The 71,254-nt window shown below is 42.8% G+C and overlaps 4 protein-coding genes and 1 long non-coding RNA gene across 7 annotated transcripts in view; 2 read left to right on the top strand and 3 right to left on the bottom strand.

The window, feature by feature from the left end:
* Positions 1 to 6,324, bottom strand: part of SPINT1 (serine peptidase inhibitor, Kunitz type 1) — an 18,228-nt gene extending 11,904 nt beyond the window's left edge. The window contains exon 1 of the mRNA XM_082282986.1: positions 5,890 to 6,324. Within this exon, the coding sequence (XP_082139112.1) occupies positions 5,890 to 6,319 (430 nt within the window). The 5' untranslated portion in view covers positions 6,320 to 6,324. The remainder of the gene's footprint in view (positions 1 to 5,889) is intronic.
* Positions 6,325 to 15,342: 9,018 nt separating this feature from the next.
* On the top strand, positions 15,343 to 22,024 carry PPP1R14D (protein phosphatase 1 regulatory inhibitor subunit 14D; the record flags this gene model as incomplete). Its single annotated transcript, XM_082283172.1, has 4 exons — positions 15,343 to 15,525; positions 19,644 to 19,739; positions 19,925 to 19,957; positions 21,956 to 22,024. The coding sequence occupies 4 exons, from the start codon at positions 15,343 to 15,345 to the stop codon at positions 22,022 to 22,024; spliced, it is 381 nt and encodes a 126-aa protein (XP_082139298.1).
* ZFYVE19 (zinc finger FYVE-type containing 19) lies at positions 20,942 to 39,038 on the bottom strand. Of its 3 annotated transcripts, none has more exons than XR_014226472.1 (12): positions 38,852 to 39,038; positions 38,185 to 38,306; positions 35,515 to 35,568; positions 34,842 to 35,002; positions 33,478 to 33,623; positions 32,475 to 32,589; positions 31,719 to 31,928; positions 31,147 to 31,226; positions 30,336 to 30,446; positions 28,786 to 28,928; positions 27,080 to 27,388; positions 20,942 to 22,372 (listed from the first exon to the last, which is right to left on the bottom strand). XR_014226472.1 is itself a non-coding variant. In XM_082283171.1 (11 exons), the coding sequence occupies exons 1-11, from the start codon at positions 38,903 to 38,905 to the stop codon at positions 27,316 to 27,318; spliced, it is 1,269 nt and encodes a 422-aa protein (XP_082139297.1). In that variant the 5' UTR covers positions 38,906 to 39,038; the 3' UTR covers positions 27,005 to 27,315. The 3 variants fall into 3 exon arrangements, 1 of the variants encoding a protein (XP_082139297.1); XR_014226473.1 differs by having other exon boundaries at positions 27,221 to 27,388; XM_082283171.1 differs by lacking the exon at positions 20,942 to 22,372 and having other exon boundaries at positions 27,005 to 27,388.
* A 451-nt stretch (positions 39,039 to 39,489) lies between these two features.
* Positions 39,490 to 44,482, top strand: LOC309574661. Its single transcript, XR_014226543.1, has 3 exons — positions 39,490 to 39,561; positions 41,274 to 41,343; positions 44,147 to 44,482. It is a non-coding gene; the product is annotated as an uncharacterized lncRNA (long non-coding RNA).
* Positions 43,471 to 56,168, bottom strand: LOC309574660 (embryonic protein UVS.2-like; the record flags this gene model as incomplete). Its single annotated transcript, XM_082284451.1, has 11 exons — positions 43,471 to 43,701; positions 44,267 to 44,385; positions 45,479 to 45,704; positions 46,133 to 46,248; positions 47,962 to 48,089; positions 49,005 to 49,086; positions 52,729 to 52,907; positions 53,457 to 53,574; positions 54,882 to 55,019; positions 55,918 to 55,942; positions 56,100 to 56,168. The coding sequence occupies 11 exons, from the start codon at positions 56,166 to 56,168 to the stop codon at positions 43,471 to 43,473; spliced, it is 1,431 nt and encodes a 476-aa protein (XP_082140577.1).
* Positions 56,169 to 71,254: the final 15,086 nt, after the last annotated feature.

The raw sequence follows: 71,254 nt of genomic DNA, 5'->3' as shown, positions 1-71,254 counted from the left end.
TGTATGAAGCCTTCCCTGGCAACATGGCTGTTTTCCACCTGAGCTTCAGAACCAAGTGCTGGCTGAGCCAGAGTGAGTATCAGCAAACTGCTCGTACAAGGGAGACTCTACACTCAGTTTGTTTTGCTCTGAAAGTCTGTAGGAAAAATGAAAGTTACCTCTGCTATAATGCTCTTTTGACCATGGAAAGTTTCTGCTGTAAAACTCTGTAATTAACAGGGAGGTTAAAGCTTTATGGCGCTTCTGTGGCATGCTCTTTACTGTGAAACATGCTCCTGGAGTCACATCATAAGCAACAATTTCCACTTCCATTTATATAGCACATCAGTAGGGGAAATATGATTCCAGAGGAAAGCTTGATAGAGGAAATCCAAATCGCTTTAAAAAGTTTTATTACTCACACCGTATTCATGCCTGAGACCCTGATTTTTGCTTTTTAAAAAATCTCATCCCATTTAAAAGCTCATGCAGTCAGTGGCTTGACTGGCTTCACCTCTAATGAGTGAACTTGGACCAAAATTGATGGGGGAACAGGAATTTAAAAGATAATAAATTTCTACAAAGGCTTCAAAAGTAAGCATCTAAGTGGGGGGAGAGACCCCACTAGGGACCTCGCTATGCAAACCTGCAGGCACCAGTGAAATCCCATGGCAGAATGTACTTGCAAAGCTCACAGTTTGGGGCTTTTCTCTTTTGGAACTCAGATATTAGCTTTTGCCCTTGGGATCTATAAAAAACCAGATTTCCTCCATTCCAGAGCTTATGCAGATACACCCTGAGTAGTTGAGACTACAAAGCAATGCTTAAAAATACCTCAGAATGATTTGAGATTGTCACTAGAATGAGCTGGAAAGCTTTCTCATGGTGACTAAGGGGCTCTTACAGCCCACTGCTGACTGCCTTTGCAGGAGCAACTTGCAAACAAGACAAGTGGGGCTTGCACTGGGGACCTTGAGGCACCCTGAAGGGAAAGACCTCACTGGAGACAAAAGCCGCTGATCAGGGCAGGAGCAGAGATGGGAGCAAAAATGAGGCCACCCAAATTCTAGCGCCCATGAGACACAGGACCTTGGAGATTTCAAGCATCAGAAGCCAGCAGAACCTGTCTGCTGCACAAGCAGATGGGCAGCAGTGTGGCTCTTCTCACAAATGCTAAAGCTCTGCTCTTGTGTTGCTTCCAGGGAATTCATTCAGAAGTGAACAGCTTTCTCACCCATCCACAGTAGAAAACTCTCCATTTCCACAGGCAGAGGTAATGAAGGATGACACTGCTGCCACAGTATAATTTGCCTGAGGTGGAAAGAGAGAGAAAGAAACAAGGCAACCCAATATAGTGCCTGGAGAAAGAGAAATACAGGCTCTTTCTTTAGGGCTTTATCCCGTCTGGGCAGAAAATACAGTCATGATAAAGCCATACAGTTTTCTAACAACTCATGCACAGTCAAGCAGCTCTCAGCATTAGTTTCTAGAGGCTTTTGTAGTGGTTTGTAAGTGCTGCACACAGCAAGTCAACACAACCTCTTGAAAACAATTCAGTATGACTGAATGGATTATATTTTCAGAATAACATAAGGTGCTGCTGCCACTAGGTTCTCTCCATCCTTCCTCAGAGTGTGGGAAACCAGTACTATTTGCTTTAGCAGGCAGAGGGAAAGACTCTCCCACAAGTATTCATGCTATCATAGCAAAGATTGGTTTGTACCTCCAGTCTCTTTAAGGAGACTCGGGCTCTGGAGACAAGACATGATGTAGCCACTTCAGTAAATGCTGCATGCCAAACACTAATTGCACAGCAAGTGGAGTGGAAGCTGCTCATCACCTTCTCTGAGCAGGAGCTGGTCTCACCTGAGACCAGCTGGTCCTGCAGGACCCTTCCAGTACACATTAGCCTCTGAATCTGTGGTGTGGGTACTGAATGTGCAGCTTCCCCTCTCCTGGCCTGAGCTTGAGGATGAGCAGCCAGCTCAGGGCTGAACAGCATCAGCCAAGGGGAAACTTGTTTCAGCCCCAGCTGTGATACCAGTGCTGCTCATTTTAGTTGCACTGTGCCTACAGAACGGAAACCGGCATGGGACCAAACATTTAAGGAGGGATGAGCTTCCCTCTTGGGAAGCTCTCCTTTTGGAATGCACTACGAAAGTGTTAGCCTGCAAATCTCCCTCCACGGTGAGGCAGGAGCAGACATATCTGATCAGAACCCTGTGGTTCCCAAGCACTTCCCGTCTCCCACTCACAGGCCCTGCATTCAACAGGAGGAGACTGTCACTGAGCAATTCACAACAACCACAAAAGGTTCAGTTCAAGAAATGTACAAAGGTTCAGGGAGGTTATTTTCCAGTTTCACACCCAAAACTGGTTTGCCTAGACCAGAATAAGCTGGGCTAGTTACTTAAACACTGGGCTCCATTATTACCAATAAAGTGCAAGGTGAGCCTGCCCCTCCCGGATGAGCCACACAGAAAACTTGCACCAAAGTTCGGGCTGAGGAATCATTTAAGAAGATTGTGCCTTTTAACAATAACATCAGAGACTTCAGGCTGTACGTTAGCTGGAACAGGCAAGAGACAGTACCAAGATATCGTCACCAGCTTACAAAGAACTCAGAAGCTCTTGTTCTCCAAAATACTGAAAATACATTCAGGAAATGTGCAGAACCCAGATTTCAGCTGAATTCATCGTTGCCTGTACCCACAGGTTTTTCTGAAGTCATAACACTGTGAGAGTGGCCACAGTGAGTTTGAGCAGGTACTCCTGTTCCTGTGTTCAGTTGTCAACACTCTTGCTATGGATGCTTGAGCAAGAGCACTGCAAGAATACACAGTGCTTTCCCTGTAACACTCTCCCAGGTTTCAGCTACTTCCATCAGGCTCCAGAAACACCCCAAGATTAAATTTGCCCGTTCAGCAGCCCCCAGCTGTGTGCTCTCTTTCAGGTGTTACCTAGTCTCCTCCTAAACATATATAAACCTCTCAATTCAACAGGTCTGCTCCTTGCAGTAGTAGTAGTGTGTGTTTTTGCTTAATGTTACTCACTGGGATCACTAACTGGGTATTTCATTTTTCTCTAGAAAAAACATGCATTTAATTCTTATCATTGCAGAGGGTGTCTGAAGAGTGACACAGGTAAAGGCTCCTAGGACACCTGACAGCAGCACACAGAGGAAAGGAATGCATGATAAAGCAGCAGATAAGCTTCCTGCAGACCCTTAGAGCCAGAATCAGGGGGCCAACAATAACCTTGGCTCCAGAGCAGTCACAAAACGTCACATTTTAACAGTGATACAGCACAACAGCATGAAAACTACACAGTTTTGTCTCCAGTCCAAAACCTGGGCCAAGATTTTTTGCTTATGAACATTTGGGAGGAAGACCTGACATGTTGAAAACAGCTTCCTTTAACACTTGTTTCACCTGGCCTCTTCAGGCATCCCCAAAAGGTCCGGAAGCAAAACTGCTTTAGAGTTTCCTTATGCTGCCAGGTGGAAATGCTCAGTGCCCAGAGGCTCCTTCACCTAGCCTTGTGTACCTGCCCCATTGTGCCCTTCCTCTTTTCCCCCTCAGTGACAGCCAGGCATCCACCTTCCTGCTCAGACAGGTCCTGCATGGACCCAATTCCAGCATCATGTCTGGAGGGGCTTGGGGTTTTGGTTTGGATTTTTTTGGTTTGTATCTGAATCAAAATGGAGATCTGCATTCTTAAGTGTCTAATCAACTGCTGTGGGGAGGAGGACCCAGCTATTTCTCCAGTAAGGTAACTCCCTTTGCCTCTTTCACCTGCTAGCCCTCCAGTGTCATTCAAGGTGATTCAGAAAGCTTTTGGTATCAAAGACAATGCCTAAAAATTTCAGAGAGGAGGGAAACACATTTCCTATCAAACCACAGCGCAAACATCGCAGCCTGATCCAAATACACAGTGGTGAACTGCCCAGAGTCTGTGACTCCAGCTGGAGACCTGCCTGGCACCAGCATCCTCCGAGGGTCAAACACGGCTGTAGAAGAGACCGAGCCCTTCCTACACTCACAGCAGTTCAAGGCACAAGCCCCACGTGAGCGAGGAGGGGCACGGCCGCCTCCGGGCACAGTAACCCGAACTGCATTTCTGGAGTGCTTTTCACTTCTCACTGATAAGCCCTCCTGGGTCTTCCTGCTCCACCATAGCCATCCCAGGACCTGTGAAAGGAGCACTAGGGATGGATTGCAAGATAGAAACTGCATATTGGTGGCTGGAGTGCTGCAGCTCGGTGCCATATTTTAGCAAACATGTCACTGCTGGTCACACAGAGAGGTTGGTGACCCTAGGACACTTTCTAAAGATCTGCACACATGGAATGCCAGACCCTGGGACCAGCCAAGGGAGGAGGGGTTTGCAATCTTCTTGTATGAGGCACTGGTCCACAAAGGTAAGGAGACTGAATTGCTCAACAGTCCATTGTATTTTAATCTAATCTTGTGAAATCAGGATGTACTGGAGATGATGCATTCCCTTTTCCTCCTACAACAAAGCATATAGGAGTTTAGACGGCTGCCGCCATGCCACCTCCAGTGCTGGTGATGTGGCCTTCAGTTCCTCCCTAACTGCAGCTCCTGTGAAAAGGTTTTTGAGCCTGGAACAGAGATGCAGGAGAACTACTGAAACAGCAAGACACATTTACCAAAAGGCCCTAAAATCCAGTAGGAAGCCACAAGTAGGGGCAGAGGACCAGGGGGACCACTTCTGCCACACTGCTGTTCAAACCAGCAACACCCAAGGGCTGCTTGAGAGAAGTGATGATGCCCTGCTGCAAACTCCCCCACTGCTACCCAGGATGGAGAAGTGGTCAGTGTGGGATTTGGTGCCATTTCCCACCTCTAGCACCCACAAGGCCTCAGGCTGGCACAACCCAGCAGAAAATCAAAGACCTATTCAGCTCACATGATGGAGCCCAAGCCCATGCACCCACCTGGATGTTGCCCTTGCCATCTTCACAGATCCTTTCCTTCCCACAGGTGGGCTGGGAGGGCGTACGAGGAGGATTATCCACAGAGATATCCCCTAATAGCCCTGACCAGCGATCAACAAACAAACCAGTTATGGTTGCCAAAGACTCAGCCAGGCTAGAAACATGCCAGCCTTGATAGGCTTCAGTCAAAACACAGAAGGAGGGGGCAAAGGAGGAACTGCTGTGTTTTTAGTGTTTCTGAACATGCTGCAAGACTTTGGAGAGAGCAGAGTGTGTGGCAGGTGGCCAGCTTCAGATTAGTTCATTTTCCACCTGGCTCTCTGTGTCCACGTGCAATCTTTTAGAGCAAAGAAACAGGGATTGGGGAAGAGAAACCCACATCCAAAGGGGAAATTTTATAACCAGCCTCCCCCAGCTCCTCCTCTTCCAGCAACAGGGACCAGCCCCAACAAGCAGAGCAATACTGAGGTACCTCACCATCCAGGCTGCTGTTAAATAAAGGTAACTGGATTGCATCCTGCCTCCAGCCCCCGAGCAATTAAGAGATTAATGCTGCCCTTTAAAACCTGGTGATGTGTAGCTTTTTAGAGGATTTCACTTTCCAACCTCAAAGGCCCAGGGGAAGGGAGAAGAAAAACAATACCTTTTTCTCTACATTGCCAAGTAGCAAAATCTCAGCAAAATCACACACTCCACCTGCTTCAAACAGGTTAAAGAGCATTTCCCTATTCATTTACTAATTGGTAAACTGAGGCACAGATCTTAAATGAGTATCAGGGTTTGGGAAAACCTTTGTGGCAGAGGAAAATACAGAAACACCATCTTTAGCCTCGCTCTACCCCGAGCGTTTGGCAGCACTGCTGCTCATATGATGGCCGCAGGAGCTGGCACCAGTAACCATTAATGCTCTTCCAGACCCGGCTTGCAGGGATTCATTACGGGCACCTTACCACTAGGTCTGCGATTCTGCATTGCCAGGTAAGAATCGTACACGTCCTTCTTCAAGAAGTTGAGAAAGCCGATCTTCCTGGCAAACCTGCAAACGAAAGCCTTCTCATAGAGGCAGTTGAGGAGAAAGCAGCCCTGGATGTGGTCTTCCTCCGAGCCCGGGCCCTGCTCCACGAGAGCCAGGTTGCAAGCGGGGTCCTTACAGCAGGCTCTCATGCAGTCCCTGCTCCGATGCACCATGGGGGACGACAAGAAGGTGGCTCCATTCTGGACGGAGGCGTCTGTATCCAGCACCCAATCCGGCAGCCCTGCCGTAAAGTCCTCCAGGCACATTTCACCGAAGGGTTTTTCCTTCTGCCCTTCGCCCAAGTCCAGCACCAGCACCAAGCTGACCCAGGCCACAAACCATGGACCCGGACTCCTTCTGGCCATCTTAGCGCCCCGATTCTCACTGTCTTGAGACTTCAATCCTTTCCTAAAGGAAGGGAGAACACAGATGAAGCTAAGAGGGACGGCGTTCAAGTGCATGCCAACCCGGGGCGAGAGGGAGCCGGAGCATGGCCGAGGCTACGCTCTGGGCTCCGGCTCGCCCCGAGGTAGCCGGTGTGTCCCCTGACCCTGCACCTCATCCCCAGGCGTGTGCTCCCAGCCCCCCACCTGGGCGCTCTCCGCTGAAGCTGCTGCTGGGAGCGGGGTGTCCCCGCCGCCCCGCTGTGCCTTCACCCCCCAGGTGCGCCTTCAGCTGCGTCCAGCGGAGACAAAGGCACGGCGAGCGCAGGAAGTGAAAACCAATTCCCTGAGAGAGGAAGCAAAAAAAAATAAAGTCACTCCCTTGCATGCTGAATTGCGTAAGAGGAAGGGGAGGAGAGACAAGCTGATACGATCTTCTACTCCCCTTGGAACGGAGCCGAGAGCGATTCTCTCGCTCCCGTAGGTGCGAGGGCAGGCACTCCAGACGAGCATCCCACCTGCTGGGTGCTAGCTGCACCCCCATGCTAAGGATGCTTCAAAGGAACTGAAAGCCGGGAAGCAGGCGATCTGTGTCCTGTGGCAGTCGCTCTTGTGCTCCGGTGTGGTCAGTGGCCCGGAGCACCATTAGCCCGTGTCTCGCTAACCCAAACGAGTCAGCCTTGCAGCCCTATCAGCAGTGCCCACCGCCGTTGCTACTGCAAGAGGTTTTGTGCTCAGTGCAGGCATCCCGAAATAATGAATTCCCTGCAGTTGGGACACTATTTTTTTTTTTCAGTGAAAGCACTTGGGATCATACTTGGAGGCTGCCTGAGTGGCAGGACCCCTGCTACCACAGCAGCGAAATTTTAAGTAATCACCCCTCACTGATGAGCAGCATTTCACTGTTCTCCTCAATCTCATATAGGTTAGCTACAGTCCATTTGTAGTGCCCTTGCCTTGCAGGACTGTGCTGTTTGGGGTCATGGAAATACAAAGGCTGCCTATCCATGTATTTTCCCCCTTTGTGCTTCTACTTGCAGATCCACGATCAAATTCCTCTGTTCAACACGTACACCTGTGTCATCCACTCCCTCTGTCTGTAAACAGTCCTAATACCCCTGGGCAAGCTGCTCTTACCCCTCTGTCATTGTGCTTAGGAAAGCTGGGAGTGTTGGTAATTTGCTTGGACATTATTTATAATGAAATATTTCATCACTTAAAATAACAACAGCAAATCTGAGATGGCATTTTGTGGTATGTCTTTGGAAAGAGGTGGTGAGCAGCAGCTATGTATCAAACAGCAATTGGCTTTGTGGTTTGGGGGACCATTCTGGTGTTCAGCATTTCAATTCTTGCTGGCTTTCTGTACCTCTGATCCAGCCTTTTATATCCTCAAAGGATTCTTGAGAGTCCTTAGAGACATGTTTCCTTAGATACATTATCTTCCATGGGAAGATAATATTGTGGGAATATTATTTTTCCATACCTCTCATGACTTTCTATGGCTTGATGTTGACATTTGTATAGTACTGACATCTGCTAGGAAAAGGGGAATGCTTTGATCTGGCAGTGGTAAGGTGTAAAAACCCCCTTGAAAATGGATAGGAGGAAACATGCATGTCTGCAGAGCAAAGAGATGTTTGATTTCCTCACTGGATTTATGAATCTTTGTCAGAAGAAGCATGGGTGTCTCCCACTCCATTTCCAAATCAGGTCTTTTGGACCTGCCTGCAGACCATGCAAGCAGTAAAGGGGGAGCTGACCACTTAAATATATGCAGGAGAAATAAAAATGACAACAAGGTTGTCTCATTCTTCTGTTCTGCACTGCCTGAGATTTCTGCTGGGAGCTCTCTCTTGTATTTACCCTGGAAGAGATTTTTCCTGGATAAATATTCAAAGCCTTCAGAGTGGAGCCAGGTGAGGCTCAGTGCAGTTTCCTGACACAGGAGCAGGGAGCTCAGGGAGCAGCTGACCCCACAGCAAACCAATGACTGTGTTTGGATATCCACACTGGCAGAATTGTGCCTAAACACTGCAGTTTGGTATTTTTGTCTCACTGGCAATAACTAAATCTGCCTCAGCAGTAGTGTTGTGTTACAAAATCTGTCACAGTTTTCCTGCAAACCTGAGGAACATGATGTCTCTTTTGCTTGTGCCTAGCAATATAAGAGTAATATAATTCCTGCAGACACAGATCTGGGAGGATTCATTGATTGTCACCTCTAGTGTCTCCCCCCCCTTTTAAAAAAAATATTTATGAAAGGATGAGCCCCTTCATAAGAGGATGAAGCCTAGCCTTTAGAATAGGGGTTCTTAATGGCTTTTACTGTCAGCAGAAGGCTGTGCTAAATTCTGCTGCAAGGTTTTCTGCTGTTTACCCTGTCTCTATAGTCACTTTATACTTCTATAAAACGTTATAGTTTTATTCAGTATATTCAGTAATGGTAGCACAGTTTCTAAAAATGCCCAGTTTATTCTGGAGGAATTCAGTAATTAAAATTTTAATTGAGATTGTGCCCAAGATCAAGGATTTCTACTCAGAACCTCTCTCTGTGGTAGCAGCTCTTCTTCCAACTTGGTAACTCAATTTTTGCTCTCCTAACCTTGAAATCCCATTACAGCCCTCATCTTCTGCAAAATGAATAAATTCCCATGGCTTCAGCTGAGACATGTATTATTCATGTTAATGTGAAGGGAAAGTAGGGTGTGTGATTTTATGACTTGGGAGTGTTTTTAAGGGGTCCTGAAACAGTGAGTCATTGTTAACTTTTGTCTGTCTTTGAAGTGTCTGCTCTCAGTCTGGAAATAACCATTCCGAGGATGACTCAGGGGGGTAAACCACACCATAGTTTAATATTTGACTAAGATTAAAAGAGGTCTTAGACATGCATGCCTTGTAACAAATGCAGTGCAGGAGCCTCCATCACCTGCCTTCTTTCTGTGTGATCATTCTTGAGATCACAGCACCTGTTGACAACTGGATGCCCACCTTCCAGGAGGAAGTGACTCCAACAGGCAGAAAAATCAGGAAAACTTGATTCAGGTTCCCCTTTGCCCCGCTGCACAGCCCAGCTCCATGGCATCACCATCTGCAATGACTTCCTCACAGCAGCCTGTCCCACCAGCTGCTGCAGGCAAATCCATTCTGCTGTGTTTTACCTGGGAACCGCTCCGTGTGTAATTAACACTTGGGAGACAGGTTTGCTTGCTTGTTTTGTTGCATTTGCCTCAGGTTAAACCTCCTGGTGTGGTTTAGGGGTGAGATCCGGATGCAAGTGACAGCACAAAGATGTGGCAAAGGAAGGAGACAGGAAGGGATCTCATCAGGCTATGACTAACCACTGGTCCTGCGGAACAAAGCAGGAGAAAGGATGACACGCTGCTGAGTCCTCCTAAGAGCCATTTCCATTGCATCGAGGTAGCTTTGGGGAAGGAAGTTACAATGAGGGTATATTGTTTCTTTGTGGATGTTCTTGTCTACAGTTTCATGGCACTGGTTTTTATTTTAATGTTGCTGGTCAAGGTAAACCCTTAAGAGCAGGAGCACTGGGAAAAGAAGAAGGGAAAACAGTGTCTAGACTGGTTACAAAATAAAGTATCATTTTTGTCCTGCCTGTGCTAGGCTTCTACAGGAAGATAGGTCAGGAAATGTGAAGCAAAGAATCTTCAATTTGCAGGAACAAAAATAAACTTACAATTCCCACTGAAGTTCCCACAGACAACTTGATCTGTTCTTCATAGCACCTGTGAGTGGAATAGGATTTGTCATAGGGCTCCCTATAGACTCTCCTTCTCCATTACTTCCTATAGCAACTGCATCCCCACAAATCTTCTTTCAATACCTTCAGGCCAGCTGCTAGTGCCTCCTGGGAAAGTCTGCTCTCCGCTCTGCTCGTAGATGGCAATTTCCCTGCAGGTGTGCGTACTACAGTCCCTGCAAATATAACTGTACCCTTTCAGGGCGACTGGGTCATAATAAACTTCTCGGTGCAAGAGCTGTACAGCCTCTGCAAGCCTAAAATGCTGAAAGCAGGCTGGAAAACAAGGAAGATTCCCTTCAACTACTCAGCCAGTGCTATTCTTGTCTCCAACTCTACCATCCAAAGACTTGCTGAAACTTCTGTGCTACATGAAAACATTGATCATGGTATCAGTGCCTCAGGCCTCTTCCTCTAGGAAAAGAGCAGAGTTAATGAGGGAGAGCAATGAACAACATGGGTATGTTTTCAAAGATCCCCAAATAATTATTTTGGTATCTAATTCATGTTGTCAGCATGACTTAAGTATTCAAGTGGAAGGGGGTCTGTTTCCTCAGTGGAGATGCTTACTCATCCTGCTACCTCCAGGATGTCTGTGGATGGACACAGACAAGGAAAATTGGTGTCCCAAAGGAGTAGGTACAACTATTTCTCATTTACCCTTCTCAGCTGCTGATGAGACGTTAGCATTTATGCTTTGCTTGACTGCCAGTAACAGAGGCCAGAGGGAGGGCAGGTGGGCAAGCCAGTTTGCCTGACCTCTTTATTCCTGAGACCTCTCTATTCTCTGAGACAGTGCCAAACAGTTCAATTTTGGGCCAAACAGTCAAACTGGGAAATGTTTTCCTCTGGCATTTGCCATTATTCCTTGTCTGTGCCCTTTCAGTGCCTCATGAAAGGTGAGCCTGTCAGGAGAAAGGAGTAAGACTGATCACTGACACCTGGCTGAAGAATGTAGCGGCTCCTCAGCCTGTGTTGGTGGGAAAGTGGTAGTACTTCTCACATGAAGCTGGAGACTATATGAGCTGGAAATCGCAGTGTGCTTCCCTGAGTCTCCAGGAGCTTAGGGTGAGAGGTGGTGTATTCTCCCTCTTCACACTAGCACCCTGGGCCTTTTTAGTTTCCATGCTTCCATGGAGACACTAAGAAATAAGGAAAGTGGATGATGGACATTGAGATGCTGAGTGTACTGGGGTTGCTCACTTAGGGCTCTGGATTTTTTAGATCTCCAGTGCTGGCTACATTCTCTTGTTGCACAGTATTTTTCTGTGCCTATTCCTGTTCCCAGGAAGGTCCAAAACCTCTTTACCTTGTGGTGTCACTGTAGTATTGATATAGCCACCTCTGCTGACTTCCCTGGTTTAATTTGTGTTAACTATCACATTTGCAACCACAGGGAAAGGGATAATTTTCTAAAGCAGGTGGAGAGTGGCTTCTGCTGTCTTGAAGGGAAATGTTCCTCTCTCAGCTGGGACTCAAGGGAAAGGGGCCAACCTGGTTCTGTGGAAAGATGAGCTGAGGCCCTGCTGAATTATTAAGAACACACCACAGTCATCAGCTCAGGAAGAAAGAGAAGCACCAGCTTAGGTCACAGGTGTGGGATGGAGATTACTAGCTTCAAGAACAGAGGAGTGTAACTGAATCTGACTCATGGCCTTGGATGCTCTGTTGCCTGGATCAGTGTCACAGCAGCTTGGCGCTATGATGCCTGTGCTCATTGGTTTGGTGGCCCTTTCTGGCACCATAGAGAGTCATAGAAGTCCAGCTCCACAGTACTGAGTCCTCCCCTCCTTTCAGAGGCACCTCACTTTTAGGGTAGGCCTGGAGGATCAGCAACCCCAGGTCACCCACATGGAGATGGAGGCATAGTGTTTCTTTCAGTCTAACAATTCAAATGTGTTGGCCATGTTTAAACCCCCTTTATTCATCAACATAAGTGCTATGCAGATTTGCAGAGGATATGATCACAAGCAGCTATAGCAGGAGGTCCATTGGAGCTTACGTGTGCACAGCTCTTGTGAAAAAACAGGTTGTCTGATTAGATGACTTACTTGCCCAAGTATGTGTGTTCACTCCAGAAATTGTGGTCCAGGTTATATGCTTGAGGCTATAGGGAGAGATAACTAGGTTGAAAATAATATACCATCTCCCAGCCATGCCTGAGATCTCTGAGATCCTGTCCAAATAAAATGGTGAATGTCTTTCTGTCCCTTTGGCCACGTGAATCTGCTCTGATGCAAGCAAAGGACAGGATGGGTTGAGGCACTGCAAAGGAAGTCTTGAAGCTGCTTCTTGTTTGGTGGCAGCTGGCATTTACTAGCACTGGCAGGTGGCTGGTGCACCTGTAGGAGATGCTGCCTCATTCAAGGGGACAATATCCCTTATCTTGAATGAGGCACCCAGTCCTGTGCCTGCAGGAACTTCTACCACACCCTCGAGGACGGATCTTGCCCTGGATTTGCTTCTTCCTCTTTCTTTAATCATAGATTAAAATAGTTTATTACTGGAGGAGGCCTGCTTCATCAGTAAACATTTGTTTCTATGTTGCCACCTTCTTATTACAAAGAATTCATGACAAGGCTGATATAAGCCAAAGCAGTATGATGAACATCCTGTAATCTGGCTCATTTTGGCTTACAGCTTTCCTGAGAGGGCCTCTGACATCATCCTCTGAATATCTTGTTCAGCTGTAGGGTGGCACTGATCGAGCAGCACGAAGGCACAAGGGGCTCATGCACCTTTTTTGTTACATTGTGGATAGAGTACAGGCCATGGCGTGACTCTGTTACTCAGAGTACAGCCCTGTGGACCTCTTCAGATGTGGCATCTCAGCTCAAGTGAGGTCACAACTCAACAGTGGTTCAAGCTGTTTGAAGAGCTACTAGAGCAGGTTATGTTCCCTTTTCCCTCATTCTCACAGCTCTCTGTAACTTCTGGAGCCTCTGCTTCATAAATTCAGCCATGATGGCAGAATATTAACAGGGCAAAGCCCGTCTTTAATGTAGAGCTTAACTAAACTGCTGATTAGAGTGCACCAGAGTCAGCACAGGGCATGGAAGGGAGGGGCTTCCCTGCAGCCCTTCAGCCACTGCAGATATTGGGAGTGACTCAGTGATAACAGATAACTTCTCCTTTAAGTATGGTCCTCTTTCTCTAGTCTTAATGCCAATTCTTTGTAGATTCTTGGGACCAAAGAAGTACAGTTTTCCCCCTGTTTTCCTCGTTCAAATATGTCAGTCCTTGAACATGAAAATAGAGCACTTCTATTTGGAGACGAGAACTTGTCACCTGAGTGTGTGTCCTTTGGTCCAGACTTACCTTGTGAATATCTGCCCATTTTAGGCCATATTAACCTTTGAAAAGTCAATAGCTGTAAAGGCATTATAAGAAGTTCAATGGGTTTTGCCAGGTTTCCATTAGTTAAGAATCTCTGAAGAATCTGCAGTCACTGAGTATGTAATGAGCCTCTCAACACAGATTTTTCTGTGTAACTTTGATCTAAATAAGGAAGTTTTAGGAGTGAGATTAGAGGGAAGATACAGCCAAGCAGTGAGGAAAAATGGGTAAAGCTGCTAAAATTAAAGAGCTGACAGTTATCTTCTGATAGGCTGTCAGAAAAACAGAAGAGATAATATCAGTTTCAGGTATACCTTAATACTTCATTCTTCACGTATGTGAAAGCAAGTTGCAGAATTTCCCATCTGAAAATGATTTTTTTTTTTCCCTCACATGAAGGATGAAAAGAGGGGCTGTAATGGCCCTGCTGTTTTTTCTACCACCCTGTGTACAAGATGTTGCTGGCTGGCTGTACCCCCATCCCTCTGGGGACAGAACTGTGGTGGGGGACTGGGCAAGCTTTCCAGAGACCAGCTCCTCTGCAGACTGCCTCATGCTGCCTGGCAGCACCTTTCAGTGGGAAAAGGATTGGTTGGTTGCTTTTCCTTTGGCTTATCTAGCTCTTCGCCTCCAAGCAGGAAATACCTTGGCTCCTGGCAGCAGAGGCTTACTTGCTTTTTCCACATGAATCATGAGACTGGGGGTGTTTGATCTGCTTCATGGTGGAGGGTCTCAGCTGGTTTGTCCATGAGGTGGGGCAGCTCCCTGGGTGGGCTGCTGGAGGGCTCTGGGAACAGCTGAATAAAGAGGTGTGACAGTGTCCTGGCACCCTGTAAACACAGCCAGCCTGATTTATGTTCCTCTGAACTGCACTGCTCACACATATCCTTCTAAATGGTATAGGGCAATAATGCTGCAGACCTTTAACCAGTTAGGAATGAACTGCAAGCCAAGCATTGATAATACAGAGTCTGATAGCAGTTTATGATGCCTCAGCAGGTACACCTGTTTACCACGAATACTTTTCTGTGGGAAGGAGGTGGTGCTATATCCCTAGTTAAGCCTTCCCTTGCAGTGCCATCACATCAAATACTGTAATTTTTAGCTAATATGAGCACAGATATTTTCTTTTATCCTGGAGGTTCCTTGCTCAAATAATTTCAAATTCATGTCACTGGGATTTCTACAGAAATTTTTGAGAGAGCTGGAGAAAACCTACAGAATGCAGAACGAGAAATGTATCTGCTGAGCCCAGCTTTGGATTGCAGTGTCATTTCCTGACCTACTGCTGTAAAATAGTGGATGAACTGCCTGATTCCACACAGCTTCTTATCTGTGCTGGGTCCAGTGCTTTAGCTGGAAAATGCCAAATATACCATCTCAATGGGAGCTAAACTCTGTAGCTGCATGCAGTTTACTGAGTATGAACTGCAGCAGGATTCAATGCATTATGCATGGATCAGCCCTCTGGAATTGCACATGCATGTAAGCTATGCCTCTAGGAAAACGGTAATTTAAAACCTCCATCTTCCCCACCTCTTGGAGCTGACTTGTGTTAAATATTAACAAACATGGTTCATCAATTCCCTGGTTCACTTGGCTTCTTTTAACAACAGATGTTATTACAACAGCTCTGCCTGCCTCCCTGCTCCTGTCAGCACATCTGATGGTGAAACCCAAGAATCTGTGGCTGTAACTCTGCCTGCAGAGCCTCGCTGTTGCCCCAGCCCTGTAACCACCCCCAACTCTCCCCGTGGGATCACCAATGCCTTCCACCTTTGGTGCCTGTAACTAGCTTGTGCTGGGAGACACTGGTTGCAGAGAGGCTTCAGTTAAAGGAGACAGAGAAAAGGTGTGAGGAAGCCCAGAGGAACGTGAGTTCCTGCTGTCAGAGGAGGAGGTGGTGAGGATGGCCAGCAACTCCAGTGCTCTGCCCCGGGTGACCTTCCAGACACCAGAGAAACCTGGGGAGGAATCATCACACAGGAAACTGGGCAAGTTGACCATAAAGTACAACCGCAAAGACCTACAGCGCTGGCTAGACCTGGAGGAATGGATCAACGCCCAGCTGCAGGAGCTGTACCGATGCCGGGTGAGTAGCTGCGGCAAACCAGTCCCTTGCTTGTCAGGTGAATGGGTCTAGAGGCCCTGTGTGCTGGGACAGAGGTTTGCTTGTTCTGCCTCACTGGAAATAGTTCCTCATCACCAACTTTCAGCAGGTATCTCCATGCCCCCTCTGCAGCACTCTCTGACTGGTGTGTCGGCAGGCAGGGAAGCTTGCACTGATGCAATCCAGCTGGCTTTGAGTGGCTGGTGTTGCACCCACTGAGGGGGTGTAGCTATTGCTCAGCATGAGTAGCACAACCTAGAGAGATGTATAAACCCAGGATGCTTCTTGTTGCTGAACTACTTGTGGTGAGTGGCTTTGCAGTGAGCAGTATCCAAGCTAGCTGGGTTAGAGTGATCAGTGTATCCCTGTTCCTCTTTGATGCAGCAGTGAGGGTCTACCAGCTGTTTGAATGAGACACTTCAGAATGTGCTGTATCTGTAACTGCAGTGTCTGAACTCACTGCTGGCAGCAGGGAATGGAAAAAAAACCTCTTTGCTCAAATGTAGAGGTCTTACGCCTTCATCTTCACCAATCCCCAGCGCAGTCTCCCTTGCCTGAGCTTCCCTTTGCACCAGTAACAGTCCCTCTCAAATTCTTCCTGCCTGCCTGAGAGCTGCCCCAGTAGGAAAGATCCAGGAGTGCCTACACCCAATACCTGAATGGTACAGGTCTTTACTTCAGCTGTTGCATTCTTTCACTGGGTTAGTGACATTCAAGTTCCAGAACTGCCCACGAATACTGAAATTTTAACCCTGTACTATAGATTCTACTCATATATTGTCCTTAGATGCATGACGCTTATGCTGGGTGCTTTCAGAAGCAATAGTGCTCTTCTGTGTTTGACACAATACTTTGGACTGTGGTACAGTAAAAGATTAAAGGCTTTCTGCATTGTACATCATGATCTTAAACCCATTTAAATAGCTTGACTAAGGGTTTTGCTTTTCTCTCTAGAGCAGTGGCTGATACAGTAAGAGAACACAGCTTTCTTGACTCACAGAGCATCTCCATCAGTCCATCCTCAACAGATGACACAGATGGGTTTAACAAATTGTGTAAAACAGCTTATTTATGTCCTGGATGGGGACGGACTAAATGAACTGCCAAGCCCTCTCTGTCCTGTTCTCCGTATTTGCACCCCAGCACAGTGTTAAGCACACTTCTGAGATACAAGGAAATAACAGCTGATGATTGCTTAGAGTCTTCCGCTCTGAGCATCAGCAGTTTCAAATTGCAATCCACAGTGGAAGTGGACATGTTAGAACAGCCCAGGAAAGGTGGGTCATGTGCCACATTGCCATGATGGTACAGAGAAATTTTTGCCTGCCCAGGCTGATTTTCTGGGCCTGAGAGTTATAGAATGATGTCACCTCCACTGCTGAAGACCCAGACTTCAGGAACTGCTTCTGAGCCTGTCCTTATTATTGTTGTTGCTGTTGTTTTTTATTATTATGATCATTATTATCATCATTTTCTGTGAGACTGTTACCTATTTGATATTTGTGGGAATGCACCAGATTCTCACGTGATGTTGAGAGATAAAAATAGTTCATTTCTGTTTCAATTTATGCCTTATGCAAAGAGCAGGCAGAAAACAAATATGGAGAAAAGGGTCCTTCCTTCTGCTGCAAATGCATGGCTCCTCTGAAAATGAGTATATTACTGCTTCTGTTCTGTTAATTAACTTTCTTAGATTTCCCAAACATAGCTTGTTTAGTAAAAATGACTAATCTCTTCAAGTTAGTTGTGGATTTCCAGTTGTTATCTACAGCTTATAAAATGATAGTAATAAATTCTCAGCTGTATTTTAGGCCTCTTGATAATGCATTATGAAACATTATACAGTGTACATGGGAACAGAAGGTATCAGCAGACCCAGTCAGGCAGGTGAAATGCAGCGTGTCTGCAAAGTGCTAGTGTGGTAGTCCTTGTGAGTGAAGGCTGTTCAAAAGAGTGGCAGTGACAATATTGCTTCCCAACCATGCCTGCACTGGCCTTTAAGGGACTGTCCCTGGAGTTGGTAGCTCAGTTCAGAGATTCTTTTGCTTGACTGTTGAGGTTTGCCAGAGATAAGCAGGGAGAATGGCTGCTGCTTTGAACAGAACATCTTGCCCTTTGGAGAATTACTGGATTTTTGGCACTTTTTTTCCGAGACACACAAGAAGCACTTGGTATGACCAATAACATGACCCAAGATGGGGCTCCCCATGTGCTACTCTTACTTGCTGAAGTCGACAGAGATAGACCTTTACACTTGTAAAGGTGTCAGAAAAACAAGTCAGGTTACGTTATCACTTCTGTTTTTCAGAGAATTAAGAGCTGTTTACTGTCATCAGAGTAGCTGCCCAAAGGGGATATTTTTTTCCCTACTGCAAAATCCCAGCAGGCACAAGTGAGAAACCCAGCCATGCCCTTAAAGGAACAGATTGCCAGTGGATTGCCTGTGCTAGTATCTCTTCAGCACAACAGATTTCCCTGGCTCCTGATATATTCAGGCCAGCATAAGAGATTTGCTACAAGGAACTACATATCATAATGCTGTGCCAGGTCAGGGACTGTTAATAGGATCTCTTCAAATACATACATGTGCCACAGTAAATTACTTGTAATCACCCTGGTGTCCAGCATGTCCAGCAGGTCATCCTGCTCTCCTCTGTGCATTGTGACAAGACTATTTAGTTGCCCTGCTTCTTTGGGATTCCTTGGATTCATCAACTTCCATCACATTGTCTCTTTGTTACCTCTTACTTTGCTCCAACTGCCCTTGGCATTGCAATGTTCCTTGGTGTCTTCCAGAGATTCAAATGCCAGCAAGGTTATTTCAAACATCACCTCCTGATAAAGGGAATGCTATGATGTTTACTGTCATGAGGCTTTTTTGCAACAAAACTAAGACTCTGTGATTTTCAAGATGATTCCTTGCCTATGGAAGCCAGAACAGCATCCACACTAGGACTAAAAAGCCATAGGGATTTCGTACCATATCTCGCCCTCCCAGCCTACTTAGCTTCTTAACCAGAGATAAAGTCAGACTGGATCAACACCTGCTTTCTAAACAGTCACATGAAAACTATTAATTTTAAGAACAAACACTGTGTGGGTCACAGTGGGATATATTTAACTCTGGTTTCTTATTTATTGTTAAGTAAGCTGTGTATCAAAGCTAAACAAAGGCTTTCTACTTCCTCTCTGGCATGGTACCAGTGACTGCTTGGGAAAAGTTTCTTTTTTTCCTCTAAGTATTGTCTTTATTGTTTAATGTTTTACATACACATCCATAAATGCCACAACCTGGCAATCAGGTACTGTGCTGTTCACCCAGTAACCTTATTCTGCTGATTACTATGCCAAAATATCACTAGTGTTGCATTGTGAAAGGTCCATTTTGTAAGTACACTGGAAAAACACAGCCTGCTTTCCTTGTAGAGATTTGTGAAGCTAAAATGTGTCTGTGATCAACTTTACAAATGTTTCCAACTAACACCCCCATGCAGTACAAGATTGCTGCTCCAGTCACTAAAACTTGGGGTCCCTCTTACATTAAAGGAGACTACCATATCCCTCTCATGTTTGTTAGAGAAAGCTGGCAAAATATTGTTAGGTCTTTCAACAGTGTAATTGTTTTTCTCTCCATTACTGCAAAAAGCCTTAGTATAAATACAAAGTATGTGAATGCAATTAGCATAAAAGCATAAAATCTCCTTTTATTATTTAAGCCTATCTAAGATTAAGCCTGGTGGGGTTCTGTTTGGTGAACTCTTCGTAGAGGAAGGGTGTCACAGGCTGGTGTACATGGCACTGCAGTTTGATATCCTTGAAATGGTCTTCCAGTGATGGGTGATGATCCCTGAGTGTAGTTGTTGGAAAAGATGAAGAATATGTACATCAGGATGTGTGGCTGTAGCAGACACCACAGACGGGCTGGAATCCATGCCCTCATTATAAGAACCTCCCTTTTTTGAGATGATTTATATCTTGACCTCAATTTTGCAGCATAGTTTTATTGTAACTCAGCTGCTTAGATCTTTAAAGATGGTCTCTAGAGTTCTCAGAAGTTTGAAGGTTAATTAACTCTGGTGGGTTTTTTTTTTTCTTTTTAGCTAAGGGAGGAAACAGAGGCAGCAGCTCCTGAACCACAAATTGATCTTGAAGATCTCCTGGAGGTCCCTAATGAAGAACAGAAATTAAAACTACAGGTCAGATAGAGGGATTTGGTGACTTTAAGTTAGGGACATTTTCTTCATAAAGACTAGTGGCATGTGCAGTAGAGAATAGGTGTTTGCAGTGTTGCATGCTGCTTTCTTGTGCCTTCCTTTTTGCAGGGAGGGGAGAATTAGATCAATTCATAAAATACTAAAATGACAACTCCTTGTTTTTTCAGGAAATCCTCCATGAATGCTCCAGCCCCACAGAGGTGAGTGAAGTACGGTACATATTTACATGTATACATGTTATACTACTCTGTTACAGTGTCTTTGCTGCTGCTTGGCTGAGGAACCAAGACACTACTGTGCTGCAGATTTGTTTAATCATAATGGGAGGTGTTTGCCATTTTATTCTGTGATTGTAAAATTACATATAAATGCACATGGATGAGCTGAAGGCAGAGCATGGAGCAAGTAAGGAACTATGTTTTACAATCAGAGGAAGTTCTTTCCATGCTTTGGACATCCTAAGCTGATCAGTCTGAGCTGCTATTTGATCCTCAGTGTAGAAAAGCCATAGACAGTTACATAGCTCACATAATTTTTTACACTGTTAACTAAATGCATTCTTAGCTTAAAACACTCTAGGATTATAAGTGACAAGAATGTAGAATGGCCCTTAGGTTGTACTGGGCAGATAATTGCTGAGCAGTAGCCATGTAGGTTAGTTTTACGCAGGACTCTTTTTCCCCCCCATGTGAACTTTACAAGTTTTGACTTTGAATTAGACAGTTAAATCACAATTTAGTCCAGAGGACTGGAGGCAATATTGTGTGCACGCACCACGCAGGGATTGCCTTTGCTGCACTGTACATCTGTGCAAAATGGGGTCCCCATCACTGCTTCAGCCACATGCACTGCATGTGAACACTCTGCTTGCACACCATCCATCAGACTCCACGTGTTGTCGAGCTGATGTGGCTGTGCAGTGACGAACAAACAGAACATGAGATGAATGCATGACTATCACTGAAGTTAAACTGGGCTGTAGCAATCATTACAGATACTCTCCTAGCAGGGGTTTCAACAAAGCTGGCAGTATAGAAATAGTTTTCAGAGTGTCTGAATGTCAGATCTAAGGCAAGAATCCCACATTCCCAGAGTGATAACTGAAGAGAGTTTGCTCTGCGAAGTCATAAGCCATGAAAGTGTCTTGTGGACAGCACAGTACCTGCTGAATACAGATACTGCTGCCCCATTGGCAAAAACATGTACTTTCACCCTGGGGATCTTGAATCCAGTCCCCTTGAAAGATCACAGAAACCTAAATGGAGAAAGTAGACAAGAAACTGAAAGGACTGACTGAAAAGGAATTTATGATCCTAGGCATTTACTTCCAGAGCATGTTGTGGCAACCTCCGATCACCCAAATGAGGAAGCTGGGCTTCCACACAGTACAAATGGTAACAAGCTGCAATACTTCCAGTGACCTTGCCTAATTACAAGAACATGAAGCTATGTCTTTGGGTAAGAAAGGCTGCACACTTCTTCATGGTGAAGTTACTTGCCATGCAGAGGGTAAAGTTTGCACTAGTCACATTGCCTTCTGCTTGGAATAACCAGAGAGGCCAGTTTAGTTCATAGTCCTTGGCTGTGTCAGCAAAGTATTCAGGGTTTATCTCCATTAACTGCTCATCTATCTGCTCTGCCTGTCCTCAACCCCTATTCAATGTTATCATTAGTCCTATGTGTTTTGCTCCACCTCTTCTCTGCCAGCCACTTCCTTGTAGAACTGGCACAGCTCCAGGATGGTTTGCAATCCACAACATGGAGCTTTACTGGTTCAACAAGAGGGACAGCTTGCTTTGCCCTAGATTGGGAGGGCAGCAGAAGTGGGCAGGAGGTTATGGTGGCAACAGGAAGCAGTGGAATCTAAAAGAGAACAATAGCATCCTGAGGTCATCTCATGGTGGGAAAAGCAGGTATCTGGGATGAAGAGGGGCAGGCTAGCTCCTGAGGAGAAAGTAAACATGGCTATTCCAAGGGGAGAGAGGGGAAGGGAAGTAGAGGAGCTTTTAGACCCTTCTCATCCCTCACAAGTTCTTCTTTCCTAAGCTAAAAGATAGATTTGCTCAATATACATCAAAATTCTGTCTTCTGCTCAATGTGAGGGTGAATGTGGGAATGATGGAAACACCATAGTACTCTTTGGGCTAGTGAGTGCTGTCATTAATATGACATCCTTCTTGAACCAATTCTTATTGTAGGACTTCATTACGGAATTGCTTAGTCGATTGAGAGGTCTCCGGAGAGTCACCAATCCTCAGAAGAAATGACCTTGCTCATATGGAACACCCAGCTTTGGTTACAAGGAAACATGTATCTTCCTCACAAAAACCAGGACCAGCAACAGAACTTCTGAATATGTTTAGGACTTACTGTTATTGAGAAACATCATCAAGTTTGTGAACTTTGTACCAGTGGTTTGAAGTCTCCACTCCTTCCAGATCTACACACACAGCAGGGAGCTAGACTGGACATTTTCCTGATTCTTAAAGAGTGTGTTAACCTGAGGAATAGGACAAGATGTCTCTCCTTTAGATTCTTCTAGGAAATTCCATGCTGGTCAAGGAGCACTGAATACAGTTCTCAGGAGCTCATCAAGACTTCTTTTTTTCCGTCCACTGCAAGGAAAACAAGGCATTGGTTAGCACTCATTCATCACCATGGAAAATCAGCCACTGTTAAGATGCACCTCATTTCAGTCTGGCAGGGACCCAACTGTGATGTCCTGCCTGTTACTGCTGTACCTGATGCTACAGCTTTGCACATACTTTCTAAGTCTCACTAAGCCTCTGTTTTTTATGAAGGTTGGACAGAAAATATGCAATAGGATGGAAGGAAAATTTTTGAGTGCACCTGGTCTTCTTAAGGCGAAATTTGTGAAACAGCTGCTAAGACTAATGGCTAATTTTTTTTCCTTTTTGTGGAATTTAAGACTTAAGATTTAGAAGCCTTTTCTAAAGGAACAAGGTCTGGGAATGATTTTTCTCCTAGTTTAAAGAGATGTTGGAAAAATACTTATTTTATATTAAAACAGAGAAAAACAGCCATGCACTGCCTGCTTCTGCTCTCTCTTTAGATACTAAAGAAACACTGAAGCAAAAAAAATACCTGCTCCCAACTTCCCTTCAGGGAGCATCTTGAAGCAAGTCTTTTGCAGACAGGTTGGTCTCACAAATGAGCAGGGAAGTAGGACACAGTATCTCACTGCACAAACTCTTCTGGCTACAACTAATGTTTGCCTGGAAAAACACAGAGGAAACTACATCCAGCCTCTCAGCAAGTCAGTAACCTGACACATGTGCCTAGGAAATAAGACAGCAAATGGAGGCTGATTGCTTAGGCAGAGCACTCTCACATTATGCCCTGTCCCTACGCTGATGCCGGTCTCCAAACACAAGAGATGAGTCTGAGTCACATCCACAGGGGCTCCTATGGAGCAGTACGTTCAAGGCCAGCTTTTGTGTACATCTTTTGTTTGTTTGGTAAGCCAGGGGCAGAAGGGATCAACTATGGAACCAGAGGGACATGCAGGTTAGCTAACAAAGACAAACAAGGACTCTTGGGCTGGACCAGTAATATCTTAAATGCATTAGTCTTTCCATCTTTATCAGTAGCAGAGTGATGACTATTATCTTGTTCTTCCCTCCTATTTTTCAGATGTCAGTGAACAAACTGTGGGTTGTGTCCTTAGAGAGGACAAAATCCAAGCTGCAGTAACAACTGTAAGGGCCTGCTTCCTTTCACATGCTGCTCTTGTATCTGACTGGAAGCTGGCAAGCCGTGGAGCTCATGTCTTGTTCTAAGGCTGCTCCAAGATGTCCTAAGCCTCACCCACCAGGCTGGAGAAATGACCTTTCTTTATCAGATCCAATATATATGTATGGTAGTGCTGGGAACATGATTGTTGGCTTAAACAGGGGCTAGTGGGACATGCCTACCCTCTTGCAATCTCAACTTCCTAAGTAAAATAACAACAAAAAAATTAAATCCAGAGCTGCAATGGTTGCAGATCTGGCACTGCTTATGGATGACACCTGCTAAGACTCATGTATCACACCCCTTGAGAAAGGGGATCAGCATATTGACAAAAAGCTCCAAGCACTGTTAAAAACAGACTAGCATCAAACAGAAGTTCAGGTGGAAGATCTAGGTGGACAGGCCATGAGCAAAGTGTCCTAGAGATGCAATTAGCTACAGCACAGTAGTATAGGAGTCCACATTACTTACATACCCTACCAACAGACTTTGTTTTATTCTGATGAGCTGCAACAGCACAAAGACATGACATGCTTCTCCTCTGGCCCAAGAGAAATATTTTCTTCCCCCTAGGCATTGTTCTGTATTTCCTCAATATGGAGTGATGCAAAAAGAATTTTTGTCTATGCTTTAAGGTAGACATTGTTAGAACCAAAGAAAAAGCAGGTACTGAAAACTCTGTTAGACAGAAGTTGTCTCTGTGCTTATTCTGCAAGTAGCAGGAAAGGAGTAAGCTGCAGACCCTATCATGTGCAGTTGGTTCTGACACGTAAGGAATTCTGACACATAAGGAATTCTCATAATACGTGAGAGCACTTCAGCTGAGCACAGTGAGATCAGGGGAGCAAGGCAACATGTGGTAGATGATTTCTCAGCTCACTGGTGCAAAAGAAAAAGCAACATAAGGCAATCAGAGCAACTTCTTTTTTGTTTAGTTCTAAAACAGTAGTAACTCATACTTGGTTTTATTTACATTTTGGGTGTTCTCACCCTAGACCACAAGGATAGATTAAAATCAATGCTTGAAAAAAATTTTTTACAAACATCTTCCAGTTAACTTTGCTGTTTCTCAGCACCATCACTAGCGTAAGTATGTATATACTATCTAAGAATGTTGCTTTAAAGGTACTTTGCCCTTTTGATTATACCAAGATAACTCAATGTATGAAAGTTCATGTGCTTTTCTAATTTGAATTCTTGTTGAAGTGGAGCCTACATTTGATAGTTCACATACAAAACATTTTGAGAGGGAAAGAAAATCTCATTGTCCCTCGTGACTTGCTACAAAGACAAGAGCAAACAAGCTGAATCTCTTTCTGGAAGATGCCAAGCTGTCTTCTGTCCTTGAACAGCTGAATGAAGTTGATCTGGTCTGTCAGGAATTGATTACCAGTATCTTTGTTTACCAGCACCTTTTCAAAGACAAGGATAGGGAGTAAGCACACAGCTAACAGTGCACTGCCCACTTAAAGGTCATGCAGCATTCCTCTTTCACAACACAGATTCAGCTAGGTGTGCTTCCTGCAGACAGCTATCTGGATACCCCTCTGCCCCTCCTACATGTTCACTGAGGCAGCAGCTACAGTGGGAATGGCTGTTCAGGGGAAAGTGATTGGGCTACTACTAAAATGGCCCATTACATGCAGAAAGTGCAGCAGCCACAAAAATGTCCATTAGTGGTGCAGGGAAAGCAGCAGCATGTGTCTGTATGACTGAAGAGACTCTTCCATGTATGACTAAGTTCTATTTCAGGTAATGGGTTGGGTGCATTTCTGGATTCCTTGGGATGGCCCCACAGAAACCAATCTGGGAATCTAAATAAACTGCTTCCGACTGCAACCTGCTCCATCACTACCGATGTGAACAGGGCAGGGCTTACATGACAGAGGCTGCCTAACTGCAAGGGAGCTCAAAGTTTGGTTGTGGCTGATGAAGCATTCAAAATGTTGCAAGTATCACACCAACTCATATTAAGATATTAAAAAAACCAGCAGCTGTAAATCAAGAAATAAAATTACTACTAACTGCTTGGAGAAGACACAGGCTGAAGCCCAAAGCAGTGGATCAGTCTTAGGAGAGAAATAAGAACAGAGAGTTGCACCTTCCCCTGTATATGTAAAACATGAAGGATTTAACCTCAGACAGAACTGGGCTGTCTTACTATCAGACTAATCACCCATGTCAAATAGCAATGAAAAAGTGTCAGTCCTATGATAACATAAAGAAAGAACAGCATTTTGTTTTTGTTTTTAAGACTGCAAGCTCTTCAGAGCTGTAACTTACTTAAATTTTGTGTAACACAGGGTTAATTGTGAGCTCTTGCATCAGAACAACTCAAGTAGTTTTCCCATCTACCTGTCTCAAAGAGACAGTCATTGGTGAAGCAAGGACTGCCAGGAGAAAGAAGATCTCCACAGAAGTCAGGTTTTGCCACCCCTTCCTAAGAAAAGGTTTTGATGGCACTGCTGCATATGCTTGCCATTTTTAGTGTGTATTACTATTCTACATTGTTTGAATCAGGTTTCTGTTGAAGAGCCTGATCCAGAGCAGCACGTTAGCAGAAACCCACCTTCAACAGTGGTTTAATTCATTTGCTGTCCTCTGACCAGAGGCGACAGAGGTGCAGGCAAACACTGTTTCATCACTTCACCTCGGAGGCAGTGACCTTAAGCACAGGGGCAAGGCAGACAGCTGGGAGTGGCAGTGTCAAACCAGACAGGCAAGATTAATTGGAAATTCCCTGTCAAGGGCAAATCCTTTATTTTGTTGCAATTGGAATTTGCCAACCTTAGAGAGCTCTCTCAAAAGTCACATTGTTTGGAAAGAGGTCATCCTGATGGAATAACAGAGCCTGTTTACAGCAAACTTAGCTGGGGGTTCTAGGCACTTGCAAGTGCCACTTGCATCTGAATTGTTTGCCAGGAGGGATATGGACATATGCAACTGAGCTTCTCTCATAACCAGAGAATGAGCATCACACAGGTGACATCTTAACCCTACTGGGGACCAAATAATAAACAAAATCAAATCCTGCTTTCAGACTAATACACAACTGTTACAGACTGACATGTTGCTCTTACAGACCATGTGACCTTGGCACAGCCACTGCAGGCCACAGCACTGTATCAGCAGCAGATTACCTTTTTAAAGGATCCTTCCTTTCAAGTCAGTGAGCAACACTGCCCTGCATCTTTTCCAGACACACCACAGGAACCTTTTTGATGACTTCACTATTCTTCATTTCTTTCCCTAAGCCACTTGACACTAGGACTAACATACCATTGTAAGAAAGCAACACTTTGTAAAGGGCTATAAGGCATTTTCAGGAGAGACTTTAACCACAGGCCTCTGTAAATAATTTTTATTATGCTTTGTAAGTTCTCATCACACACGTGATCACAATGCAGACATTTTTCTCAGTGCAAAGTGCTTTGCTGCCTGTTGAACCAGTGTATAAGCTGTTAGTAAAAGCAGGAGGTTATTTATCAGCCAGTCAGTACTGCCTTAGACACACATCTTTACTGCTACCCACATTGCTTTACCATCTGTATTTATGGACTTGTACCCACCTCCTCATATCAAATCCTCAATTATCCCCGAGCATGCACAGCAAACCCTGCACTTCTCAGGTATACTTGTGAAGACAAAGTCACATGCCCTCCAAGCCTCTCTCAGATTACAGCACATCCTTTAACTGTCCAAAACATCACCCGTTTTGGCTGCAAATCCACTTGGATTCTTCCCATCTGGCTGGCTCCTCTGTTTTCCCATTCTGCAGCTCCTTTTCTGCCGATGAAGAGTGTGATCACTTCTGTTTGCAAGGAAGATGATAGCGGGAGGTGTGGTGGTCCTTCAGGTCAAACTCCTCATGGCCTTCCCTAAGAAGCAAATACAAAGAGCAGTCAGAAGTAAATACCCAGGCCAAGAACCCACCCTTAGCCACTGCACAAGGTATCTCCCAGCAGCCCTTAACCAGAAACTTATCCCAAGGGTTGGCTGTGAGGACCCACCTGGTATACCCATGTGGACTAACTACCTAAGATATTCACTTGTAACAGACATTTCTGAGGTGCTTTATGGGAAGGTCTGCTCATCCTTGGCAGCTGGATTTGAAAATGACAACAGGTCCTTCTGTTTCTCTCCCTCTTGAACAGATTCATGTAACTAATGGCTCATCTTCAGCACTATGTCTGTGATTCCAGGGACATTAGCAACTGTGCCAATAGACAAAATTACAGTCTCCTCCAGAAAACTCTGGGAAATAACTGAAAATAATGCAGTGTATTAGCAGCTGTCTTAACCACACTCAGGAGCAGGCAGTGTTGAGTAAGACACAAGCCTGCATCTGCAGCTGCTACACTCACCTGCCAGCCTGTTAAATCTGCTTTTCCTGATGTTTGCTGTCAGATACGTCGGTTTGGATGCTTTGTTTTTAATAATCTAACACTCCCAATCATATGTTTTCTTAACATTTTCATATGGTTTTCCCCCACTTCATTTGTATTTCTCTACAACAGGAAATGTGAGAATATGCACAAAAGCATCTCTTATTACCCCAACCACATTTTTAGCAACCTGCTGTCTTAATGTCATCCAGCACTAATCTGAGAGCCCAGCCAACTACCCAATACTTTTGAGGCATGAGAAAAGAGAAATCACACAACCTGTTAGGAAGAACTTTGTATGCAGAGGAATTAACCCTCCAAATCTGAGACATGAAAATTTTGTCAAAAATCAAGCTACACTTGTTTAAGAACAAAGACTACAGCTGCTGTAAAGTCTTGTAAAGGCCTGACTGGTGAAAAAAGGTTCACATATACATATTTCAACAAAGATTTTTTTAATATGATTTAAGACTGCAAAATCTCAACCTAAGAAAAGCCTCAGGAATTTATACTATCTGATCTCCCCCTTTAAGGGAATCCAGCCCAGGTCATCCATCAATGGCATTAACAAGCCATAGGAGTCACTGAACAATGGTCTCATTTATCCCATCCCACGGATTGCAGCACATCAGCTGCTCCAGAGAACACTCAGACAATGTGCCCAAACATGCACTGAAGCATTTCTGCCTAGGACCAGTTTAGTCTCTGAAGCCTGGGACAACTACTGATCACATAAAGTATTTTTGTAACAACTAGCATTCAGCTCAAATCTGGATTCCTCAAATCTTGCCTCCTACTGCTTGTTTTTCTGCCCAATGAGAAAAACAAACAAAAGGGGCCAAGCTTACCTTTGACCCACCTCTCAGACCCAGAGGAATTGCAAGACTCACCAAAAACAGCGCTGGCAGTAGAGGTCCCCGTCACAGCCATGGCAGCGCAAAGTGGCATCTTCGTTGCAGATGCAGCACCAGGGTAACTCATCCTCATCACTGTCATCTGCCCTTGCAAGAACTGGGGTGGTTGGAGTGTGGCTCTAATTCACACAGAAAACAAGAGACAGTTCAAACCCCAGCACAGACAATAAAGGACTTTAACTGTAATGCATGATGGCCACAGTGACCTGTCCCACGGTCCATAGTTTACTCCCTGTTGATCCTAAGCCTGTGACAGGAACTTGCCCAGAGCACAGGGACAGGCTCCATAAGCATCTAGATTGTTAAATAAAAACCCAAAGTAGTTGCTAGAATTTGAGTTTGTATCTATGTTGCTTGGAAAGTAAACAGGTATTCAGCCTCATTTAGTGTCTGCAGTGACACCCACATTGTGTGTGCTGTGCTAAGGGCATGGAGCCCACAACTTCTGGCAGGCACTACCAACAATACCGTGTGACAGACAATTCCTGCTGCAAAAGCAGGAGATCAAGCAGTTTTGCTGAAAGGGGCTGTGTAGGAAGGGAAAGCAATGCCGAGGTGGGGGTGTTGTTTTCTCCCTATTGTAGAAAGCAAACTGTGGGACAAAGGAACTGCTTTGCCAAAAGGTCCCTACTATTCATATGTACCTGAGGCTGGGGCAAAAAGATCTTCTGAAATCATAATCTAAGTATTTCCATACAGCCAACTATGGCCTCCTTCTCCCTTACAGAGAACTCTTGTAGAACTGAAAACACACTGAATCATAGTGCCTGGATACTGGCAAAGGCAGCTTCCTGACACAGTCTTTTTCTAACATTATCTTTTACATCAGTAATCCCAGAAATGCAAGGTGTCATAGCTGAGATGGATGTTTTTGATAATGCTTATAATTATATCATTTCTGCCACTGGGAGCAGGCCTGACAAGTGCCTGTGAGTCACAGGTGCCTTTAATTCCTGTAATACACATTAGAGATTGTGTATATATTTCCAGAGTAGGCCAGAATCCACTCTGAGCATAGGGTGTCTTGCTACTAATTCCTTCCTCTGACATTATATGAAAACATGGGCAGTAGAATGCTATTAGAGGTTCTATTCTGCACATGCTGAAAGCACTGGTAAACTTCCCATTTACTCTGGTTCAGGCTGTATGGTACTACACCGTGGCCTTGTTCACCTAATTATATATGTATATGTGTGTATAATTGTCTAGTATCCATACTGTGAGGTGTCTACCAACTTCTCCTGGTTTGCATGACACTGTATCATTCAGCACAAAGCCAGCCTGAAAGGAATTGTATTCCAGGGAACAATTCCTTTTAAAAGTACAAGGATGATTCACAGCTGAGCTCAGAGCTGGTCAGCCTTGCAGAAGCTGCTTGGCTTGTTTGCTCTGGAGAAACTGGTTAGTTAAATTTTTTTTCTGCATCAAGCGTAGTACACAGCAAACTTTTGCTGCAGAACTGTACTCTCCTGACACCCTGGAACATTCAAGATGTCAATTCAAGAGATCCTGACCAGTTCACTGACCTTTTGCTTTGCTTTCTTACTCAGGTTCTGTTGTGAGGGTCCTGGTTGGGTGGTCTGATCTGGAGGAATGTTGAATCCACTTGCTTCATCCAGGGCTGCTTCTTCTGTGAGCTGGCAACAACACAAAGCAAGAAGTCTCTTGTTTCAAACACAGCTGGGAGCCTCATTCTAGGCCCTAAACTTCCTGGACTTGTTGCTCTCACATAGTAATAGGAGATGACAACTCTGAATGCAGCTGGTGTTATCCAGACAGATGTAAGCTCACTCTGCACTCAGAACACTCTGTGTCCATTGTGGACAGTCTGCAGCAGCAGGGGTCTGCAGCTCACACACACTGTTTGCAGTGCAGCTATCAGACCCCAAGCATCATTCTAATCACATACATGTGACCTATCAGACAAACTTAAGCTCAGGTCTGCCTGCAAGACAATTCAGAGACATTTTAGAGAGAAATGTAGGTGTAAGCTGAGCTACACAGCAAACATCTCATCATCCATGTTCTAACTGGCTGGTGGAAAACATAGAACAAGAAGTGAGGAAGTACCAGCAGAGTGGGGTTATACAGGAGACACACATAGACCATGAGAGACACCAAGCATGAATGAGGAAGACAATGTGACAGACTAAGTATTGTTGTCAATTGCCTGTCAAATAGAATGGCCCATGGGAGCTAGTATTGGAAAAGCACTAGGAAAGTAAGGAATGAAACTCTTCTCAGGAACAGAAATACATCCTTTGTGCTCACCAGGTAACACACACACTGGGCATAACCAAGAGGAAGAAAAACAAGGCCACAGCTGCCACTTCTGACCTGTTTCAGCACTCTGCGAATGGCCTCCTCCTCAGCCACTTCCTCATCACTGTCAGGGAGCTTATAGGTTTCCAGAGTAACTGTAGGAGTAAGAAATGTGACTGTAACCCACACCTGCCTCAAGCCTTGTGCCCACTTAGGTACCAGAGACAATTCTTTGTGATGTGAGCTGGCTGTGGCATTCTGGCTCTAACCTTTTATGGTGCAGATTCCTCAAAAAGGACGTTATTGTTTATTTTTAATACTTGGAAGAGAGAAGGAAAAGATCCCCACCAAAACCAGAGCCTTGGTTTTAAAAGTTTGGTTAACCTCATCAGAGCATGCTAGAATTATCCCAAAGAAGGGTGCAAGACAAAGCAGTCTGACCTTTCAGTTCCAGCCTTTACCCTCAACTTAGATCTGTTATATTGATTTCATGACAAACCAACCTGTACAACTTTGCAGACAGAACCAAATCTCAGTCTGTTTCTTGCAGAACAGAGGAATTAAATGGATAAACACCCAGAAAAGAATTTACTCTGTTGTACCAATTTGATTCCTCTCTTAGCACTGTATTCTCATCTGTTACCCACCTTTCTCTGGGTCCTCGCCTTTGAGTGCTGCCAGTCTCTTGGCAACCTGTAGGATCTTTTCCTGCCTAGTGTTCTCTTCTCGCAGCTCAGCAGCAGCTTCTGCCAGAAGTTTATTCTTCTCTTCCTCTAGCTGTTTTGGGTCCAGATTTGCAGGGCAAACACAATCTTCACTTTCCCGATTGAGATCATTCAAACCTTGGCTACTAACAGCTGCAGACAGACACACAGAACACACTGGTGACTCAGCAGCAATGTTCCTTGGGCACAGAAAACATGACAAGCAGTGCTATGAGAGCAGCTTGCTGCTCTCCATGAAACTGGATAACAAGGGGAAAAGGCGTGCCAGTAGGATCCCTGCTGTACACGAAGAGAAGAAAATGAATTGATCTGTGGCCTATAGTGAGATTACAGAGAAAGTACTGCAGCCAGCAAGATAATGATATGCCAGATTCTGATGTTTTGGAACAGTGCACAGGTGCATTAGGAGTAGCAACAGCTCCTCCCCAGGGATGAGTCACCTTAGAGAAACAGAGAATCTGAATAATACAAGCCTGACAAGAAGGAACCATCTCCAAGCAAAGACACCGAGACCCAGATGGCTGCTCTTGGTCGGTGTGGGGGGTCATAAGGGGAAGATATGGACAAACTGGACACTCAGCTCACCTGGAAGTCACACAGGGAGGCAGGCACATATTCCCTTCTCAGCATAGCACATATATATTAGACATAAACAGGTCTGTGGAAGCCAAAACATACCTTGAGGCTGAACTCTTGGTCTGTAATGCTCGTCAATGGCAACCTCCTCAGACAGCTGAGTTAACAGGTCATCTGTCTGCTGGACCAGGCTTCTGGTATCAGGAGGTTGGTGTACCTAAGAGACCAGGGGAGTGTGGGAAAAGGTAAATGAGAGGAAAGTGGCATACTCAAAGGAAAAGTCTGGCAACCAAGGTCACCCTAGATGGGAGCAGCATACAAAGATGCCTCCACTGATATTGAGAATCTCAGTTTACAGTTGTGGTGTAAGATTTGTAAGGGTTTCATTTTCAGAGGTGCTGAATGCACACGGCTCTAAGAGCAGTCACCCAAACAAGGCAAAGGGGTGCTGAATGTGTAGGAGTACATGCTGCTGGGTCCCTACTCCAGCTCTGCCACTACCTCCAGTGTAAACAAAGTGCCATTCGCAACAGTGCCAGCCAGCAGCCCCACAGAGACCTATGATAACAGCTGGACATGCAGCTGAAAAAGAATCACAAGGAAATGGTATCCTGGGGGACAAGATCATTTCTACAGGCTTTCAAGGCATATATCCAACTGATTCCTCTGCAGCCTCAGACAAATCACACTGGGCCTCCATTTCTGGAAAACGTAACGGGATTCTGCCCAGCTGGTATACAGTAATAACTAGAAGACGTAGTTAGAAGGTAGGGCTGATAAGCCTCCAACACAAACAGCTCTGAAAAACTATGACCACTCAGGTACACAAATGAGTTGAGAGTAAAAAACTTTAGCATCTTGTTAAAAATATACACACGAACTACATGTGGCATAAAGGAACATGTTGCATTCAAATTGAAGCAGTGAACTGGTAAAGGCTGGTGATTTGCTTCTGGAGCAATGACACAATCAAGAAATAGAGATTTCTGAAGGAAGCTACCTGAACACAAAAAAGCTGAAGAAGGAGGAATGGTTAACATGCTGTGACATCAGTTACTGTGTCAGCTCAGAATAAACTGCTGACTAAAGAGCTGAGGGAGCTTACAGGTCTGGGAGCTTGGGAAGGAGGATCTCTCCCCTGCAGGACAGCCAACCGGTCCTCCATTTCCTGTGTGGATGGAACAGGTCCCCGGCCATCCTCCTTCAGGGCCGCCAGCCTAGCTTCGATCTCAGCCTGAGTAGGGATGGACTCTGCAATTCACAATAATCCAAGAGAGGAGATTATTCTGTTATTGAAAACAAAAAGCTACATGTTTCTTTTCTTAAAATTGTATTTCTTTCTAGAATCAGACTCTGAACACCTGAGCAAAACCTCACCCAGCCCTGACATGAATGAGGGGTCATACTGCAGTGACTCAGAGACTACCCTGATGCTAACTGCTATCACTTTCTTCCAAGTCCTTGCCTCCTTCACAGTTTATCTCCTAGCCATAAAGTGAGTATTACGGTGATATCATCTGGCAATCAGCTGACTTGGGATTCTAGGGACAGGCAGAGAAGTAAGTATCATTTAGGCAGTTCAGTCCATTGGTCCCACATCTCTTAATGCAATCCTAGCCATATCAGTCTGAAACCCTCCCCTGCCGCGTAACAGATGAGAGGCAATGGCTCCAAGTTGTTCCAGGTGAGGTTTAGATTGGATATTAGGAAAAATTTCTTCACAGAAAGGGTTGTCAAGTACTGGAAAAGGCTGCCCAGGAAAGTGGTTGAGTCACCATTCTTGGAGGTATTCAAAAGTTGTGTAGATGTGGCACTTTGGGATATGGTTTAGTGGTGGACTTGGCAGTGCTGGGTTAACAGTTGGACTAAGTGATTCTATGATAACCTGGTAACCATCTTGAAGAGTGTTCTTTTTCTTTTAGAGGCCACATATAATGTTTAAAATAGTTTATTCTCACGCAAGCACCTCAAGGCTGTCCCAGAACCTGACAGCTGTGGACCGGGATGAGAATCCTTTTGCTTTTCTGTGAGATAAGGCTGGTCAGAACATAGTCTCACAGAGGCTGGAACTGCTGTTGCCCGAGACAATGACTCACAGGAAATCTTCTTCAAAATAGTTTGGCCAAAGACTTTCATTTCATTCTACTCCAAGTGGGTTTGATACAGGTTTTTACCCCAAACTACGGAAAACAAGAAAGTGATTTTACGGGTAAGATACTGCCCCAAAACTGAGTAGTAGTTGCAAGAGAAACCCCAAGAAGCAAAACGAAACTGGAACATAGATCTAAAATCATTGTAGAACTTGGCCATTGTGGCAGCAGGACTTGGATGCTCTGTGCTATTTTAAGCCTTCATTCCCCAAATATCACAGCCTCTTAAAGCCCAGTGCTTCCCTCTCCCTCCAGGTTTCTTGTTTCCCAAACAGTAGTGTTCCCACCCAAGGTATTTATGGTATTCTCTAAAACTCACTCGGTTTCCTTTCCTCCCTGAGCCTCTCCAGTCTTTCTGCAATAGCTCTATCCTCTTTTGTGAGCCCCTGGTATCTGGAGCCTGCTTGACCTGGGGGTCTTGCAGCTGCCTTCTGTTGGTCTTTCAGCTGGTTTTGTTTAGCTTCAAAAGCTGCTACACGCCTGTGACAAGGATGAAAAAAATACATGACAATTGAGAACAGGGGTTTTAACGCAGAGATAAGAAAACATCCTCTGTGAACTCAAGAGGCTGTTTGAACAATGTCAGTGCAGAACAGAAATTAAACCGCTCTCTCCAATATCAGCACAATAAGGTACTCCTAAGAGTAAGGAAAACTTAAGGAAAACAAGAACAGCACACCTGTCACTACTTCCCAGGAGACAACATTTCACCGCAAGGTTCATGGTTCCAAGCCAACTCTGATCAGCCACAGATAATGGCAGATAGTGGCTGTTCAGGAGTCTATTCAAAAGAGCATACCGCCCCCCCCCCCCCCATTGCTCCAAACAAACTAACAACCCAAACAGCAACACAAAAGTTCCATCCTTAACCTAATTCTGAACATGCAAATACCCATATTGCAAGCCCCACTTTTGCTGGTATCGACAGGGGAAGACCAGGGCCTGAAAGGTTTGTCCGCAGTAGAAAGAACTGCTTGGCAAGTGCAACTCACTTTTTGTAGTTTTCTGGTGGTGACCATTTTGCTGAACTGCTTTGAGATCCATCTCTGGAAAACAAAAACCATTTCTCTGAACTCAAGATACTGACAATACTTCATCATCTAATGTCTCAGCTCAAGAGGAATCAGTAGGTGTTTCTTGACCTCTTGGTATAGCTCCTTTCTTAACCTCATTAATTCTGAGAGCAATCAGCTTATGAAAGGGATTAAGATAATATAGCTGCCCAGGACAGCGGGAGCCTTCATTTCTGTCCTTTGGTCCAGTTATTTTGCATCTGAACAGAATGTGATTTAATATGGTCACCAGTGATCCAAAGGAGGTGGGGCTGAAATACCCTTCCCTCCCACAGCCTGCACCTCCCAGTTTAGAGAGCAGGTAGGGAGTATTTAGGGAAGACTCCCAGTGTAATTAGCTTCCATGCAGCAGGACACTCTGAAAGGAGCTGGGGCATGCAACAAACAGAGAATTATATAATGCACAAGCAAAATAAAGCATTACAAAAGTTATTATATAACCACCATCATAATACCAGAACACTGGAACACTGCACACCACAAAAATGTGTTGTCTTTTACTTTGCTGTGTTCAGGTTGAGAGACTAGACACTTACGTAAGGTAGTTAGCACATTTTATTTGTTATTCGGAATCACAGCTAAGGCTCATATAGTAACAACTGAATGCAACATTGTTGGAACACTTTCCAAAGTTCTAAGGCTTCAATTCTGAAAGCTTTTGCATGAAGAACAACACATGCACCTTACAGAACTGCAGCCTATGTGTATTACCTGCAGGACAGGATGCCATCCAGAAGGACCTCAACAAGCTCAAGAAGTGGGCCTTTGGGAATCTCATGAGGTTTTAAACAAGACAACGTGCCAGGCACTGCATCTGGGTTGGAGCAACTCCTGGCATCAACACAGGCTGGGTGACAAACAGATCAAGAGCAGGCCTGCCAAAAAGGACCTGGGAGTGCTGGTGGATAGGAGGCTGGACATGACCCAGCAATGTGTGCTCACAGCCCAGAAAGCCAGCTGTGTCCTGGGCTGTATCCGAAGCAGCGTGGCCAGCAGGGCAAGGGAAGGGGTTCTGCCCCTCTGCTCCTCTCTCATGGGACCCCCCCTGGAGTGCTGCATCCAGCTCTTGGGTCCTCAGCACAGAAAGGACATGGACCTGGTGGAGTGTGTCCAGAGGAGGCCACCAAATGATTAGAGGGATGGAAAACCTCTCCTATGAGGAAAGGCTGAGAGAATTGAGATTATTCAGCCTGGAAAAGAGATGGCTCCAGGGTGACCAAACTGCAGCCTTCCAGTACCTGAAGGAAACTTCCAGGAAAGATGGAGAGGGACTTTTTTAGAAGAGCAAGTAGTGACAGGACTAGGGGCAATGGTCTTAAACTGAAAGAAAGCAGGTTTAGATTAGATATTAGAATGAAATTCTTTACTTGGAGCCTGGTGAGACACTGGAACAGGTTGCTTAGAGAAGCTGTGGATGCCTCATCTCTGGAAGTGTTCCAAGGCCAGGGTGGATGGAGCTCTGAGCAACCTGGTCTAGTGGAAGGTGTCCCTGCCCACAGCACGAGGGTTGGAAATAGATGATCTTTAAGGTCCCTTCCAACCCAGGCCATTCTATGACTCTATAATCTACCTGCAATCCAGTCAGGGAAGATTGTTTTTCTGCTGTAGCTCTATAGTGCTGATATTAAAGTGATGAGAAAAAAAGACCCAGAAGAAACATCAAGAAAGGTGGCCTTGTTTTCTTAATGGCTCTGAAGTTGTGAAGAGAAATCAGAAAATTTCAAAACTGAAAAGACTAAATACTGTCTTTCACTGTTTTCAGCGGCCCATGAAGATGAAGACCTTCACTAATGAGGCTCTTCTCCTTTAGACATCTGCAGAGCCAGAAAATTCCCCCCTTGCTGGTGAAAATCCTTGCTATAGGAGAAAAGTGAGAAGAAACCAGAAAAATGCAAGAGAAAAAAGAGACAGAAGAATTGGCTGACAGAAGGATTCTGGTGTGCACCTGTGTTCTTGTGTTGCTTGTTCACATGTATAATCCTGCTGCTACTGAATTACATGCTTTGTTTTCAACAGGAAGTCTACAGGTTATGTTTGCAAATAATTCTGTTCTCTTTTAAAAGCAAAAATTTTATAGATTTTATGACACAAAATTTTACGTCTTCAGGCCACACATAGCAGAGGCCCCTCAAAAAAGAGGATTTATGTCACTGTTTGCCCACAGAAGTAATAACATTTTGAACATCTTATTGTCAGGCTACTCAATTACTAGACATCTGAAAAGACTGCCAGAACTGTTAAAGGGGTGTAGATTTTTGGGCAAAACTACAGTGTGGCTTAACCTCAGCCCATCTAGTTAAGCTACCCACAGGAATTCAGTGACCATCCATGAAGATTTAAACCTCGTGCTTTCAAACTACTTTGTCACCATAGAGAACAGGCACAAATCCTGATTCTTATTTTTGGACTGTACGGCTCATATAACAACAGTTCAGAGATGTCCCATCTTGAAATTCCGGGGTCCAGGTGGCATCCATGCACATCTAGAAGGCAGAGCTCTCGTGCAGAAATCTGCAACACCACATGGAATGCAAACTGAAGAAAAAAACCGGGAAACTGTCTTTGGATGAAGGAACACTCCTGTCTTACCCAGTCAGTTTTCCATGGCACTGCTTGCACACCTTCTGCTGAGTGTTTCCACAGCGGGGAACAACAGCACTGAAGCTCCGGCAGCCCGAGCAGAAGGACCGTCCACAGTTCTTGCAGCCACACTGCAGATAGGAGAGAGGGGCAGGACAGGCTTCACCACCTCGGCACCACACCCCCCACCGCTCTGCCTGGCTGCATGCAGGCACAGTGCCCGTGCGGAGGCACACGAAAAATAATGCTGGGGTTATGCTGATTTTTTTGTGACAGAACTGTTTCACCAGCTGCTGCTGAAGATATGGAGACATAAGAGCCTTGGAGCACCAGCACATAACTCCTGCTGGGAGCAGAGTCACCACTTCAGCCCATAGTATAACTAAGTGTGTGTGTGAATTGTCTGAGACCATGACAAAATCCTGGATTAGAGGGAAGGCATTCAATGACGACTTTTTTTTTTTGGGGGGGGTCAGTTATTTCCCATATTTGAAGACATATCGGAATTAGGCACCACGAGAGCTCGGTAAGCAAGGACAACCACGCCAGGATGCTGGCCGGCAAGCGTGTCTCGGCGCCGGGCGAAGCAGTTCCCCGTTCCCTTCTCAGCCCCTCGCACTGTGGGGGAGGCACCCGCGGGACCGGCCCGCTCCTGACCCCCCGCAGCCGGACTTGCCTCTTTCTTGAAGACAGAGAACTTGCACGCGCACCCATAGCAGCGGCTATCCATGGCGCTACCGCCCCGGCCCGCCCTCAGGCGCGGCGCTGCACCCCCGCTATGCCAAGCTCCATGGTCTCCCCCGGTCCTGCGGCTGCCTCAGGGCCAAGGATCGGAGGCGAGCGGGGCTGTCACAAGCGGGGAGCTGCGGCGAGCACTCTCCCGTCCCCTCGACACAGGGCCGACAGCGCATGGCCCGACGGGAGTTGTAGTCCCTTGCCCCGCCAGCCCGCCTTCAGACGCCAGGCGGTTCTCCGCGAATAAACTACACTGCCCAGGGCTCCGCACGGTCCCAATGCTGGGCCGGCTGGGCTACCATCACCGCGCGATGCATTGTGGTACCTGCAGTCTGGTGCCGCTGCTCGGCCCCGCCGGAGGCGCCATGTCCCTGCGGGAATTAGCTGTGCTTGGGTGTTAATAAAACAAAAAAGTGTATTCTCTAAGGCTGACAGTGTTGTGCTCAAGCTACTCTGGGTTTGTTTTCTTTTTTTTTTTTTCCCTAAACCTGTGGTGAGATCCTGGTTCAGAACAATCAGCTGAACCGCAAAACTCCAGCCCATCATTCTGTCAGTGTTGATCCGCTTGCCCTCAGGCGTTGGTGTCCTGCAGTGTTTGTGAAAAGAGTCACGGAGTGCATGAGTCATCCTGTTAACAGCGTGAGTTTGCAGGTACATTTGAGTTCTTTCCAGTTTAATATATAACCCCACGTTGTAAAGATCTACACAATTAAATTAGGAAACTGATTTATTCAAGGAAGTAAGACTCATTAATATCTGAATAAAGCTAAATTTAAAGGGAAAAAATGGGGGTTCCCTCTCAATCTTTCATTTTTGACGTTTGTTTGCTTGTTGGGATTTTTGTTTGGTTAGGTTTTTTAATGTTAAAAGACATTAGAAAGACAATTTTCTGAACTTTGCACCTGTCCAGCAATTGTGTTAGAGACCACCCGGAAATTCCAGGTATTGTAGGCAAAAAGCAGGGAATCGAGACAATTATAAACTCAAAGGCTTCACTGTCTTTGCTATTGAGCTGCTCAACGGGAAAACAGGAACAGAAGATTTCCATCTTAATGTTACAGTGCAACCTACCGACTGACAGGTGGAATGTGGAGTGCCGCTCTTTAAGAGAAAATACAAGAAGCGACCCCAAGAAACCTTCCTATCCCTGGAGCAGCATCAGCGGGGGTGCGCGGCAGGGATCACGTTCAGGAAACGGAGCCTCCCTGCTGACAAACGCCTCGGCTGCATTTGCCGATGGAGCTGGGAGCCGTGCCCAGGGCAGGAGAGGAGATCTCTCCCTCTCACCGGCCTGCAGGAGAAGCGCTACCCGCCCCCATTCCCGTTCCCGTTCCCTGCAGGTGTCCGCCAGAGGGTGCCCGGCCCACGCCGTTCTCCAGCTCCTGAACCGAAGGCCATTTGGCAGCAAAGCAGCAGCAGCCTTTCCTTTATTTCTTTTTATTGCCCGTAGATGTTTCCCATGGTAAAGCGAACTCGATTATAAAATCCTATGTGACGACTTAGCCTATAAGGTTTTCAATTTCTATTTGAAGAGCAGGAGAGATTAAATGGTCTTTGGTTTGTAGGTCTTCTTCTTGCCAAACTCAGTTGTTGCACAGTAAGTTGTACATTCTCTGTCCTACCTAGTTATAGCTTCTCTGCTCTGGTGAGTTCCCACCTGGAGTGCTGCATCCAGGTCTGGAGTCCTCAGCACAGAAAAGACAAGGACCTGTTGGAGCATGTCCAGAAGAGGGCCACAAAGATGATTAGGGAGCTTAAGCACCTTTCCTATGAGGGCAAGCTGAGGGAGTCGGGGTTGTTCAAGAGACAAGAAGGCTTTAGGGAGATCTTACTGCAGCCTTTCAGTACTTACAGGGGGCTTATATGAGATGGGAAGAAGCATTTTAGCAGGGCTTGCTGTGATAAGGACAAGGGACAGTGGTTTTAAACTAAAAGAGGGTTGATTTAGACTAGATTTAAAGACAAAATTTTTTACAGTGAGGGTGGTGAGACACTGTAGCAGGTTTGCCCAGAGAGGTGGTGGATGCCATACCTCTGGAAACATTCCAGGTCAGATTAGATGGGGCTCTGAGCAATTTGATCTAGCTGAAGATGACTGCTTATTGCAGGGTTCTGGACTGGGTGACCTTTACATGTCCCTTTCAACCCAAACTATTCTATGATTCAGTAACCGGGGTTGTAGTCAAGCAAGCAAGTGTCATCTCAACCACAGTTATTTATTTATGTAAGGGAAATGTGTTTTAAATCAAACACAAAAAAAGACCTATGAGTAGTGCATTTTTGTGTGCTTCTGTAATGCTTTATTCCAGGCTGTTTTTTCTCCTGCAGCAGTAATTGACAGATCTCTGTTCTGGTCCTTACAGACAGCAAAATCATAGTACTCAAAGGCTCTGATTTGCTTCCCAAGTAGGAACCAGGACAGTCTCAAAGCAGGTAAGAAAGGAATGCGTGGACACAAACACTCTTATTTCTTCCACACACACAGACTTGTGGAAGTGGATTTCTCTTTAAAAATATCTGGTTTTGTACACAGTTAAGGTAATACCTGTTTGTGTCATGAGTTGTGTACAGCTATGGGAATGCATATATTCATCACTGTTAGATACCTCTGTGTTTTAAGGTTAAATCCTTACTCTTTGGATTTCAAAAGTGTGTTGAGTGTTGAACTTTAATTAGAACTTCTGAAAATCCTCCTATTGTGGTATTTGAATCCCAAACTTTTGACTATATTGTCCCTTGTGTCTACTAGCTGGTTACTCTAAATTCATGTAGCTCAGCATATGAGTGTTAAGAGCCAATTTATATATAATATTTATACATGGGCAATGTCCTACTTAAAACCATATTTCTAGGGACAAATTGCAAGACCATTATTCCTATATATGGTATATTGCTGTTTGAACATGCTATTCATGCTCTTTTACCAAATATGAGTGAACATCTAAAACATTGGACCTATGTAGAGCTCCACATCAGACCAAGGGAGGGGAATCTAAAGTAATACTCAAGTTACAAAGCTGTCCAGCACTGCCTGTTTAAAATAGGGACCCATTTGACTTTGTTATACAATGAGAGTTATCACAGGGTTGTTACTTTTGCACCTCCATGAAAGTCCTCAGGCTCAAGGAGAAGAATTAGCATTTTTACAGTCTGAAGTCAAGGTTAAAAATAGAAGTAGAGTTTAATTTTCTGTCATGCTGATGAAATTGTTACATTCTCCAAAAATGTGCCAATCTAAATAGTGAACCAAATTAAATGAGGGAATACTTTTTATAGCCAGAAGATGGGAGCTTGTAAGAAATACAAATATTTGTTGCCTGCTGTGCATGCACTTTCCCACCACAGTGCAAGCAAGCTCTAAACCCTGATGTCCACAACTTATCAATTATCATTCTTCTGTGGGTGAAAATTAACCAGTGCTTAAAAAAAAAACCATTACAGATCCTTAAGCCCCTTCCCCCTGCCACTACAAAGTAATCATAATTCAAAATTTTCTTGGCTGCACCAGGAAAGCAAATTGACATTTTCTACATGCTCTTCTTCACAAAGGCATAATTCTAGCAAAATCTTTTATTATTCATTAAGTTTGGCATCTCCCAGTTTGGCATTGGCATTTAATTCTGTATACATCGAGTCAAGGCAAAGCATGAGGTGTTTACAGCGGTGATTTCTTTCTCAGCTCCAGCCATCTCCTTAGAGGAGGAGGATTTCTCTCTACAGACAAGGTGCTTCACACCTAAAATGCTCTCCAAAGAGCACATTCAATGGTCTTTGCATTAGGTTTTCAGGCCTCATTTTAAAAAAATATTGTCGTAATATCTTTTGGACAATTTCAATACCTGACTCAGGCCACAGCAAAGGGGCAGCAATAGGTTCATTCCATTCCTTCTTCCTCACTGCTTGTTCCTACCACTCTTAACTTTAGTTTCTTTAGTTAAATCTGTTCCCTGACCTGGTTCATCTCGCAGAGGAGTAGTGCAAATCTTTGAGGTACTATATGTCATACTGTACTATGACACCACTTGTTCCGTGTCAAGTGGTTATTTCCAGGCTAAGCTCTGGTGCCTATATAAACTGTATAAGTGATCTTGGCTTCAAAGCATAAATAAATGTGTCTGAAGATTTTTCTGTATGTATGCTGGAATGCACATTAAGGTTAGGTAGTAGCATTTGCTAGAATACAGGTTAAAGTTACTACATTGCCATGTTCTGAATTTTTTTATGGATCCAGTTTCTACCACTAGAAGTTCTTGAAAATCTGCTTACATAGTTTCAGCTCTGCTGTTGTGTTTGGCCATGCAACACCAGCAATGAGAATATTATAATAAAAAGCATACAGTCTCAGGCAGAAGCATCCCATGGGCAGGAACATTTCTGTCCTTGATTCACCATGCAAATTAACACCACTGTAGATCTAAGACTAAGAGGTCAAACTTCAAGCTTGTTAAAGGTATCAGGCTATACTTTTTTTTCTGAAATTGGTGGCATCTTGACTTTGACCTGTGGCTAGCTGGACTCTTACTCTCATTCTGTGTTTTTCAAACCCCATCTGTATTGTATTTACCTACCAAATGTATAACTCATTGCAAATCCAGGCAACTCCCACACTAAATCAGTGTGGAATTCAACCAGCACAAAGTTCCCAGTGGAAGTAAAGTCTGCAACCTTCTCTGTCCCACAATAAGGGCCAACTGCAGGTGATGTAGGGCGGCTTCCATCATGTATGAGCAAGTAGTCATAGATGCATCTGTCACTATATTCCAGCTCAAAGGATAACATTTTGAGAGATATCTGGAGAAAATACAACCAAAGCACTTTGCTTCCAGGTTACAACCTTTCCTCTTACCCATTTTTTAGCAATAAATTGCCTAAATTACTTGTGTGCAGGCACCACTTTTTATTCTGTGTGTGCACCACATCCTGATCCCATATGGCAATGCAAATTAGTAGCAAAATATTTGCTTAGTTCATCAGTATTTGGATTGGAAGGAGAAGCAAGGGACAAGATTGATCTTCTACGCTTCACATTCTTTCCTCTAGAGAAATATAAAAACAGCACCTGTGTGATGTTTCAGTTTTCGAGTGGGAGCTCTTACCTAGGGATTATTTTGAACAAAGCCTGCTGGTACAGGCTAGATTCATAAGAGTTCACATGCATGTGTAAAGGTTTTCCCTTGCTGAGCACCTCAGATACCAGGATCCAGCATAAATTCTTAAAATGAATTTTTGCTTTCAGATTTTTACTCTGAGAATGTCTGCTGAAAAAGTGACATCACAGCTCTTATTCTTCAAGGGAAACAGAGGCTTCATCAGAGAACAGTGATGAAACCCACAAATGAATTCATCTGTGCCTTACCTTGTATCCGACTGGAGAAGTGATGACCCAGAAACATGCTCGGTTTTTGGGGTATTTACTGGGGTAGTTTGGAGAGGTGATGACTCCCTTTGAATCTCTGAAAGTGGCTCCACAATTCACTGAGGAGTAAAGGAGAGAACCAGATATATTAACAAGAGCGTTTTGTCAGTAGAAATGAGCTTGCTTACACCCTACTCTATTATTTCTTCAAACCAAGAAAAAATGTGCTACCATGAAAATCTGCTGCTGAAGTACTTTATTTCTTCACTTAGTATTTGTATCAGCAGCTGTACCGAAGGAACTAGAAACGTGTCTGATAAAGAATCTTTGGAGGACAGGGAACAGCTGCATCTAAAGCTGTATCTGACTTTCCAATCAACTGTTATGTATTAGCATAGCATTCTCATGGCACTAACTGCCCTTCAGAAAAGAACCAGCTCAAGCATTCAAGATTGCAATATCAAGCTAGATCTAGTGCTTTCTAGAAATTATTCAACTGAATAAAGCAAAAAGAGTAAAAATAACACATTTCTAAGACTTCTTCAATTTATACTTTAAAGAAGTTTGGATTTTCAGCTGAAATAAGGCAATTTTGGGCTACTGCCTTCTTGCTGAAAGCATGTCCCAGCACAACAGAATTTGGTCTGGCAGTCCATAATGCATTTGTGTGTTTGCAAAAAAGACACCCCTCAAGCGATTACAGGAAGCACTGTTTTGTGTACATAATAAAAGCTTTTAATTCAGAAAGTGTAAGGTACCCAAGGTCAGTACCTCTCCCACTGCATAAAATCCCACAAAACCTTGAATAACATCTTGCCAAGATACTGGCTTTGCATCTCATTGGGTGAGGTCTCTTGTTGAGTTCTGCAGTCTTTGTGCTCTTTGGCTGCACTGCTCCTATTAATTTCAGTCATTGCATTGTTTTTATTTAAAGACATTTTTCTGGAGATATGAAGAAGTCTAACAAGCTCTCAGAAGAATGTGAGCGGGATCTCAGGATTACTAACACGAGGCCCATGCAACATCCCATTTTCTGCTTCCTGTGAACTTTCAGACCCATCATTGCCTGGCCTTCTGCCTTTCCAATTGCTGTGAAAGTGTAAAGAATGACAGCAAAAAGACCCACTCTGTAGGGTATAGTAAAAATGTACACTTCTTCCATACAAATACTGCTAATGCTGTTCTCCAAGCTTTGTAAAGGAGTGTTCATACCCCTGTTGTAGGAGGCTCTGAATCCTGTGGCTGTAATGCTCTCATCGCTTGCAAACTCTACCAGCACTGTCGATCCAGATGCCACTAAGGAGGGCAGTGGGCCCTTCCCACAGTACTTGTCCAGCAAGACAGGGGAGCTCTTGCTGTTCCCATTGTAAATTTTTATATAGTCAGAAGAACAGTCTGTGGAGTGTTGGAGATCAAAAGCCTCAAACTGCAGGAAAATCTTGAGAAACAAAAAAGCAGATGTTGGGTTTAATGTTATACACAGGGAAAGTCTCAAACTATCTACTTGAATATGAAGTGAACCTTCATATTCATTTTACTATCCATGTATTACTGAAACTTTACTTTCTTTATGAAAAGAGCACAGAATTTCACCTAGTTATCCTAGTACTGAGATCCCAGAGACTGATGTTTCACTACTGCTTGTGTTTGAAAAGCCATCCAATCTGAACTGGATAAAAATCGAGTTAAATAATCCCTCTAATAGTCTTAAGTCTTAGGAAAATTGTTGAGACTTTCATTCACTGAGTAACAAAATAAATGTCTTGGTCCATGAAACTGACTCCCAGGGGTTACTCATGGTAACAAAATAATGCTTTGTAGCCTGGATACTGTGGTTCAAACCTTTTTTCTCCTAATAAAAATTACCTTACTTCGACGGATGCGGATCAACCACAGACAGTTGCTGTTGTTCGGGTATGGGGATGGGTAATTGACAGAGGAGAATGAGCCTTTGGGTTTAGGCAACACAGAGCTACAGCAATCTGAAGGGAAGAACCAAACAGTGTTGAAGAGAATGAAAACTGCACAAAAATATTCCTGAAATGCCTGACAAGTCTCTCCAACCATTTGCAGCAGTCAAGCTTGTATAAATTAATTATAATGCTTAAAATTGTATTGATGTTCCTAGTGTAAAAGCTATTGAAAACCTGCAAGTGAAATAAAGGTAGGTGAAGTACTTACCTGTTTCAGCTACTAATGTTTTATTTAAAGACAATAGGGCTTCACTCACGTATTTTAGTTTACTAAAAAAGGCCTGGATCTTTTGAGAACTTCCTTAACTTCAAACACAGAAGTACTTCCAATGACAGCAGTACATCAATTTCCATCAGCAGCTGTGTGTATTCATAAATGTGTGCAAACATCAAGTTTGAAAACAAGATTTTGTCAAAGCAAAGAGAGGTAGTCACTGGGGGAAAACACTAACAGAGAGCACTGAAGCCAACCTACATAGTTGACATAGTAACCGGTATACAAAGTCTGATCTCATCTGTCTTTTGTCTTTCTACATCTTCATTTTTTGCACTTTATGTAACTCCTCAAATTACAAAGTATGAATATATGACATCTGCTCATAGGAATTTATGACATTTTTCTCTTACTCCCTGCTCTTCCTGAGACAACCAGACTTCCTGTGGGTTTTTTAGTCCCCAAGTTTTTCTCCTTTTTTTAAATTTAGTCCTTTTCTTCCAAAACATACAGATCTAATTATGAAATTACATAGTAAAGGTATTGAAGTGTGATTCATTCCCAGCCTCACTGTCAAGAATAAATATCACTAGATACTTGTTATCACTATCTTTGAGACACTTAATTTGTAAATTTGTCTTATCTGCAGTTGCGAATTTGGAGGAACCACTCAGCAATGATTTCTGTACCTAACAATCCCACTGAAGGAACGCTGATTCCTTCTAAATGCTAATTATTTAACTAAGTTCTAACAGAAGAGCTGAATTTAGGACACTAATATTTAGGTCTTTTTAATGTTTCTGGCTGTTTTGGTGGAAATTAATTGAATAACATCCCAGAAAAGTCAAATACCATGTAAGTCAATTAGCCTTTGTCCTGGGCGTTAAGGCAAAACCTGTGCATTGCAGGAGCATGTTACAGCTGCTTTGTGCATCTTAGCTGAAGAGTTCCTGTTTACAGAGGAATGCTAGGTATTTCTAGACCTTAAGATACCACAGGGATGAATTAAGAAATGGATGTGGCAAGAAAGTAGATATCTATACAAAATGCCTATGGTTTTCTCCTCAGAGGTGTTCTGATCAGGCTGAATGGCACCCGTGCTTACAGCCCTGCAGTCATTCTGTAATTAAGAGAAATCACAAATTTGCTGGCCCTACTGATGCACATGACTCTAAACTATACTCATGGCTGAGGAGAGCTTACATGCTTTGCAACCTTCAGAGCTTTCCTGGAATGAGAATCTGACAGAGGTAGCAACCACGATTTCTTTGATGGATTTTGTTTATCTCAAAGAGCAGGGATTCAGTGGGGATAACCCAAAATGAGAGTGAAGTATTGAAAATAATTCAAGCCAAGAAGGCAGCAGTTCAGCACAGGGACAGTTCTGTTTCCTGTTAATAGGGTGAAAGATGTATTGAAGGGACCTTGGGCCACGTTCCTTTGGGGGACGTCTGTCAGTGCCTACAGACATCAGGTGTCTTCACATGCCTTCTATCTACAGCACTTACTGCACTTGTAGAGCTTGTTGATTTTAGCTACATCCAAGTTACTCAGCCCTTCTCTCTGCCCAATAGGTACAGAGGGGTCAGGAACTGGTACAATAGTTGGTTTTCCTGGAGTGCTGGAGAAATCATACCTGTAGAAACAAGGAAATCACATTTCTAGATTGCTTTCCATAGACAGGGAAGTTCTCTAACTGTATAATCATTTTCTATGTACCCCATAAACACAACTTAAATGGAAATGGACAAGAAGCTTCTCAGAGACCAGGTGGTCTTCCCTGAAGAGGACCAGCATGGCAGATATTTGGTGTTCAGCAACTGAAAGCAAGCAAGCAGAAAAAGCTGCACTGTCCTGAATGAAAAGGCCTTTCACCAATGCCCAGCAAAATGGACTGAATCCCACCTTCTTGGTTCCTGAGGCAGAGGAGCAGAAATAGTTCTGTCTCAGTTACTAATGGTCTATTTGCTATCTGCAATTTCTTGCCTTCTGCTAGTCAAGTTTTGTTTCAGGATTTTGTTCAGAAATTGTTACTTGCTTGTGGAAATAAAGGAGAAGGTACATGATACAAGCTTTGACATTATGGACTAAAATGCAACCTTAGACAGTGTTCCCAGATTAACATAAGGCAGCATACAATATCTCAGTGATACCAAAAAATTCCATCTTTCTTGCCTCTATACTTAAATGTTGTTGTCTATGATCAGCTGTTACTACGTTTACAAAACAATTTGAACTTCAGAATTGGTTTAGATCAGTGATTCAGTAGAGTTAGACTTTGGGCCTCAGCCACGTCAAAGACCTTTAGCAAGAGACAAGAGTACAGTGGAAGAAAACGTTGACCTATGTTTTGTTTCTATCCGTATCAATTCTTGTTTTCCAAGAATCCTGCTGACAAAGGAAGTGTGCTCACCCTTAATTATGTCCATGCACTCAATTTTAAATGAACAGCAAAACTCATTCCCTGCACAGAGCAACTCCTTCCTAGATCTGAGCAGAAGATCTGAAAGCTGTTTGTGCCTTTGAAAAGACATCTCAGCAAACAACTTACGCGCCGTAGTGCATCACTGAAGAGTAGTCATAGGGAAGGCCCAGGTTTTTTGAATTCATTTTCCCAAAGTTTCCTTGTTCCCCTGTAAGGTAGGAAAGCAACATTTCAGTCAGAACAATTATTACTGCTCTAATAGTACACTGCCTGCTGTCATAATCCTGAAAGTAACATAGGATACTAATACGTGTTCTCATGAGATCTTGGATCTATCAAAACCACCAGAGATTTTTGAAATCCATGGAAAACCATTTTTACAGTCTAGTAGGTTTCAGAATATAATCAAATAAGTTTTGATATAATCAATGAATACATTTTACTCTTCAAGCAAAAGTATTCCTCTGTCCATCTTCATTAGCATGTCTCCAAATACGTTTCAGTGCATTATCTTGAATACTATAAGCATCCAACCTATGTCCCCAAAGCTGCATCCATCCCTTGAGAGGGAAATGTAGTTGACCACCTAGATGAAAAATTCAGAGCTATGCATGGGTGATGTCTTGCTGAGTCCTTCCACCACAGGGTTATAAGGCCACAAAAGAAAGGGATACATTTTACCTGTTACTTGCCCCAGAGTTCATGCTACCAGCCATGTTGTGGCTTTGTCTCTGGTCAAACCCATCAGCAGTGACTAGAGTGAAGTGATGTGACTCACATGAAGCAGAGAAACAAATTCTGTCAGAATAGCTGCTGAGCATTTCACCACTTTTCATCTGTTTAGCCTTAAAAAGCCAATATGAAATAAGAAAGTGTTACACTGTTACAGAGCTGGGGCCCAGGGACAGAGACTGGATTTCATGTCACCTAGCTTTATTTCTTCAAGTTAGGCAATGAAACTATTCCTCAAGGCTTCCAGGATAGTCAGAGGAGAGGGAAAGAAAGAGAGACACAGTTGGAGGGAGTTTCATGTGAAGAAGGCACTTCTTTTACTCACGGACTGGAGATCATGAATATGAATTACATCCTAGATCTCTTGTCCATGGTAAGAGAGGCAAGCAAGCACTGTCAGAGCAGGGAGCTGAATGCAGGCAGCCTGGCATTAAGACTAAAGCCCTAACCACTGAGCACTCCTTTCCAGTTCTGTACCTTCATAATTGTAACTACAAATGTGTTTGTAAACCACAGACCATCTGGACAGGAGTTCAGAGTTGGACATCCTTGAGGTCTACACAACTCAGCTGGCAGGCTTGCAACCAGAGCCAGTCTCAGCCTGTAATGTTGTTCAGACTGGTCCTGGGCTGAGGGCTAAGAGATGCAAAAAGAAGATCTGAAATCCCAACTAATAGAAAATTTGGGGATAAACATGAATTTGGAGCTTTTCATAGCTCTAAAACTCAGTTAAGGCTTAAGCTGTTTCTCAACAGCATTGGACTTCCTGACTCTGTTTCAATCTCAGTCCCTCTTATCTACTACACTGACTTCAGAAAGAATTATCAGCAAGTGTGCAGCTTTTTTTGAGGTGATGAACAGAGAACACAGTTCAAACGTGGTGAAACATTGAAGCATATGGCTACTGTTTGGCACAGAAGTGCTTTGCTGAATTGGTTTGCTAAATAAAGAAAAAGCAACAGCATCCTGGCTGGACTGAGGTGCTGCCAGCAAACTACTACCTACCTCATCACATGCCAAAGAGATCTGGCTGTCTAGACCTACACACGTTTGGGGACTTACCCCATCTTTTCTACTCTAAAAAAAGAAAAAAATCTACCTCTGCCAGAATATAAATGCAATGACTCAGAAGAGCTGCAAAGGAAACTGCGGCTGAAGACTCTGAATATATTTTTTTCCCAAAAGTTTGGGAAAAACAAGCTGAGTTTCAAGTAGCTAAGTGGACAGCAACTGATCAGGCTGCATTTTATCAAAACAAAGAAGTAGGATGGCTTCCAAGGTAAATTGCTGGATAAAAACAAAACCCAGAAAACATCTACAATACAAAAGTCCTGGAAGGAGAAAAACAGCTTGTGTGAGAGTTGGAATACTGGAAAAGGTCTTCAGGTCTAGTTCTGCACCACCAAGGTCAGCAGGAGCTCTGCCATCAGCACTGTTAACAGCAGCATGTTTTTACATAAGATGTACATTAGCAGTCCTCCATAAACATAACTGTTTCTCCATTTCCTTTTCCCTGCATATCTTTGCATTTCTTCCCTACAGTGCTTGAGCTGCACACTCTGCATTCAGACTCCCTTGCCACACCAATCTCTCATTCTCCACCCATGGCGTACACTTAAAACACCTCATCTCCTTTGGCAGAGCCTTGTCCTCTTTACCTCTTCCCCCTGATTTATCATTTCATGACACTGCCTGAATCAGAGCTTGGTTACATCTGTATCCTTCAGGAATTATGACATCTGCATCTGTGGAGTTCCCTTTGAAAAACTAGTGTAAGATGATGTGTGTTTAGTATATGTAACTTCAAGCTTTCAACTTCTCTTTCCTAGCACATCCTGTGCTAACATTTCAAACATGGCACACCCTTATTGTACAATGGCAAACAACTCACAGCAAAATTACACCTTAACACTGGAGCTGAAACCTCAGTAAAGAAAAACACAAATGGAATTTACTTAAGATATCATGGGAATAGCTGAAGAAAGTTTGGAGAACAGTGTGTTAGGAATTTGCAATAAAAACAATCAAGTTCCATCTGGAGAAAAAGATGGATATATTTTCAGCTGTGCATGATACTGAGTAATTGAGTATCTTATTTGTTGAAGAGACTTAATAGAATTTGGTATTCAATTGTCCAGCCTCATTTACTATTAGTTTCTATAATGAACTAAATAGACTATTGCACTTTTACAATTGTAATGGGTTGCCCAGCTCTCTAACAGCTATCAGACAAGTGATTGCCTGCATACTTTCTTCTGCTATTTTCCTTCTATGTACCACTTTCTCACTTTCCCTTGGATCTCCTGCCATTCTGTCTACCCTTTCCTCCCCAGAGCCTGGAGCTCTTGTATATGAGCCCATGTTCCCAGCACACAGATCATGGGCACATGCCCAGACTATTCATTCTGCGTTCCTTTCCATAAACAGTATCCACTTGTTTTTCCTCTACAGAATTACCAGTCCAATTGCTCCCCATGACTCCTTCTTTTCATGTGTATGTGATCCTGTCCACAAAAATAATTGCAGTCTTTCCTCTCACATCAAGCCAGGTCCCAAAATTTTGCAAATGCTAATGGTTGCATGTGTATCCAATGTCTCCACACTGAGTCCCTTGTTCATACACATTTTAGGATATGTGCAGTTCACTCACTGCTGAGACGCCTACTGGCTGCCTGCCCCTATTTCCATGGCTTTCCCAAGATAGAGCTGTGTGATTCCCCAACATGATCTCGAATGTCACACTTCACCCTCCCCCCTCAGTTAAGGGTCCCATAGTCTTGCCTCCTGGTCAAGTCTTTGCAACAACATTTTGTATTCCTGATGATCTTGGTATTTTGGGGTCTGGGCTCAAGATGGCAATCAAAATAAGAATGTAGAGCTACTTTTAGGCTGCATCTGCCACACTGCCATAAGTGTAGCCACAGAAATTCCCTTAGTACAAACACTGAACAAGAAATTCCATCACACAATGTGCTGCTGCTGCTGCTGCAATTCAGCCAGCATTAATCATGGTTCTTATTTGCATTGTTAAAGGAGAATGTTAAAGGAGAATGTTAAAGGAGAAACATTCTCTTTTAACTGTAAGTATAAATATTCTCTTACAATTTAGTGGACATACCTGCCACTATGTGTTCCCACATAATCTTGACAAACCTGTCCCGATCACTCCGTGCCTGTTCATGGATGAAACCCAGAGCGTGGTTCATTTCATGCTGAATTGCTCCTTTATCCATGCAACCATTTTTCACCAGGCCTACTGCTTGACGTCCTCCAATCTTTCCAAAGTACGACCAGCAGCTAAGAACAAGCAATCAATAGCTAAAAGGATCACATTTAGCAAATACAAATATATAGATGTATTGATTATGTCATGAAGGTTCTCTAGATACACAGCCACAGAAGGGGACATGCAAATAGTCACTGGCACGAGATATCTAGACTTCTGAAAGCTGCCAAATGACATGGTGGGAGGGAGATAAAGCCTTTGTGATGATGATGGCAAATTTTAAACCAGTAAATTGGCTATATCAAACTGAGGCGAAGCATTATAAAGTGTTAAGCAAAGAACCTGAAACAATTTTACTTATTTAAATTTTTATAACAATTAAGAAAAATTTTTATTTTGAATTACACCCCATTATCTTTAAATACACACATATATTTATTCCTGCAGCCTATCAGCTGATGTAACTACCAGTATATCTAAAGAAAAATTAAAAATTGCACTTGCTCTCTAAATCTTTACTGCTAGGATAAAAAAAAGCAATTACTTAAATCCAAAACAAACCAGAAAAGAATCTGAAACACCTTCTGAGTGCTGCCACTCTCAGGAGACAAGGAGCTTACCTCTGCCCTCGTTCAACATACACATAGTCTTTTTCTGTAGTGCGATTTACAAATTGCACACAGGTCAGTGTGGAGATCTCTTGCAAAGCATCAGCAATCCAAGACCTCTCTGTTATTGCTAGAAAGAGAAGGGGGCCAGGAGAAATCTTTCTTGGTTAATCAAAAACCAAGGTGCATTGATGGGGTGCATTGCTTTAAAACTTCACAGCACACATTAGCTCTTTATCATACAAGTATAGTGAAAAAAGGGCACAAAACATTCAGAGATCTTTAGACTGATTGGACTTTCATGGGGAAGTGTAACAATTACACCTATCCCATATGCATATTATTTAGGAGACAGCTGGTGGAAAGCAAATGATTGGCATTGTTCCTTCCATTAGACAGAAGAGAAGAAATGAGAGAGTTTCAGATACAAATAGTTGGACTAAAGTATCCCAAATGAGCCAGCTGATTGTAGCCAAGCACCAAACCCCTATTTTGTTTATCAGAAAGAACAAATGCCTTCCGCAGCCCCCTTGGAATCACTTGAGACAGCCAAGGCTCTGAAGATCACAGTGTTTCTATTCAGGTACCAAATAAAGATCAGAGTGTTTATCTATTTTGGAACATTTTGGCCTAATTTGGCTTCCTCAGTTATGAATCATCTACAACTGATGCGTATCTCAATTTCCTAATATTTAAACTTTGGAGAGAGGGAGATAGAGGGAATAACCCTCACCTATTCACAAGAGTACATACTACAGTTCTGGAGGCACATGGGCAGACAAGCAGCCTAGATAACACAGAGTTTGAGCTTTTCTCAGTTCCTTTCCCTGAGGAACAGGAATCAGGCTCAGGCTGTATTTCACTTCCATGCCATTTTCTCTCAAGGTAAGATCTTTGAAGAAGGATCTGTATGGAATTCACTCCTGCAGCCTTTTGCACAGGACAGAGCTATTGACTGACTAGAGGGAATCAACAAAGGAAAAAATATTTCCAAGGATTTTTCCTCCATTTTTGCCTCTACAGGGGTTCTAATGTGGGAATATTTTTAGGAGAGATTTGAAAGAAAATGATAGAGTTCAAAAAGAACTCCTAGTGGTAATTTTGACAAAAATACTTTCATAATGTGAACAAATTATGCTTCTTCTAATGTACTTGCTAAATATCAAAGTACATTGTAGCTAATGGGAACAAGCCAATATTTGAAATTACAATTAATTACCTGACTATAGCCCAAGTAACCACATATTTTAGTGTGATCTGTCTGGAGTCTAAGCCAAACTTCCATAGGGCAAACATGGATAGAAAAAGAGACGTGTCAATAAATTTCACTTGTGCAAAGGTTGCTTTTGGTGCATGCCACAGAAACATAAAATAATAGGGAATATAGGGTCTGGAAAATCAAGGCTAACTTTAGAACATCCATTTGCATACACTCACAGAAATCAGAAGAGATGTTAACTGGAACCTTGACCAGTCCATCTTGTGACTTGGGCCATAAACAACTCTCACAGTTAATTGCACTGCGTCGCCCTCGTCTCAAGAGGATGTCTCCTTCATACACAGCTATTTCACTACCTGGCAGATGTAGAAAATAAAGAACAGACAAGGCACTGAGAAGGCAAATACATGTGCAGAAGGGGAAACGAGGTACACACTAACCAAGATTTTGTATCTTCGGAAATTTCTTTCACTGAAGTTCATTTCCTAATAATGTGAGGAAGGATTAGTATGCTAAGACTGGTTAGGTCTGCACTGCTTCCTGGATAGAAAAGTTTAGTATTAATATAAATGTCATGGTGCAGCTGTAATCAAAGTCATGACTAAATAAATTTTAGCTTAAGAAGCTTTGGGAGCTTTCAGAGGGGAATGCTAAGTATTATAAGTCATTGTTCTCTTCATTAGAGCCTGTGGAATTAAAGAAAAATCATAACTGACCTCTGTAAAAATAGTATTAATCATACAAAAGAGAGTACTGCTTTTATCATGCATATTGAATGCATGCAAGCTGTTAATTTCCAAGTTAACTGGGAATTTGACATGAGACATTGTGACATGCTCCTCCGTTCTGACTCTAAAACACTGGGAATACATTTCTCACAGACAAAAGGTATCTGGTATTAGGCCAAAAAATTACAACAGTCTTGGGTATTGCAGACAGGAGAGTGCTATATATCACAAAGGAAAGACAACAAAGTGAAAAATATTCTGATTTTCTAGGGCTACATATGGAAAAGAGCATTTCATGTAGCAATTGCTCAGTAATTCTTCTTAACTTCTTTATTGCAACAACATAAAAAATCACACTGAATGTGACTTTTAAACACATTTGAGTTCTGTGAATTGTCTTCCACTGATGCTGGAAAAAAAAAACATTTTCAAAGAGAAAAATATACCAAATAATGATATTGAGGTATACAGATGCAGCTCCACCAAAACCTGTAGTTATTTATATAATAATTACAATCAAACTCACCTAAGTCATTCTTTCTTGTAGCTATCTGGAAAAAAAAAAAAATTTAGTACATGCTCATCTCCATAGCAGAAAACTTCTATCAAGTAGATAGAAGACAGCAGTAAGAGTTTCTAATTAATTTCAAGATAGAGCAACTCAGCAGCAGCAATGTAAATTCTCAACATCCCAGAGCAGGGACACACCTGGACAGGTTTACTTAGTGCAAAGCTACAGAGAAATGCTAAATGAGTTGGCAGAAGAAAGTACTTCATCTTCAAATTTCCAAGATAATGTTCTCTGCTCTGCAGCTCAGTTCTCAAAATTGTGATTAGTTTACTTGGGGCAAGTTTTATGGGAAAGCTCCTGCCGTTGTTAACAAGAGTAACAAAATTAAATAACAAGAAGTATTTTCACAAAACAAACAAGCTGCAGGACCTCTCAAGAGAATTTCCAGGCTCTCATTTCTTATTTATCTTTAGAAAACAGAGGAAGTGGAGCAATAGGAAAGAAAATTCAGTAACCTTAAAGTGACTCATCTTTAATTCTAAGAGCTGCTGCAGGTCCCCTCACTGCTGACCAAGGGACAGGATATCCAGCAGCAGTCTGTTGACAGAAAAACTCCATCTCAAGGAACTCTTTGATCCATCCACACTGACTACCTGTAATAGTAACTCTGTAGCTTGCTGTCAGGAGATACCCTGCTCTGCAGACCCATCTGTCTGCCTGTCCCCTCTGTGCACAGCTCTCAGCCAGGCATTTCTGGCCAGGAGCACTAGAAATCTGTTGGAGTCAGAGATGAATCTGATTGTTGACAGAAATTGTTTTTCCAACATGGTATCTCGCAATATAATCATTGCTGACAGAAATTGTGTGTCTTTCTGGAATCTGCAGATACATAAAACCACCAGGTCACAGAGTTTTGGCTTCCCAGCTTCTGGGAAGCCCTCCCGCCTTTGATGTCCATGAATAGAAACAAGACTAGAAAAGCAGGATGAATCCTAGAAAATTCACACTGTAAGAGTAAACCACAGAATCAGAATATTCATGCTAAAGCCACATGAACATCACCATAGGCAGGCAGATCCTGCTTTCTTCTCCCAGCCTCAGCCCCTGCACAAATACTGAGGAGCTACAGAAAATGGTAAAGATTTACTGTATCAGTTCTTTAAGGAACAAGAAAACCTTTGACATTTCCTGCAAAGAAAAAGTTTTCAGGAACCTATGTGGTTCACAGCAAATCAAGATGGTAAGTGCCTTTCCAGGCAGATATATGGGCTGGTCCTTTGTTTTTAAGTACTTTGCTTGGAAAATTTTAGCTGATATTATGTAAAGCTTTGCTACTAATATTTTCATTTTACCCTAGGAATAGTTTGCTCCTCAACTTTCTAAAACATTCCATATTTCTGTGACTTCCACAATTTATCTACAGTTTTCATTTCCATGTAGATTATACTGCAATAGTGAAGTGCAGATAAAAAAAGACCCCTTTTTCTCTGGCTGATCAGAGGATGAAGTTCAGAAGTCCTCATTAGCTTGTTATGTCATTAACCAGAACTCCTCCAGTACAGTTCCAAGCAACCTCTGTGTCTATTCAAGATCAGGCTCAAAAGAGAGACAGAAGGAGTCACAGGAGCATATTTCTACTGCTATACATCACAAAATGACAGAGGAGAGAGCAGAAGTTACTAGGCAATAAAAGCAAGAGTACAAGACCAGATCACTGTGGAGAGCCTGGAGCTGGGTCACTCCAGGTGTGCAGCAAGCAGGGATGGGAGGGCCCTTTGAAGTTCTGCCATACAGTTTTGCATATCCATTCCATGGGGAAAAAAACTCCTCAAGTCAAGAGATTTATCCCATGGTTTAATTAGTTTTTCTGACTGCCAGAAACAACTGGGTATTTTTCAAGGCTAATTTATAGACCAAAGTCTCATATCACCTGATAACACATTATCAGGAGTTGTCTCACAGATGCAAATTTCCTTTTTGATGCTGCTTGTCTACATTATCTGCTTTGATATTCTACCAGAATACTGTTCTGGTCTTGGTTTCATTATCTATCCAAATAATTTGACTACACAGCTGTAACTTGCTTAACTTCTCCCATATGCCTTTTCTTACATTGCATTTGACACTTCTCATTCTTAGCCACATATTTTATCACTGCTGTTTGTTAGAAATTTTAATATGATGTTTATCACATTTTTGGTAATGCTTACTTAGTTTCACCTTTATTCCATGACAGAGAATGGGCACTCCTTTTACTATGTAATCCAAATCGCTCTTGGCAAAATGTTAAATGACAAAGTTAGAAAAACCAAACACATGTGGGTGTTTAAGTATAGGGTTCTTCCCTACTTCTGTATCAGTAACAGGTATCATCACAAGCAGTAAGTATAGTGTGTCCCATGTTTTTTCCATAATGAGAAAGTACAGAGGCATTTTCCCTGGCTACAGCATTACAGTGAATGAACCTATGAAGGGTTCCCTTCCTGTGAAGGAAAACAAAATTCGGGAGAGTGAATGGCCATTGTATAAGGATTCAGTGGAATGTCACTTTAAAGCTCAGTTCCTCAGCTATCCACTTAAAAGTTATGCAGGCAATTTCTAGTGAGCAAACAGTTGGCATAACTCAACTCTGTGTTCACCTTGGGAAGCTTATTACTTTTGAGGAGGAATCACAGATATCTCTACATGTTTAAACAGGCCAACTGTTCTCACTACATTAAAAATCCTAATTTTTAAAGTAACAATTATAGAAAGCATTGCACTTACTACATGTCATTTCTTTTTAAGGCTGTTTTGAGCAACTCTGCATTTAGACAGAAGTCAGATTCTGCAGAAGAACATTTTAAAATAACTTTGTAGCCATTAAATGAAGCTATTATACTACACTATTACAGGCTGAAAAGAGTTAAACAATAAAAACATATATGTTGTGTTTAAAATTATGTTATTTAAGAGTTAAGTGTTTACACATATTGTGTCTTCCAGGATGCTAGGATTAGTGAAAGCATGCAATTCATGCCTCATTAACTGATTGAGAGAAGAAAATGAGCTTTCCTTCTTTTGAGTTGCCAGTCAGTTAATCAGTTTAGAATAATTAAATCATTGACCTTGATCAAGTGCAAAAGTGTTTTGGCTTTTGCAGAAAAGGACAAAATCACGAAAATAAGATTTTGTAAATCTGGTCCCTGGTCCTTACTTTGTCCCCGTTACCAGGCAGCAAAAGTAAACCTTTCATAGAAAATGTTACTACTGAGCAAAGCATACCCTTGATACAAAAACCTTTGAATGCTAGTTTTAATATAATTAGTCAGTTGAGGTGTATGTTACAGCATTTTATTCCACTGCATATATTGACATATTACTGCATTTTAGGTATGGTTTTTTTAAAAGAAAGATTTATTCTTTAAAAGACAAAAATCGCCAGTGTCAATACTGAGCTAAGCTGGAATTACCTTAAAACCAACATGTGTGCAGACTCTGCTCCTCCCAGACCTCCCTCAGCAGTGTGATCTCTGCTATTTTACCACCACTTATCTTTTACCTTTCGAGTGTCAGAATGATACCATAGTGTTAGAAAGGAGAGTCCAAAGACTCTGCACTGGAGATAACTCCAGAGGTCATGGGCCTTAACCCCAGGTGATGGCTAGAGACAAGAATCAGCTGAAGCATTTACAGCAAAGTTGGTTTTCTCTGATTTGCAGTAGCTCTAGGCTGAAGAGAACTTTACTATAGCTTTTGAACTTGATGCACGGGGAAAGTTGGGTTCCTGGAGACAAGCTACAACGGTTGCTTTCAGTATTTGAGTATCTATGTAGCCAAGGACTGAGCCAGGTGGGACTGGCTGGTTTCTGGTTCTGGTAAACGTGGTCTGAAACCATTGTCCCACTGCAAACATCAAACTAAAGCATTGTTTTATGTTCAGACACGTAAGAGAAGTCCTGATTTAATGCTGCTCTCTAGTGGTTTGCCATTTGTGCAAGTGGGACGCATTTCCAGGGTCAGGAACACCCCATCACCACTCACAGCCTGCTCACTCCTTTGATCCCTGTCTCAGCAGGGACCACTAACTGCTTCCTGCAGAAAATGCTTACAAGGATGAAGAGTCTGTCCTGTAAAGCTGTGCTGAGAAGTGATGCATCAGTTTTAGCCTGAACCATCTCAAAACTTTGTTTTAGCTTCTGCTACTTGTGACTGCCGTACACACCTCCTCCAGATACTTACAGATTATACATACAAATGCCACAATGTGTTTCTCAGGTGCTTTGATGGCTCATTAGGAAAATGGGCATTTACCTGCACCATTTTCTCTGAAAGACTCTTAAATCTTGTGATTTGTTTTATCAATGAGTCCTCCTAGGAGCTTTTACTGCAGAACCCAAATACTCCTTCAACTCTGTCCTACCTCCCCCTTTAATTACACAGCATAGGTCATTACCCCTTTCCTGGTTTGCCTTGGAAGAGAACCAAGACAAATGGGCCAGAAGGGAACAACCAGAAAAGGGCTACTCTATAAGGGAGGCTCCCTAGGAGCTGTGGCTACAGGAGTCTCTCAGTACCTCAGCACAGCCTGTTTGATATGTTGAATTGCATCCAGAAGCTGAAGGCAGAGACAAGACTAAAGACAAGGACACAGCATAGATCCATGGTCCAGGAAAGAGACCAAGACTAGACCAAAGATATGATATGGAAGAAATGCAGTCACTCATCCTGGATCCTTTTTAAAGTTTGATTGCACTGTGGTGATTTAAGCAGCACTTACTGAGCTCGCTCAGCAGCTGAGCAGTTTCATATGTGAGCTGCCTCTGGACTCCTGGGTGAGCAGCATCTTCTCCTGGCAAGTTGTTATTATTTACTGCACTGATTTGTGCTAAAACCCTTTCTTGTCAGCAGTGATATTTTCTCTGAAACATTCTTCCTAAACCTGAGATTTCCTCAGATCAACTCCTGTAAGGAATGTTTTATCAGGAACGTCCCTGTTCTGCTCTGTAGCACATCAACCTAAGGGATGCACAGCTTTGCTGCAGTAACCTTATCTTCTCCCTTACTACTTGCTTATCTACTGATTCCATCAACTTTGATAGATTTTTGTTGGTTTTTTAAATTCTCTTTTAACCCATGTTATATGTTGCCATTTGTCAGAATTTACACTGCTTTTTATTTTCACCACTCAGATATTCCATTCTTTATTTCTGCTGCTCCCTGTGTCTAAGCCTGATTGTTGTACTTTTACAATGTCTAGTACACATCTTATTTCCATTTTGGATAATGATGTTTTCTTGCCATTTTCAAGTTTTTATTCTTTTAGTTATTCCTCTTGTCTATTTTTGTTGCTTTTTGGGAATCTTTTTATAGGTTCATATTACAAGTGTGCATTTTTCAGGTCTTTCTCTGCAACCAGAATTTGGACTTTTTAAAAACACAGAAACATATATACATGTACCTATGCATTTCCACAGCAGCTTTCAGGGCAAGACAGAAAACTGGTTCCATACACAAGAGATTACTTTCAGATGAAATTTCTTAATTGGTAAGCATTGCGCACCTGGGAGAAAACAAAACATTTCTTTCATAAATCTGTTAGGATGATACTTCAGAAATAGAATAGGTTCAGTTTCTCTGAGTATTTGTAGGGACGGCACATGTTTTGGGACTACACTGCTAGGCTAAAAAACGTGAAGAAAAATGTACAAGTGGATAATAATATTCAGAACTTTCTTAGCATGTCTCATTCAAATTATTATGAAAATACATTAAAATATTACACTGAAAAATGGGGTGAGTAGCTGCATTTCATCGATAAAGAAATTCAGATGCTGACTCCTGAAAAAGCATATCCAGGATCTCTCAGGAGTAGAATGAGAGCTGATTCCCATGTCCTCACTCTCTATGCAGATTGCTACACATTCCTGACAAGCAATATTTGGCAAAGGAACAGAGCCTCCAGTTTTCAAGCATTCTCTTGTAAGCACTTACAAAGCAGCTGGGTGCTATTATCTCATTTCTACACAGAAATTAAGGTCAAATCTGGAACAGGGAAATCTGAGAACCTGCTGCAGTATCTTAGTCTGGTTGATATTTAAGTCAGGTATTTTAGATCCCAATGTTCTACAAGGGAAAAAAATTAAAATTCAGTTGGTCACTGTCTTTCTCCTGGAGACTTAAAAGGAGTTGAAAGTACTATATAGGGTACATTGCTGTCTCTGTCAGCTGAAGAACCAGTTACCTCATGAAGAGTAAAATTAAAACAAGGAAAGAAGGAAGAGAAAAATAAGGTGACAGAATCTGAGTCTGTTGTATCTGAACTTGTGCTTTCTGACAGCTGTGGGATTGCCACAGCATTTTGTGCAGTTCTGCTATGCAAACTTAGCACTTTCCCTGGCTGCAGTGGAGAACTGAGACCTTTAGCATTTTGCTTTTTAAGTAGCTCATATATTTTTCAGCAGTTACTAGAATCCATATAACTTGCCTGTGCTTTTATCTCCAGGGCGATGCTAGTATCCTATCTCCATGGTAGCTCTACAGTAGGCAAACCAAGATCAATTTTTTTCCTTTTAGAGCTATAATTATCAAGGCACAGCCCATTAGTGGAATAGTATGAAGGAGATGAAAGTTCCCTTTCTTGGCAGTAATGGTCCCACCACATTTCACTAGGCTCAGAAAAAGGCTTAACTGTACATGCTAATCCCCATATGCAGGTATAAAAGCATAAATGCATAAATGCAGAAGCACAGAGTTTTGCATAGGGGCAGTGTCTCTTGCAAGCACCTAACATACAAACACTAACAACTATTTGCTCTGCAAGGGGTTTTTTAAGAGTGTATGGAATCTCTGTAGCAAGCATTTAAACAGTCTGTGCAAAATACTTCTCGTGTAGTTTTGTGGTGAAGCCACAAAGGTATGAATCTCCCTCCCCCATCCCCTCTAATCCACTGCTGTGAGTTGGGTCTGAGATAGAACTGGATTCCTGTCAAAGTGATGGTTATGTATTATATCATCAGCTCTGAAGCATTTTTGTCACCCACTTTGTGTGCACCTCCAATTAAATATTCAGAAATACCTGAGAGTGCATCTTTTGACTAATGTACTGCCAAGCATTTTTTTTTAATATGTGTGCCCCCATCATTCCTGCTCATGCAGCATCCCCAGTGCATGGCTTAATTCATGGTAAATTATTCCCTCTTTCGTGCAGCTTTTGCTTCGAGTAATTATCTAGGAGCCTGTGTTCTTACTAAAGTGAGACCAGCGCCTACAGAATGAAATACAGTCCTCTAGAGTTAATTTATCATCTGAAGACTGGGACTTGCTCTAACCCTAATCTGTAAGAAGAGAGTCAGTCATCTGTGTCAGCTTGTGATATCTGTATTGACTGTAAACCACAGAAACTATGGATTGCATATTACACTGAAAGAAGGAACGTGTAACCCTATTCTTTGTTTACTACTAGTCATTCTGGGATTACAAGTGGTTGGTTTGAAGTGTTCAGCACCCTAGACACCATTCCAGGTGCTGACATCTGCCCTAGCCTGACATGATAGGCAGCTTGAACACAGACCTACCTCTGTGGATGCTGTCTGGGGGATTTTTAGAAATTTTTTTTGCCTAGTGAATGGACTTTCCTATCAGTATTAATGTGTATTGTCAACTGCTCTTGGTGGAAACTTATTTTGAGCAGAAACTGTTGAATGTGGGTAGTTTTAAAAGCTACACAAAGTGCATCTGTATGAGAAGTAAAACATCTCTGGCAGTTACTGTGTCAGTGTGGTGACACTGACTGTCATTTTCCTTTTTGCTATAGATTCCCAGGTAGCTAGTCTCTGCCTGTTTCACTAGGCAGTTCAACAACACTGTCAGTATTCCAGAGGGTGTCTTGGAACATTAAGATGGATCTAATGCAAGGCAGTGGATGCTTTGTGGATCAGTGGTCAGGTTGGAAAGATGACCTGGGAGAGGGAGTAAGAGGGCAGGTCAGAAACACATGGCTAAAGCTGCAGTGGACAAACAGATCTGGAATTAGTTACAGCCCAAAGTACACCTGTAGATCTTAGGAAAGTTGACACAGTGCCCAGCAGAGAAAAAAGCCACTGATGTTAATCTCTCATCTCTAAAAGAAGAGGGGAAAGGAAAATTCCACTTACTCAAAAGGAACACAGAAACTCAGGAGAAGGTTAACCAAGTCAATATTTCATTACATCTTAACACTGTGAGGTACAATTTATGCTGGAGTAAAAGTGTATCTCAGTTCAGTGCCACTAGTATACTTTCTGGACCACAGATTCTGGGCTTGAAGGCAACAAGTTGATTTTTCATCCCTGTTGTTATCAATATTGAGAAGAAATTTTACCCTGGAGAGGGGAGATCACACGATGGATGATAAATTCATTAGAGGATGCTGGCCAGAAGCACAGGTTATAGGAAACACCATAACTCTGCAAGCATTATCACGTCAGTGTCTCCTTCCTATAAAAGAATTTACTGTCTGTGTAGGTGGAAAAAAGATACTTAAATAGGTCAAAAATACCCTGTAAAGAGAGAAACTACCATATGAATTTTATTGTTCATGATAGGGGGGAATTATTATCTAGAGCCTTGTTCTAACATCCTGAGAACAAATCACTGGTGATTCCAAATGCCAGCAGAATCTACTAGCAGAGCTTTGCTGTCTGTATAGTTCTGAGTCTTTGGCATGAGTTCAAAGTAAAAATCAATCTGAAAATTTCTGAAATCTGGGAAGCCCTGTATGTGAATCTAGTTATGTATCCTGGCATTTTGGCAGAAACAGTTTTCTATTGCAAGACTTTGAAGCCTACATAAAAATTAAATTGCCTTTGTGCTCTATAACTAAAGGCATATGAAATACAGCAGCTTTGTTTAAGTGAGCCCAAAAGTTCAAACTTGCTTATTTTCTGTTTTTTCCCCTCATTAAAATTGTCAAAACCTGCTTTTATTGCCAAACACATGGCTTCTGATGAAATGCAGCTTTCAGTTGCTTTTTAGGCTGGATTTTGCAATTAATCTCATTTGAATTTTAATTTTGGAAACCTATAAGCATAGATGCTTTCACAGTTTATTTGGTATAAAGTGATTTCAAATCTTGTTAGTTTATTTTTCTCAGTGATTCAAAGTTAACCACATACTATGTGAACAAGCTGTCTACCTTTATTATATTTTAAAGCTAAACTAAAATTAGTATCTTCTTCATTCTCAAAGAACATGAATTCTAATTAAAAATAATTTTGTCTTCAGACTAAACAAAATTCTTGATCAGGCTGAGAATTAAATAGATGGGGTATCTGATGTATTCCTATCATACTGAAGCAAAAGACAAACCCTATGGAAATTGGTGAGAATTTTGTAAGACTTCAATGATGAAGTCCTAAATTTAATATCTGAATTCTCCTATAAATATTATCTAATGAGCAGGAGGTGCAACCATTATAGTTTTGCTTCTATAATGGCTCTTCTTCCTTTATCATTTATGCCATCCTCACAGGTTGTAGCATTTGATACCTGGTGTTTGCAGGGATGTGCATGATATAAGATATAGGTGAAAAATCACGCTGTAAGAACCCTTGGTTGCCAACAATGTGCCCTTTTTTTAGACAACCCATTTTGTACAAAATCTGACTAGAAGATGACATCATCTGTTGGTGGAAGTGCTTTGTCCATTTAATATAAGCCTGTTGTGGTTTGACGCTGGCTAAGCACCAGGCACGAAAAAACCATCTACTTATTTTCCTCTGCTATAGCTGAGCAGAGGAGGGGGAATTGAAAACTTCATTTTTATTAGTTAAGGATTATTGAAAAAAAACCCCAACACTTTAAGGCAAAGCAGGTTCAAAACTTAAACAGTATAAAGGAGATTTATTATTAACAGAATTAAAAGTAAAAAGGGCAATGAGAACAGAAACAAACCTTCAGAACACCTTTCTTTCCCAGTCCCTCCCTCTTTCTACCAACAGCACAAGGAAACAAAACATGGGGTTTTGGTCAGTATTTCACTTCTTAAAAATCTTTCTTTCAGTATGCTTAAGGAAAAGAGTTTCTTCTGCTGTGCTGTAGAATCCTTCCCATGGGAAATAGTTCTCTGCAAACTTTTCTAGCGTGGTTTTAACTTCCACAAGCAGCAGTCCTGCCTGAACCTGCTGCAATATGAGTCCCTCCCATCGGCCAAGCAGTCTTCCCACAACTGCCCAGCGTGTGTCATTTTAGTTCATGGGGTTTAGTCTGTCAAGTGATGCCTAGGTTTTAACTTTTGTATTTTCCTGATTCTGTACTGCTTAGAGTGTAACTCTGAGGTTTCTTGTAGCTTGCTAATTTCTGCTCACTTGTGCTAGGTAGACATAACAAAGCCTCTCCTGGCCTGCTTTCCAAGGTCACCCAGACTGTCTTAGGCCCAAAAAGTACACCAAAGAGCTTCTAAGGAGGGCAAGCAGAGAGGAAATTACATCATTGAACTGAAGCTTTAACTGGAGAATTATCCCTGATATGCAAATGAACCAAACCTATAAAGGTGTGAAGAACTCGTGACCTGTTGTCCATCTTGGGGTCCATTTTTGGCAATAGCCTGTGGCTCCCAGGGTGTACCTTTGAAGGCCTTTCAAATAAATACCTATTTTATTCTTTTACTCCTGTCCAGTCTCTGTGTCTAGGTGGCTTCATAAGGCATCACAAGAATGAGCTGTTCTAGTTTGGAAAAGAAGGCTCTCTTCCTCTATCTCTCAAGGCAAGGGTCATCTCTCTCTGTCCAAGTTCCTCACTAGATTACAGCTTTTCAGTACCCACACGCTCCAGTGTGAGTACTCTTCTTCACAAGCTGCGCATGGCTGTCTGCACCCCCCATGCACCTCATGAATTACCGGGAAACAGTTTGTTGTATCGCAGTCCTCACCACTGCCTGCAGAACAATCTCAGCTCCGGTGCTTGGAGCACCTCTTCCTTCTCCCTTATTTTTCACTGACCTCGGTGCCACATGTTGGTTTTGCTCACCTTTCCTTTTTCTCTGACTTGGAAGAAAGTTGGTGTCTTTAAGTGGCAGTTGAGAGGCTGATCTCACCTGGGCTCTGTACTGGGGAATCGCTTGCCATGTCTCTCACTGCTGGCCACGTGGCCCCTGCCGGCAGCGCACAGTGGGCCCCAGCCGTGTGGTCCTCACCACCACCACATGGGCGGCTGCGGCCTCGGGAGGGCTCCCGACAACCGCCCCACCCCTCCTCGGGAAAAGAAAAGTGTTTCCTGTGCTTTTTCCTTTCTTAAATATGTCATCCCAGGGGCATTACCAACTTGTCTAATAGGGCTAGTAACCTGCCCATCATCAGAGCCTTCAGTGTTTGGCTCTGTGCCAGACATAGAAGTTTCGAGCAGCTTTCCTCCCGCCCACTAAAACCAGGCTGTGTTAAACCAACACAAAGCCTCATGAAACACCTCCTGCCATAATGCAATAGAAACCCATTCTTTCTTGGTGCTCTGAGAACAAGCAGACCATGTCGATAGTTCAGTGACTCCTCATATCATCTTCAGTGTATTTATTTTCTTGTCATGTAACAGGTTTTGAGAGGCTCGCTCACAGGCATTAAACAGCTCGCCTCATTTAACAACGCTCTTTCAAAGAACTATAAAGAAACACAGCAAAGAACCAGAAATAATGACACAGTAAGCCAAGCTGATATTTGGAGCTCAGGATTTTACATGATTGAGCAAAAAGCATTTGCATTCAGGAAAGTGGGCAGACTGATTACAGCTCTACAAGGTAATGGGTAAGTGCTCTATATCTATGCAGAAGGATGTTTAATAGAGATTTGAAATGGATTTTAGGTAATAAATTTCCCAATAAGAGGGATATATAGTCACAAAATCTGCTTGATACATGATGGGTGTAACGCATTATTATTTTATCACAGAAACATCAAAATCTCTTCCTTCCATGGGCAAGACACAGATGTTCTATGCACGAAGCAATATGTCAAATCCAACTATAACTAATTTCAGAAATTATTAATGAGTCTCCTATTGTTACCATCCCTTAACAAGGCATTCAGAAATGTGCTGACTACTTGTCTACACTTGATTCCATTCCTTTTCTTGATGCCTCTCCTTTTTTCCCTGACAAAAACGACTTCCCACTGCCCAGGGGGAACTGTGGCTTATCTTTATTTCATGCAACACCAAGCCATTCTTTTGCTTTTAAACATACCTGTACACTTTGCACTTAACGCTAAAATGCCATGTGAAGGACTGAAATCTGCACAAGGGCAAAAACCCTATTGCACACGAACTTTTGGCATTCCAAATTCTTCAGCTTGAGTGCCATGGGCCCTTCACAGGAGAGAGCAGGTGGAAACCTGTGGGCCTCTAAATGCTCCTTTCTACAAGCCAAATCACAAGACTGTCTATGCTTTTGTTGTTATACCATTACAATTTAAGGGTGTTTTAAATGAATAGGAACTCCTTAAAAGGAGTCAGTTCCTAAAATACGCTGTTACAAGTCCAGGATGCAGGAGGCTAAGTGATGCTCCTTGCTCTGCCACAAATGTTTTTTGTGGCATCTGATACCTTGTTCAGATTCCAGCATAGGGTGGTGTTTAGGCAACTGACTGCTGTAGGTGTATAACTTCCCTTGGTTTAGTTACCTTTGTGCCTTCAGCTCAACTTCATTCCCAGAGAGAATTTTATTAATTCTTTGCTGGAGTTGGAATGTTCTCCAATATCCAGCTACCCAATGCAGCAAGTACTTCCCTACCCTGCAGGGGTGTTGTAAAGGCGAATTAGGAGAGAGAGAATCAAATGCTGCTGTACTGACAGCTGTAGAAGCCTGTAAGACATACAAAGTTAGGGTTGGTCTCAAGACACAAGTCCTTCACCAAGATGTAGCATGAAAAAAACTGCTGCTTTGGTTTTGCAAAGTTGTGGCTAATTTGTTTGTTGGGTGCTCTTGGGATGCTTGAAAAGGCCAACAGCAAATTTATTTTCTCAAGGTAAGGGCAGTTTTTTCATCTGGAACAGAGACGTCCAGAGGAGTTGTAAAAGCTCCAGTTGTTACTAACCAGCAGCTGCATTGTCTGCAAATAATTTCCTTTCTAGCAGGACCCTTTAACACAGGAGCCAACTACTGCCACCATACTGTGGCCACCTGTTACAATGAATTATTACTGAGTATTATTTTCCTGTCTTACACCACCTGGCACTTGTGTTTCTTTTTGCTGCATTATGCTTTTTAACAGCAGGCAAGGTGAAGGCTGCTCAAATGTCACACAGGGCAAGAATGTGACTTAAGAAACTAGGGATGAAAAAATGGAGGTAAACAGGGGTAACAAGGCAGGGCCATTTGGCTTTATGATGCCAATCACCTGCACTCAGGTGAAATTGAACCTTGCAGCAGTCTAATCTGGTATCAATTCTCTCTCTTTTAATGTTTCCATCCACCTGAGTGCTTTAAAACGATCATTAGTTATCTCAGTATGTTCTAATGCATCTAAGGGAAAGCTCTATCATTGTAGGGGTGTGATCAGGGACTTCAGTTGTTGATCAGGTTCTTATCTCTGAGCCAGTGTGTGCTTATCAGCATAGGCAAAAAGTGCTGAAATCTCATCTCCTAAAGTTAGTAAACGTGACAGGGAGAAGCTGTTATGTCATTCTGCACCTGAGGAATGGACTTTCTAGTCTACACAGAAAAAAATATACCTGAGTATCACTCTTTCACTCTTTCACACACACTCACCCCTACACAAAACACAGTAACTTTTATAAAACCAGCTTTCTTTTTCTTTTAAGTTGTTTAGAAATGTACTGTGACCAAATCTGAAAGTGAAAATATTTTTTTCACTGACTTCAACACCTTGAAGAAATTGTAAGTGAACAATGCTTTAGTTAAGATGTTTGAGACCCCAGCCTTCACTGAAAATTCTAGGTAGGCAAATCTCCCAGATTGGTCCATACTTTGTGAAGGCTGGGAAGGGAATTTCTCCATGAAAAGACATCACTTTTAATTTACAAACAGTGGAATTTATGGAAGCATATACATTTAGCCATATTTCTTCAACACACTTTTGAGCTGAATCTCACCAGATCAGAGCTGGAGTGCATTAAAATCACTAAATCCTTTTGGATGTAACTAAATAGTAATTTTGGTGCTGCTGAAATAGCTTCAGGAATAAAGTACTTTCTGTGCTTAGCACAAAGTAAACAAATTGCTTTCTCATTCTTTGCCCCCCTCACCCCCTATTTGTCTATCATCCAGAATATTCTGATTTTTCAGCTGCAACATTCTTTAAATGTTCTGCAGACATTGCAAACATTACAACCTAGAGTCAACTTCTTTAAAAGATTGCACTTCAATCTATTTTATTTTATGGGCTTAGGAATTTACTGAAAAAATAATTTTACATTCATCTGAAATTCTGTATTTAAATGGAGAAAGTTGCATTTTGAACTTTACTAGAATGAATCATTTAACCTGGATGAGGGAAAAGGTATTTTTCTCTTTAACCCTTCATACTTTAGGCAATATTATTTTATTGTTAATCAAGCTATAATTTACATGTTAAACTCAACACAAACTTCATATAACCTTCTTTCTACCCACCAGAATATGGATTTGCATGACAAAGTTAAAAATTTAATATAATTCTACTAATACTGTTGACAAGATTATTTGATATAAATTTCATTTGTTTTGAAGGAAGGACTTACATTTTGGTTCTATTATTACAGTTAGTTTTACATATCTAATATATAGGGTAGTATACACATGTTGTAGGTGTGCTAACATATGCACACACATATATGTGCAGATCTGTAGAAATTAGTGTGGTACATGAAACCTTTGCTGAATTCACTGGCTCCCACTACTGCTCTTCTGAGAAGATTCACATGCTTGAAATGAAGTATATTCATATGTGCATAAGAAATTATAAATTCTGCTATGAGTCTGTGACAGGAAAGGGCTGCAGATTACTTCCTCTGAGAAGTGATGCAGATAATTATGTAAGGCATGGATGCGTTGTGAGAAGCAAAGGAAAGGAATCTTTTTAATTGCCAGCCCTTGGGAGGTGAGGGAATTACTTTGGTGTCTTTCAAGAGTTTCCTATTTAACTGAAAAATGGAAACCAGTCTTATGGTACCACTCCAAGGAGGTTCTGCAATTAGAAATGACAGTATGAAACAAACAAAAAATTAACTGTGCACTGGCAGAATGTATTCCTAGACTTTAAGCAATGTAATTGTTACTTTTATGGTTTCTGACTAAATAGGGTCCACTAGATTCCAGAATGCTTTAGAAGACATGTATGGGTGCCAAGGGCACTTCTTCAGAGAAGAAATTGCAACATTTCTTAGTCAAGCAGTTAAAAAAAGGAGC

The sequence above is a fragment of the Coloeus monedula genome (genome assembly GCF_965178545.1).
Source record: "Coloeus monedula genome assembly, chromosome: 6".
Classification (NCBI taxonomy): domain Eukaryota; kingdom Metazoa; phylum Chordata; class Aves; order Passeriformes; family Corvidae; genus Coloeus; species Coloeus monedula.
Note: the sequence above shows the minus strand (reverse complement) of the source record. Positions and strands in the feature narration are given on the sequence as shown.

Excerpts from the sequence above, each read along its gene's own strand:
- ZFYVE19 (XM_082283171.1), bottom strand. The coding sequence starts at position 38,905 with ATGGATAGCCGCTGCTATGGGTGCGCGTGCAAGTTCTCTGTCTTCAAG. Across the intron at positions 35,003-35,514 it reads CCACCAGAAAACTACAAAAA|GCGTGTAGCAGCTTTTGAAG; the intron begins GTGAGTTGCACT and ends TCCTTGTCACAG. Across the intron at positions 27,389-28,785 it reads TACTGCCAGCGCTGTTTTTG|GGAAGGCCATGAGGAGTTTG; the intron begins GTGAGTCTTGCA and ends TTTGCTTCTTAG.